The sequence below is a fragment of the Lactuca saligna genome, chromosome 1 (genome assembly GCF_052625555.1).
Source record: "Lactuca saligna cultivar CGN05327 chromosome 1, ASM5262555v1, whole genome shotgun sequence".
Classification (NCBI taxonomy): domain Eukaryota; kingdom Viridiplantae; phylum Streptophyta; class Magnoliopsida; order Asterales; family Asteraceae; genus Lactuca; species Lactuca saligna.
The window spans coordinates 195,293,180-195,365,268 of record NC_136417.1 but is presented as its reverse complement, the minus strand read 5'-3'; positions in this window follow the sequence as shown (position 1 = coordinate 195,365,268).

The window sequence follows — 72,089 nt, the reverse complement described above, 5'->3', positions numbered from 1 at the left end:
CATAAACGCTACTCTCCCTTCTTCTTAAAATGGAGAGACTCTTATCTTTCTGCCTACTTGATTCTTCTTATTCGTTTTGCTATTGATCTAAACCCTTTAATCAATTCAAAATTATACTTAATCTTGTAAGTGTAATCATATTTACTAAGCCTTTAGTAAATCATGACGAATATCTTTGTTACTCTTATGGTTAACTTGATCAACACACAACTTTGTGTACTCGATCTCCTAGTCCTTCACTTGAGACTTTGTCAACGTATTTGTCTAATTTTCAAATATGAAATTTCTCATTCATCATGCAACCAAGTTGTGTGATTCCAAGTTTCTGTCCGATTGAAACTTGGGCGATGAGAAACTCTCCCTATTTGGTAAATTCTCGACATTTCCATAAATAACATAACTAAGAATCATATCCATTCGTTGTAGAAATATGCAAACATCAATTTTCACATAACGATTTCATTGCAAGGAAGTAAACAAATAAATAAGTCAAACAAAATTTATTTTATTTATAAAAGCAGCGGAAAAACATTTGTCCTTACAATGCAAAATCTATTGAAAACTATGTAAAAAGAAAATTTATAACAACTCTATCATAACTATCTAAGCTCAAAATCCAATCTTCAAGTCCATGAGATCGAGATCCATCTCTTGTGATTAGATTCATCTTGCTCTCTTATCAAGCTTCCTTTCTTTTCACCGCTCCTTCAAAACATTCAAATGCAATCTTATCACATCATGTATTAAGAATCAATGAATAGGAACTTAATGGAGTTAGATAGTGGATTCTTACCTAAAGCGTAGTCATACTTTTGACTCTCCCATCTCATAGATCTCTTAGGTAGATAGGGAAACTTCGTCTCCAATGCCCCTTCTCTTGGAAATAAAAGCAAATTGACTCCTTTGGAACAACGCATGGAACTACTTCAGACATCGCCTTTCTCTTATGATCAAACTTTTCGATCATTGCATGTCTTTTATTGCCATTGTCTATATCCATAGAGGTCTTGAAGGAAGATTCACCAATCAACTTTGCTTTTCTATTGCGCTAAACCATTGTTGATTCAGCAGCAATAAGCATGTAGGTGAGATCTATAAGTGTCACATCGTGGTTCATCATATAGTACTCTCTTACGAACTCACTATACGAGTTAGGAAGTGACTGAAGAACCCAATCAACAGTCATCGCTTCACCGACAACGGATCCCATCATTCTTAGTCTATCAATGTGTGACTTCATCCCTAAGACGTGTGCACACACCGACTTGCCCTCTTTAAGTTCTCTTGCCAAAAGGGCTTGAGTGATATTGAACCTTTCAATTTTACAATCTTGTGGGTTAGAGAGAATAATTGGAGGAGGAGGAGGAAGTGAAGCATGATTTCTTGTTCCTCGATCGAATCGTGGAATATCATCTTCATGTGGAATGTTTGTTCCACGGGACTTGAGAAGACCATAGTTGTCGAACTTTGACATTGGGAGAAAAACGAATTCAAGTTAGTTGATTGATTGAGTCCTTGGTAAATCACCCAAATGAAATTCCAAGGCTAGGACCCAACACAATATGCTACAACTCGGGAGAGGGATGACGTAACCCAAATTGCAGAACATTTGAAGGTAAGTGAATGACGATTCACTAGTTTCCACCATGAAAAACGAAAAAGAAATTTAAGTTTTAAATCTATGAAAACTCCTAGATCCTTTGAGATTCATTGAACATTTCAATGGCATGTTTAAATCTCGATATGCCCCTCTAGTTTGTGACTGGGATGCCGAAGATCACAAAGCGGGTGTGAATAACCATGCAAACTTACATGGTGCCCTCACATGTTACAATCACCTATTCGATGTGCCGGTAAACCACACACGCTCCACCGAACTATGACAAACATTGAGTCACCCTTTGCTACCTTTGCTACCTTTGCTTAGAACCATTTAGTGTGCCGATAAACCACACACGCTCCACTAACGTCTTCGCAAGGGCACAAAGTGTAATTTCATGGAATTGCATCGATTCACTTTTGCCTAAGTAACTAAGATTAGGAATTTGAAAAGCATTTTGTTACCTTGTATTTCATTATACTTATAATGGAAGGTTTCGTCCTATCCTACCCGTTCGGCTAACGACCCTCCACTAGTCAAGAGTGCGGTGGGTAAGTGTGGATACCCATTCAATCGCCATTTTATAGGCAATTTCCTTAAACACCCCTTATAGACCAGCTTCGTGAATGAGGCCTACTAACGGTAAGACTGACTTTTACTCATACATATATATAATATTAGACTTTTAATGTTATATATAGTATAGGGTGTATTTTATACTTTTAAAATACTATATGGTTAACTTTAACAATTACACTTTTAATTCAATTAAAAGGTTAACCTAAACCTTTATGGATTTATTAAATCTCTTTTAATTATACTCCTTAATTAATTAATAAAACCATAGGGTGTGATTTGAACTTTTCAAAACTTTACTAGGGTTTTAGAATTTAACATTCTTAATTAAACTTTTAATCAACTTTTAAATTCCAAAACTTGATGGCAAGTTTTGAAACATTTCAAAACATTAGGGTTTTAACTATTTAAATTTCAAAACTTCAAAACTTTTGGGTTCAAATTTAAACTATAAAACCTAAAGGGGAAAATATGAAACTTCTCATAACTACAAGGATCAAATAACAAATAATCTAAACTAACATTTAATTACATAATTATCCATATTTGATTTGTTTAATAATTTCTTGCAAAACAATTTATCAATTTACTCAAAATAATTAATCAATTATCTTATAAGGAAACAATTATCTTGTTAATTGATAATTATCTTTAATTAGATCAACAATATAGTCGTATATATCATAAAATCGGATTTATATTGATCTAACATGATAAGGTAACTATCCATATGCAAAAACAGCAAGAAATCCCGAGATAAGCATTATCTGACGCTCGAACTCGCCGAGTACCGCACTGTACTCGCCGAGTTGAGGTCTACTCGCCGAGTACACTGTGGTACTCGCCGAGTTCCTCAGCCATAAAGCCCAAAAAACGATTTTCCAGTTATACAATGCATCAATACAATTGAAACCAAGCTAGGCTCTGATACTACTGATGGGTTTTGGTCATAAGGCATCCTATGTGCTCATACAAACCCTAATGCTTGGATCTAGGTTTCTTTATTGTACATGCTTTTAATCCAAAACTATAAACCCTAATTCTAACATATGGAAATCGACATTAACATATAATTAGGTTTAAGAACATACCTTGATTGTTATATAGCAATAACAATCACAAATCTCCTTGTATTGACTTTGGAAGGCTTAGAGTCACAAGTGTCACTCCTCTAATGGCTTACAAACACCATAAGCAAATGGAGAAGGTATAAAGAGAGAGGTGAGAGGTTAGAATTCGTATCTAGGACCTCTTGGGAAGGGATACACGAATACATGACCCTAGGGGTGTTTATATAGGTGTAGAGATAGGGTTTCAGTCATTATCCTTATCTAGTTGATTATCCATTAAGCAACCAATAAGATAATCCTTGAATCCTTATCATACTCGAATTCTAAGGCTTTCTAACCTTAAATTCATCCACCATATAAATAAGATAATCCTTACCTTATTTTGTAACAATCACATAATTACAAATCAGCCCCTCAAGTTAAATTAATTACATTTGATCACAAAACTAATTCTTAATTAATTATTGACCAATATTAATTAAACAAATATGATTTCTCCTTTAATATATTATTCTTATAACATATTAATAAATCATATTATCCTCTCTCTCTTTATTCATTTCTCCAATCAAGTTGCTTTGGTGAAGGCAACCTAAAAGGACCATGCACCATCGGGTCAAGTACATACCAAAATAGTTATGGACTTAGACACTAATCCAACATATACATCTATACTAGAAACAATACATATACAATGATGCTAGAAACAATACATATACAACGATGCTAGAAACAATACATATACAACTATACTAGAAACAATACATATACAACGATGCTAGAAACAATACATATACAACGATGCTATAAACAATACATATACAACTATACTAGAAACAATACATATACAACGATGCTAGAAATAATACATATACAACTATACTAGAACGAGAAACATTACATATACATGAATACTTTAATTATTGTGATTTAAATCGGAGCATGACTTAAATGTCATGGCTCGAGTTGTAGCCATAATTCTCTTGGAGGGAGAGTGTGAGTTTGCGTATAGATCAATACTGGATTGACAATCCTACACCTTGCTACTAGCTACAGCCGGACCTGCAGGTCTGCGGGTGCCAAACGTCATTCCGTTATTACGACCATTCATTATGTCGTTGTTACTAGTCGATAGTATGGTGCAATTTATCACATAATGCCTTAATATAAATCCGGTTTAAGGTAGTTAGTACAACAGTAGTTCTTATAATACAAGGCTACAGTACTACAATGATTTACCCATTACATATTTTAGTGATAACCTCACTTAAACGATAATGTACAAACTATATTTTGTTAAATGATAGTTTCACTTGGGAAATTACACACTTTTACATCAAACGAGCATACAAAACATTTAAGCCTTGGTAGAAGGCTACTTTAATAGAAAATATAGGTTTTTCTGAGAGATTCAAACTTTTACAAACAATTGCAAACCTTTACATACATTTTACAAACTTATACTTGATACATGTTCAAACATTTTTTGATGACAAATACCGACACTAAAATACTTATGAACTCACCAGCTTAATGCTGATAAACTCTTTCAAAATAACTTGTATTCTCAAGTCATCAGTAGATAGGTAACGAGGCCAGCTTTTGAGAAGATGGAGCGCATTCAAGACTCATCTTATTATTTTGAGATACATTATTTTTGGTGTCTATATTGTACAGAACACGCTTGTATTAAAATTATATATATATTTAATGCAATGGATGATGTTGTTTGCTTATTTACATTTACTGTGTTGTGATACATTACATGATGTCCTCCGCCCCAGAACGTTTCTGCCGTTCTTGGTTTTGGGGTGTGACATATAATCTGCAAAAATTGTTAGGTTTCCCTTTCACCTTATCTAAAGTGGTTTTATGCTTTATTGATGCCAAACAAAAAGAAAATTCAAAAGCATGTTAAACGGTAACAAAAATCGATGAAATTTAATGTGAGGTCATTATTTAGCTTAGGGGTCATCCACGAAGTTACGTATGATTTATAGACCTAAGAAACTATTTTATATGATTTATTGACATATTTTGTTGAAATAATTATAATAATTCGAGAAAAATGAATTATTTTCTGGAAATTTACAGAGAATCTTATTTTGTTGATGGCAATCTTGGAAAAATTGGATTTGGTCAGAAAAGGAGTTTTAGATATTTATTTGGAAATAAATCCTTCATGAACATATTTGAAAGCTTTTAACAACATATTTTTATGATCTAGCATCTAATCTTGAAGATCATTACATACATGTTGGTTTAAAGATCATTCTTGAGTTTGAAATATTCAAAAATCGTTTTTGAAAGAAAACTTAGAGTGCATGTGGTGAGTTACCTTCCAGTAGGGGGGGGGGGGGTCTAAGCCTACAATGCCAACCCACCAATGAGGAGTATTTAGAAGATAATTGTCTTTGTGATAATTTATCTTGGTCTGGTATGCATTTGCTTATGACTTATATTTGTATGATATGTTACATGATAGGGATAGTTTCCCAGATAGTGGTCCTTAGGATCAAGGGGTAGGTCAGTACCCGGATATGCCTGACTGTGTGCTTATATCTTGCTATTGTATGCTAGCGGTAGGGGGTGGAATAGTCCCCAGTTACCGGTTGCAAGATACCGATGGCGGTTACCGGTTGAAAGATACCGATGATGATTACCGGTTGAAAGATGTCGATGATGATTACCGGTTGAAAGATACCAATGATGATTACCGGTTGAGAGATACCGATGTCGATTACCGGTTGAAATATACCGATGGTATTGTTTGGTGAAATCCTACCACCATCATCATCAAAACTGAAGTGAATGAACATGCACACATATTTTTCTAAGAGAAAGGTGTAGAAGAAGAAGGAAATGCAAGAAAAACCTTGAAAAAATGGGGGAGAATGAAAGGAAATCGTGTTCTACCTTAATGAACACCACTAGATGATGTTCATATTTTGAGCATCATGAGTGTTATTGGACTTGTTTCCTAGAAAATTTCGTGGTTTAGGGAGAGAGGAAGAGAGAATAGAGAGAAAATGAAGTGAGGGAGTGTGAGAGAGAAAGAGATGGAGTGGGTGTGTGAAATTGATTAATGACTTGGGAAAATGGTGTATTGGGAAGTGGAGGAGAGTCTTGGGAGAGGGGAGGCCGAGATTTTGGGTGAGAGGCTCCGTCTCTCTTGTTTGTTTTATAAAAATTAAAATCTTTTATAAAAATATCAAACTTTTTATAAAATATACACTAAAATCAAGTTTTTATTCATAAAACCTTTATTTTGCTTTATAAATTTAGGGTAATTGTTATTGACTTAAATTTTATTTTCCTTAAATTAATTTTCATAATTTTAATTATTATAAGATCATATTATATGTTTCATAATTATTTTTATTGAATTTTTAAGGTTAAAGTTCATAAATGTGAGTTTTTAGGGCATTTAGGGTTTTTGAGAGTTTGTAAATCTTTGGATATCAAAATAAAGAGAATTTTTGAGACTTTAAATTATATTATGGTATTATAAATATTTTATAGTTATAATTAATGTTTGTAATTTATTTTTATCGGTTTATTGTCATTCTATGTAGTGATTCCGAGATTCAATCGAAATTGAGGAATCAAGTATACTAGTCCTAGTCTTCAACTTTGACCTAATTTCTACTTCCAGGTCAGGTGCATGATATGTGTGTATGATTAATGAAAAAGGTGTTCGAGCCAAAGAGTGATCCGAATACGGATAGTCACTACAGTTAAATAGATGTAGAATTCACATATCAATGTGAAATCGAAGTACACTATCCATTGTCTCTAATTGTTTCCAAGTTTCTAGTTACTAATTCTAGTATGTTGTGCCTATATGTGCAACTAAGTTTAGTAAAATCTAGAACCGACTCGAATTTTGATGGTTGTCACAGGGGGGGGGGGGTGTCTGGACTCAAACTAAGGGACTAAAAGATTTTTATAATAAAATGGTTTTCTAAAAATCTAAACGGAAGGATTTTAAGAAAGAAAAGGTGTGTGATGCATGCGACCGCCGGAATCTGTAACAACCCGTTATTTCAGGTCATTAAAAATCGAGTCTTGTAACCTCTTTGAAAAGTAATAGGAATATCATCGAAAAATGAAATATTCAAAAACTCTGTTTGGAGTACACTATATAGTAGATACCGTCTTAAGGTTTCCAATCATATAAAGAACACTAAAATCCGAGTTATAACGAAGAAGTTATGACTATTCTAAATCTTCCGACAAAAACCGGCAATACGGATATACGTAAACGCGAAGTTTCGATAAAATACTTTTTGACCTTAGGTGTCTAAATGAAATTCATAGATATCAATAAACTGCAAACATACATAAAAAGAACGCCCAAATCTGACGTCGTATGAAAAAGTTATGAATTATTAACGAACTTTTTCTTACCCTGACCTTTTAAAAATAAATAATAAAAATAATTTCGAAATTTGCCGACGGAATCTAAACGAAAGTTGTAGAGCATAGTCTCACCTATGCGTGGACATAAGGAATGTCGAAAACGGAGTTCATATGAAGGAGATATGAATTTTTGAAGTTTGCTAAATAATTAATATATAAATTTAATTCAAAAATCTGTATTATCCGAAGGGTGAGTCACCGGGTCCATCCGAGTTACGTGCCACGTACAGGTACTCAAGGCCTAGGCTCCAGTACGTCCATGTCACCCTTATGCGAGACTACCCCGCCCCGTCCCATCCAAAGCCGAGGCAGTCGAGGACTCGGTCACGCATGACACACGAGTACGCCCCGTGTAACCTCGTACGCCCCGCGTACCGAGGCCTCTCAGCCCCTATAAAAAGGTTGCGAAGGTTCAGGGGAAACATGCTCCTTTTCTCTTATTTTTCTTGCGTTTTGCCTCGTTTTCCGTGCAATAATTATCCCGAAGCCCCAGTTCCCATACTCAAGCCCCGAAGGAAGTTTCACGCTCCCGAGATTCACGATAATTCCGAGAAAATCCGCTTTTTCAAGCCAAAGTTCTGCTCGGTTTCCGACACACCTTCTTCAATCTATCAAGTGAGTTCATACCCCTACAAACACACTTTAAATACGTTTTTAAATGCTTTTCATACTCTTTCAGGGGGGAATACAAGTAAACATACGATTATTATCGTGTATTTCATAAAGTTTCACTTTACTCGTTTTTATCAAATGAATCACTCGTGATTCATTACTACTCTGTGAAAACTCTTGTCATACTTTTCATGCACTAGATTTATACAAAGTATTTAGTATTTCCAAAGTATCCTTCATTGTTAAACTGTTTTATGAATTTAAAAGGACTTATGATTTATGTTTTGTCAAACGTGGTGAAAAATGATAAAGTTTGTATACAAAACTACTACTTTAATACAGACTCAGTTGAGAATCCGTGAGACGTGTACATCTTCAAATACTACCTTTTGCTAAAAGGTACCACTACAAGTCCTGTCTATAACCAGAGTCTCTCGTTTGGAGAACGTGTCAAATGTGTATAGATCTATACGGGAAGCCATGATCCCGCGCCCTGACAGTTTGCCATAACGCTACGATGCCTGAAGAACGTCGTTGCAGGCATATTATGTTTAGTATGGTTATAAAACTCACCGAATATACAATTATTATAGTGCTTCTGATTGATGAACGAGTAGCTATTAAAACTATTCTTTATCTAACAACTGAAATCTTCTTATAGGTTTTATTATATAAATCTATGCTTCAATTTTCTAAAGCATATCGTTTGCTTTCGGTTTTTAGTCTTGGACATTAGACTAACTATTACTTTAGGAAAATATGGGATTTTCCTGTATACAAACCAAACAACTAATAAGAAAATAAGGGATTTTCTTGGAAAACATACACTCATTTTGGACTGACATTCAATTTTTCTAAACCACTTATGAACTCACCAACTTAATTGTTGACACTTCTCTTTGAAATAATTTGTATTCTCAGGGAACCGCTAAGCAGGTTGGAAATCAACTTTTGGGGATTAACGCGCTGGCGTTAATTGCTTCTTTTGAAAGATGTTTATGTATTTATCTTTTGAACATGTAACGAATACCATTATGTAAACATTTTTAAAACCTTTATCTATGTATGGTGGTGTGTACTTTCCTTTTTATGAACTGTTATGATACTGAATATGATGTCCTCCGCCGCCGAACGTTTCCGCCGTTCTGGTTTGGGGGTGTGATAGATTGGTATCAGAGCATTGTTTATAGGGAATTAAGTATATCAAAACCATTTTGTTTTTGATATACACCTATAAACTCAACTGGGCGAAAACACTCTGAGAGGAGTCATACTTTTGAAATTAAAATTATTTAGTTTTTGTAAAGTAGGCATGCACTCATTTCATACTAATAACAGTTTCATATCGGATCATTTTAGAAGTATTATAAATAAGTTGTGCTGTACAGGTACGCCTTGGGGCATGTAATTGGAAGTGGGAAGATTATAGCCTGATCAACTATATTTGTCCGAGAGCCGACTAACGTATGCCAAGGAGTGTCTGCGGTGGACAAAAAATTTAAAACTTACCAAAAGCATATCGTTATATAGTACTAAGGGAGTATTTGAGTATCAACAAGTATTAAACTTAAGGGTAAATTTCATGTGCTCTAGCTTATAGTAAATTCTTAACCCTATTCTCGTACAAACTCAATGGCTGGATTCCATCACCCCAATGACCCCTACTACCCCAACCAAGGTAATGGAGGATGGGTCGAAGAAGATCCTGAAGAAGACGAAGAGCCTATAGAGTTGAATGAAGGAGATCACTCTGGTACAGACTCGGAACCAGAGGTAATCAACCCTCCAGCCATTAGGAGGAACTTCTAAGGACCGACTCGCGTTTGGGGAAGTCACCTTGTCCAATGGAGCCAACAACAAGGGATACCCTCTCCCTACGGTATGTGTCGAGACTTCTACAACATCAGGGACGTAGGTTCAGCCGACCGAGCACTTCCGGCGATGGTAGGTAAACTGGCCAAACAGTCCTACCAATCGGGGGTTCAAGCAAGCCGAATCCGAGAAGTCAACATGGAAGTACAAGTCCACACGGCCGATATCCGTCATCTGGATATGTTGTAAAATGACATCCACCTCCATGCCGAAGCATTCCAAGCACAAACGAATGCAGCCCTCGCAGAGTTGAGGGAACAACAAGCCGCCTTCGATAGGCATCTTATGGATTCGAAGCAATCGGATGTGGAGTCGAGCTCCAAGCACAACACACGTTGCAAGTAGTACTTGCGAAAACCCCAAATTTTGTTATAAATTAGGACTTCGGATAAAATTATTATTTTCTTTAAACTTTCTGTAATCGGGGACCTTTAGGAAGGTCAAAAACTTTTGTCTAAACACAAATGTAACACAACTATATGTTTAATATATATACGGCATCTCTCTTTCGTGTGTTAATTATGTGCAGTTCATTCAATTCATAAGTATATCTATTCAAACTCTATTTGTAAATCAAGATCAAGACCCTGTGTTGGTCAAACCAAACTCTTGAACTATTAAAAAAAGGGTTAACTCAATATCATTCAACTCCCAACCACCAAAACTTATAATCTCTTATTTTCTTTTGGCAGCGCAATGCCTCCTCGTCCAAACCTAAGACCCAGACCGGGAACGGCACCACCACCAACTTATGATCTAGCCATGTTCCAGGCTGCTATCACAGCAGCAGTAACTGCAGCCCTCTCGCAAACAAACTCCAACGGAAATGGAGGGGCAGGAAGCAGCACGAATCATTCCGATCATGGCACTGGGCATGGTCATGTAAGAGAATGTACTTACAAGGAGTTCTCCAATGCAAAGCCAAGAACTTTTAATGGAATAGGGGGAGTCATTGCACTAATGCAATGGTTTGAAAATACCGAAACGGTCTTCGAGATCTGCTCCTGCCAAGAAACGAGCAAGGTTAAGTTCGCTACCTGCACCTTGATAAATCGAGACCTCACCTAGTGGAAAAGCCATGTCAATTCTGTGACTCTCACGGTCGCCAACGCCATGAGTTGGGAGGACCTGAAGGCTCTACTACTAGAAGAATACTGCCCAAGGGGCAAGATACAGCAACTTGAGCAAGAGCTTTGGAATCTAAAGATGACTGGGTCTGATCTAGTCGCCTACACAGCTAGGTTCAGCGACCTCGCTGCATTGTGCCCTACCATGGTCAACCCAGAATCAAAAAAGGTTGAAAGGTACATTTGGGGGCTGTCACCACGAGATTCAAGGTCATGTCCTAGCTTCTAACCCTATCACTTTTAACAGCACCAAACGCATGGCTTAGCGACTCATCGACCATGGGGTAAAACTGTTGGATTAGTGTCTAAGTCCATAACTATTTTGGTATGTACTTGACCCGATGGTGCATGGTCCTTTTGGGTTGCCTTCACCAAAGCAACTTGATAGGATGAATTATGGAGAGTAAGGATTAAATATGATTTATTAATATATTATGGGAATAATATATTAAAGGAGAAATCATATTGTTTAATTAATATTAGTCAATAATTAATTGGTAATTAGTTTTGTGACTAAAAGAGATTAATTAAACTTAAGGGACTGGAATTGTAATTATAGGATAATTGCAATTTCGGCCATGGATTGCCTTGTATTAAAGGATGGACGAATTCTAATGGGAAACCCATAAGGAAATCATCCATGGGCTTAATTAAAGGAGTCTATGGGTTGCTTAGTGCTTAAGCATCCAAATTAGGGTTTCCTTGTTAGATAACCCTAATAGCCCAACTATATAAAGATCCCTTAAGGCTCAAAAACGTGGCTGAGGTTCTTGTAAGGGTTTACACACGGTTTTGGTAGCCTCCAATCTCTCTCCTCTTCATCCTCTTGCTTATGGTGTTTGTGAACCATTAGAGGAGTGACACTTGTGACTCTAAGCCTTCCAAAGTCAAATCAAGGAGGAATTGGGATTGTTATTTCTACATAACAATCAAGGTATGATCTTAAAAACCTAATTACATATTAATATGATTACTTGTATGCTAGAATTGGGGTTTATAGTCTTGGATTCAAAGCATGTACAATAGAGAAACCTAGATCCAAGCATTAGGGTTTGTATGAGCACATAGGATGTCTTATGACCAAAACCCATCAAAAACATGGTACCATTACAGCTACCGCCAATCCATCTAAGGAGGTACAGGGCCAGGGATGGCCTTGGAACAAGAGAAGAGGGCAAACCATACAGGAGAACACCAAGAAACAACAAGTGGTAGCAACCCACGATATTACCGTACCTACCAACACTGCCCCCAAAAGCTCTTACAATGGAAAACTTCCGACATGCAACCAATGCAACTCCCACCACCACGGTATCTGCCGTGACCTCCAATGCACTAGGTGCAATAAGAAGGGGCATACAGCCCGCTACTTCAAAGAGCCGACCCAACAATCTGCCCCCACTGCTAATACCGGAGTAAGCCGCGCCTGCTTTGAGTGCGGAGACACGGGGCACTACCGCAGGGACTACCCGAAGGAAAACAACAAGAATACCGGTGGAAGGGGCCAAGTATTCGCAATGGGACTACATGAGGCCGTTGCGGACCCCACTGTTGTTACGGGTACGTTTCTTCTCGACAACTCGTATGCATGCGTTTTGTTTGATAGTGGATCGGAGAGAAGTTTTGTGAGTCACGATTTTAAAGGCCTGTTGAAGCCATTACCACAATCATTAAGTGAACCGTTTATAGTAGAAATGGCCAACGGTAACACCAAAGGCACTAACGAGATATACTTAAACTGTACCCTGACTCTAAATGATAATCCCTTTCCAATCAACCTCATGCCAGTCTCGATTAAGAGTTTCGATGTCATCATTGGCATGGATTGGATGAGTTCTCATCATGCTGACATTTTATGTTACAATAAGGTCGTTCGCCTTAATCTGCCAACCAGCGAAACCTTCTTTGTCTTGGGCGACTGATATGTGCATATTTAGTGTGTATTAAGTATAGTTTTTTATTCATATATTAGCTAAATTGTTGCATATTATGGACATAAGGTACTTAAAAGTGTTAAATTATGTTTTTCAGTCCAAAGATGAAGCTCGAAAGCGAAAGGAAGCAAGAGAAGTGATTAGGAGCTCGAGAGTGGAATGAAGAAGGAAAACACCTAAAAAAGGCTTCTACTCGTCGAGTCGGGCCTGGACTCGACGAGTCCGGTCGAGGAATCAGAAGGATAATGATTCGGAAGTCAAGATAGTTATCGCAATACGTGTTATGTGAGAGGGACTCAACGAGTCGGAACGCATATTTAAAGATAACTCCACAGATCGAGAGAGGGGAATGCTGGGAAGTTTCAGAAGTGCTTTGCTGCGAATAAGAAGCCAGAAGAACCCTAGAAGACGACCAAGAAAGCTAGAATTCGATTCCGGGAGGAACTAAGGCACAATTTCATCATTCTAGTTATTCTTTTGTTTTGTCAACATGATTAAGCAACTTGAACTTGTTTGTTTGCTGTTATTTACCTTAGTTATGAACTAAAATCTTTAGACTTATGTTTGGGAATACAAAGTTGAGAATATGGTGTGATTGATTGGTAGGATTAATTCCAAGTTGGTAAAGAACCTTGTGTATGAATGATAATTAATTTTCTGTTAATAGGAAGATAATTGATTAGCATGAACATCTATTGATTATCAACCTCATATGATATGTGACTACTATACCATATGTCTAGGATTAATGAATATGAAACTAGGGTTAATAAGGAAATTGAGTAAATTCATGTGCAAGCTTGTAAGATGACCATCAAACAAGAGGTTAATTAAGAATAATAAATTAATTAGCTATTGCAAGTCTAACTTAACCCGAATAATTAATCTAGTAAATATAATTAAATTAAGCAATTGGCCACTGTTTGAGTTAGTTTATTTGCTAAGGATTAGGGTAGTGAACATGAACCTAATCACTTGAATCGGTAACCAACGAAAGAATTAATCCACTACACTATTACCTTAAAATCAACCATAGAGTTAACCGAGTTGAACTAAACAGAAGTTCCTTTCCCATTATTGAATCTAGTTAAATTGTTATTCTCTAGTCTTAAATTAGTTATAGTTAGTAAGTTTCTAGTCTTGTAAAACTAGAGAAAAACCCCTATTTTCTTAATCAACTTAGATAGAATTAGTTTTTAATTTAATTTGCCGTTCCCTGTGTTCGATACCCTGCTTATTTAGCTATACCACAATTGATAGGTTCACTGTATTTTGTGTGTTATTTGATAATTAAAGTAGGATTAAAACTAAGTGAGTTTTACACACATCAAGTTTTTGGCGCCGTTGCCGGGGAACGGTTCTAAAATTAGCATTAAAATTCTAATTTAATCGATCCTTTGTGTAAGATTCATCTTACACAAAGTTAATTTTTGTTTAACTTTTTAGGTAAAAAAAATAAAAAATAAAAAAAAATAAATAAATAAAAAATAACCCTTATTTTAACTTGAACTCGCCGAGTGCATTCGCGCCGACTCAGCGAGTACAACGCTGAATCAGATTTAATTTTTTTTGTTCTTTTTTACGCGTTTTGTTTTGTTTTTTTGTTTTGTTTGCAGTTGGTTCATGACCCGAGGATCTGCTACGCCTCTGGTTCCCCCTCTTGAAGATCCGCAAACCGCATTAAGAAGAAACAATGGCAAAACCGTTGGAGAAACCGCTTCTTCAAAGAACTCACCACTCAAAAACCTCAAATCCGTTTTTAGCAAGAAAAGGAGCACCAAATCAGGAGCATCCAGTGCATCGTTGACAACCAAAGACCCGATCCAAAAAGACACCGAGTACGAGACCGACGAAGAAAGCGAGCACACATCCGAGTTTGAAGACGATTTAGCCACCGCTATGGCTAATATTGACGAAATCCCCACGGGGGAATGGAAGGAAAGGATGCGTGATGACACCAGCCCAGGACTTGTGCAACCCGCAATTCCCGCTACCGCTACGTTTGAACTAAAGGGCCATATTCTCGCTCAACTCAAGGAGATCCCTTTTCACGGGAGAGATCATGAAGACGCCTATAAGCACTTGGACGAAGTAAATGATGTAGCGGATTACTTCAATGTAGCCAATGTGCCTCGCGAGATCCAGCTACTACGCATGCTTCCTGTCACATTTAAAGGAGCTGCAAAGGATTGGATAAAATCACTCCCTCCCGGATTGGTTACCACATGGGCCAAGATGAAAGAAGAGTTCATAGATCATTTCTGCCCACCTTCCAAGATAGCCAAGCTAAAGAAAGCCATTGCCAACTTCGAGCAACAACCCGGAGAATCTCTTTATGAAGCTTCGGAAAGATATAAGAGCCTACTTAGAAATTGCCCCCACCATGGTCTTAATAGCCAACAAGAGGTCTCCATCTTTTATGATGGAGTTAATGTCACCACAAGGCAACTACTCGATTCACAAGGCCCGCTCACCCAAAATCCACCTCCGGAAATAAAGGAATTAATTGAAGAATTCTCTAAGCATTCTAGAGAATACCACAATCCGAGGAATGAAGTGGGTCGTGGAGCAGTAAACTCGGTGAACGATGGCATGGCGGCGGTAATAGCTAAACTCGATAGCCTAGACCGAAGAATGACGAAAATGGATCAAACGATCCATGCTATTAGAGTTGGATGCGAAAATTGTGGCGGCCCCCATCTTACCAAGGATTGTGATCGAGACGAGAATGGAAATAAAAAGGCTCAAGTATTCTATTCCAGTGGCGATAGATACGATGAAGACTGGAGGAAACCGAAGAAGGAATGGCTCCCATACGAAGAGTATAAAAAGGCTAAGGAGGAGAAATACAAACAGAATGAGAGAGGATATTATCAAAAGGAAGAGTCGGTGACAGAAAAGAAGGCAAATTTAGAAGATATACTCACAAGGTTCATAAGCGCGTCCGAGAAAAGACATAATGATCATGATGTAGCAATGCAAGAAACCATAAACATGTTGAGGAATCAGCAAGCTTCCATTCTCAATATTGAGAAACAACTGGGACAACTTGCACATCAAGTGAATGAAAGAAGACCGGGCCAACTTCCGAGCAACACCGAGCCCAATCCAAGAATGGAGAATGTGAACGCAATAACCTCCAGAAGTGAAGAAAAATGCACAGAAGCACTAAGGATCTCCAAGAAGAAGGAAGACAAGGTAGAAGAATCGGAGTCAGCCAAACCCGACCCGACTCACCGAGTCACTCCTGTGGACTCGACGAGTCCATGCGAAAATAAGAAACCCATCAATTCTTTGAAACCTTATAAGCCTCCACTGCCATACCCAACCAAAGCCATGCCTGTAGAAAAAGTTGAAGCATACAGAACCTTCATGAATCATGTTAACGCTCTACAAGTTAATGTGCCATTTGTGGAAACAATACTTCAAACGCCTAAATACTTCAACTTGCTTAAGGGCCTTTTTGCTGCTAGGAAGGATTTGGCTGAAGTTGCAGAAGTCTTGATGAGTGAGCTACCTAAAAACAAGGGTAATCCCGGAAATATGGTGATTCCGTGCCCACTTGGTAATGAGATTTTCACACGAGCATTAGCTGACTCGGGGGCAAGCATCAATATGATGCCTTTGTCATTCTATAAGAAGTTGAATCTACCAGAACCAAAACCGGTGAATATGAAGATCCATTTGGCGGACAAGACAATAATCCATCCAAAAGGCATTTGTGAAGATCTCCTTATAAAAGTTGATAAGTTTATATTCCCAGTAGACTTCGTGGTTGTTGATATGGAAGAAGACCCCGAAATTCCAATTATTTTGGGGAGATCCTTCTTGAACACCGCATGTGCTTTAATTGATATAAGTGAGTCTACATTGACATTAAGAGTGGGTGATGAGGCTGTGAAGTTTAAAGCTATTCCAGAAATCAAGCAAGAAGAGAAAAAGATTGAAGAAGTCTCAATGATCCAATTGGATGATGAGATATTAGAAAAAGAGCTTGCACGTTTGATGAAAGAGGATCCAAGCAAGTTTGTGATGCACTCTGAAGAAGAAGGAGATGTTAACAAGGACTTGAAAGAATTGGAAGAGCTACTGGAAGGAGCCCACTCAGAAAAAACCCAAGAATCGATAGAATTCATACCGACTCCGAGTCACTCTAATGGACTCGACGAGTCCAGTCGATTTGGGCAAACACTTGGCCAACTTAGATCTGCCTGTTACTAGTTCTTCACATACCTTGGATTTCAATAATATACAGGATTCTTTAGAAGAACAAACAGCAGAAAGAGGAAAGGAAAGGAGAGTTCAATACGCCGATGTAGCATGTCTTGATACGATCCATTTCGAGGAAGGGTTAAGCACTGGAAAGGATGTAGAGATAAAGAAAAGGAGGGAGGAAGTTGATCACCAATTCACCACTAAACCTAGAGCACGGACCATCATGGAATGTGAAGTTATTAAATTTAAAGAAAAGGAGGTTCAAGAGATGGTGAAAAAGAAGGGGGTAAAGAAGAAAAAGAGGAAAAGGGAAGCCCACGCAGCTGAAGATAAGGCAATGAAAAGAAAAAGAGATGCATTAGAAAGGGCTTACAAGAAAAAGATCCACGCTTACAAGACCAAGTACAAATCACAAAAAGTTAGGCGTGCGTTCCCGATGCTCGAAGATGACAAAACGTAGATGGGAAGGAGTCTAGCTAATGACTCCTCAAAAAGAAGCACTTGGCGGGAGGCAACCCGTTATATAGAGTTTGCTTTCTTTTACTTTTTAGTTTTCTTTTTATTTTCCCTTCGTTTTTTTTTTAATCTTAATCTTCCAAATCATCGGGCATGTCTGCTTGAGAGTGTCCATAGCCTAAGTGTGGGGTGAAATGATTCACAATAAACAGCAAAATTTTGAAAATTATACATTTTTTTAAGAGACTCGCCGAGTCTGACCACGACTCGACGAGTCCACATGGATTTCAGAAAAAAATTGAATTCGCGACCAGACTCGCCGAGTATGACCACGAATCGACGAGTCGGTCTTATTTACAGAAAAAAAAAAATTTCGAAATTAATTTTACATTGGGTAAGTAGGGTTTTAAAACTAAGAATCAGTTTCACATCTACACTCGACGGGTGCCGCTATTTGCATTCTCTCTCTCAAGCATTCATCAAGTTCTTCAAGTTCTTTCAAATTTCTCAAGCACAATCCAAAATGGTAACAAATTTCTTCCTATTTTCTGTTAACAGCATGATTATAAGGCGATCCATGGTAGTAATTGCATGAAAAACCCGTTTTTGAGAAGTTCTAAATTTCTAGGGTTTTGATTTTTCATGAATTAAGTTGTTTTGAATGCTTATTTTGGCCTTTATACATCAATACTTAGTGTTGAGACAAAACCCTTGAAAGAATTTACAGGTCTAATGGTCCAATTTTATGCGACCCGTCGACCGACTCGTGCAGGTTGCACGACTCGCCGAGTCGGGCATGGACTCGACGAGTCCAGTCGAGTTACAGATATAAATCAATTTTTAATTATATTCTGTGTTTTCTGGGTATTGTTTATTTGTTTTGCAGAAATCATGTTCAGAAGGGGACAAAGTTCAAGTGGTAACCAAGGGGAGTTTCCATGGCTAAACTTCCCGCAAATTGAGTCCGCTTCAACAATGAGGAAATGGAAGAAGAAGTTATCTGATATTAAGAAGAAGGAGGTGTATGTGCCAAACAGAATTGATTGGGAGTGGCTGCAAAGTGTTCGATATGAGGAGGAATTAGCTCCTTACCTTTTGAAGGAGTTCCAACATGAAGGCGAGACAATGATCTGTGACGGGTGGAGCCGGGTCTTCCGTATACAAGAGCCGGTCTATTTAGAGCTTTGTTTGGAGTTTTTCTCCACGATATCTTTTACCGGGGGAGTGGATGTGTGTCACCCGGCGAGCTTTAGTTTTTTCCTTGGGGGCGAGTATCGTCAATGCTCGGTGGTGGATCTTGCCTGCCGACTAGGGATCTACGATCAACCCTTGGTTTCCACAAACATCTTTCGGGCCTTTTTGGTAAATACTCATATGGTGTTCCCCGATGGAGTTACAAGCACGGGCTGGTGGAATACCATTGGAAATAAAGTTTACATCCCAAAGTCTGCACAGGAAGGGAGCATCCGATCCCCAACTCACCGCCTCATTCACCGCCTTATTTCCTCCACCATCAACCAAAGGAAAGATGATGACAAGGTCTCCAACCTTGACCTTTTATACTTATGGAGCATAATAACACCCAGCATCTTTTGCAACATCCCTTGGTGTATAGCTTCATACCTTTCGGAGGGTGCGGTCAAAGATCGCAAAACCTCCCGTATTAATGGTGGAATGTTTGTCACCCGATTGGCTAACTCATTCGGGTTGATGAACCGGGGTGCATGGAATTTCATGACATTGATCCCGACACCTCCGTTCAATCCCATTCTTTTCCGACGAGCGAGGATAATTGAAGACTATGGTGGTCGCCATTATGCCATCCCAAATGATGACCCCGTTGTTGGTCCCGAAGCACCGGGAAGGAGGGTAAGATCACGACGAGAGCGGGATGTGGAGGACGAGCCGCCGGTGATTCCGGTTGAGAATGAAGATGTACCAATGGATTGGTACAATGTGGAGATGAGGCGGATGCAGGATCAAATGACGAGGGGGCTGAACTTTAGCAACCAATCCCATATACGGCTTTTTGACCACTTCAATATTCCACATATTGATGGTGGGAATTACCCATTTATTCCATCTTCGGATGAGGTGATTGGTGCGCGACGAAGTGGAGCCGGGGGAAGTGGAGCCGCCAATGATGATGAGGAGGATGAAGATTGATTTTTTTTGTGTTTTTAATTAAACAAATTTAATTTTCTATTTTGTTTTTATTTTTTTATTTGGTGTGTATGATTTTAATGATTGTATGCTTTAGTTATTTTTTAGGATTCAATTAGGATTGCTTGCTTAGGATGGTTTAGAGATATAGCAAATGGATGTTATCGCGAGTGAAAGTGAGTCAAGGAAGCAGAATTTTAACGTCAAAGTGTCGAGTCTGGTCCTAGGGGTATGAGCAATTGAGTGTGAACGTGAGGAAGAGTTAAAGAAGTTTTTAGAGGCTAAAACAGTTGCAAAATACCAAGATTTTTCGTTCAGTGGCCAACTCGTCGAGTGCACTAAGCTGACTCGACGAGTCGCCTTGTATTTCCACAAATTCTGAGAAGGCGCGCTGGAACTCGACGAGTCCACCATATGACTCGACGAGTCGTTCAATTTTTATGCCGAAGGGCTGCTGAGTTGATGTTGATACTTGTACCACTTGCTCACTTATTCTTCCGTATCCATTCTTGAAGATCTTACACTGATTTCCGCGTATTTGGAGCTACCCACACGAGACGAGACACCCACGACATGGATGAGATGTTACCATGTCTAAAGTTAATTGAAGTTGGAGCTTAAATGAACCTGATCAACCTATCCACTGCTATCCCAAGGGAGTTTGTTCCAATTCCCTCTTTATTTTTTTATGTTTTTATGCATAATATGCAATGAGGGCATTGCATCACATAAGTGTGGGATAGGGGGTTGGTTATATATCAGTCAATTTAAAAAAATTGCATACCAAAAGTATTAGGATGTAATTAGAAAATTTTGGTAAAAAATTAGGATTCCATGTTAGAATTGTGATGATAATTGCATGAAAACCCAAATGTTTAGTTGAGCCTATATACGTTCTAGTGCATTTGTGGCTTCCTTATTTCAGTGAAATCATGAGACAAAAACACGACCTTGCTTAGCCTGAGGGATGCAATATGTTTAGCAGCCTAAACCTGAAATGTATCCAGGAAAATTTTTATCATTAGCCAATAAAGGTTGAGATTGAGCGCCCCTGCTTAAGCATGTAGGGATTTGAGTGACAAAAGTGAGGTATACATGTAAAAAAAAGGAGAGAATTACAAGAAAAATTATAAGAATTTTGGAGCAAACGAAGTGAAGATCTAAAGATCAAAATTCCAAGAAATTCAAAAAGTTGAAGATACCAAAAATCAATCAAGACAAGGTTGTGAATTCAAAGATATCAAAGATAAAATTATCAAGAAAGTGAAGAATTCAAAGAGTTCCATAGTGGTATCGAAAAGTTGTAATCATAGAATATGTATGCCTGAGTTGCTCAATTAAAAATACCTTGAGGGTAAAGAGGTTTTCTGAGGATGGATTTTGAGGGTTGCATAAAATGAGCATAGTTCGGGGTGAGTGGGCGAATGTTTATGAGGATTGTGAGTATTTGGAGTATGGGGGGTTCTTTAGGAAAAATTTTGGACACAAATGCATGCATTGCGGTCATGGCATAATGGCTGGGTTAGATTGGAGTTGTCATACATAATTCTAATGTGTTAAAATTCAGTTTTGCTTGGGGGCAAGAAAAAGACAAGTGTGGGGTATTTTGATATGTGGATATTTAGTGTGTATTAAGTATAGTTTTTTATTCATATATTAGCTAAATTGTTGCATATTATGGACATAAGGTACTTAAAAGTGTTAAATTATGTTTTTCAGTCCAAAGATGAAGCTCGGAAGCGAAAGGAAGCAAGAGAAGCGATTAGGAGCTCGGGAGTGGAATGAAGAAGGAAAACACCTAAAAAAGGCTTCTACTCGTCGATTCGGGCCTTGACTCAACGAGTCCGGTAGAGGAATCGGAAGGATAATGATTCGGAAGTCAAGATAGTTATCGCAATACGTGTTATGTGAGAGGGACTCGACGAGTCACCACTTGACTCGACGAGTCGGAACGCATATTTAAAGATAACTTCACAGATCGAGAGAGGGGAATGCTGGGAAGTTTCAGAAGTGCTTTGCTGCGAAATAGAAGCCAGAAGAACCCTAGAAGACGACCAAGAAAGCTAGAATTCGATTCCGGGAGTAATTAAGGCACAATTTCATCATTCTACTTATTCTTTTGTTTTGTCAACATGATTAAGCAACTTGAACTTGTTTGTTTGCTGTTATTTACCTTAGTTATGAACTAAAATCTTCAGACTTCTGTTTGGGAATACAAAGTTGACAATATGGTGTGATTGATTGGTAGGATTAATTCCAAGTTGGTGAATGTTTGTTACTTTAGCTTGCTAAAGAACCTTGTGTATGAATGATAATTAATTTTCTGTTAATAGGAAGATAATTGATTAGCATGAACATCTATTGATTATCAACCTCATATGATATGTGACCACTATACGATATGTCTAGCATTAATGAATATGAAACTAGGGTTAATAAGGAAATTGAGTAAATTCATGTGCAAGCTTGTAAGATGACCATCAAACAAGAGGTTAATTAAGAATAATAAATTAATTAGCTATTGCAAGTCTAACTTAACCCGAATAATTAATCTAGAAAATATAATTAAATTAAGCAATTGGCCACTGTTTGAGTTAGTTTATTTGCTAAGGATTAGGGTAGTGAACATGAACCTAATCACTTGAATCGGTAACCAACGAAAGAATTAATCCATTGCACTATTACCTTAAAATCAACCATAGAGTTAACCAAGTTGAACTAAAAAGAAGTTCCTTTCCCATTATTGAATCTAGTTAAATTGTTATTCTCTAGTCTTAAATTAGTTATAGTTAGTAAGTTTCTAGTCTTGTAAAACTAGAGAAAAACCCCTATTTTCTTAATCAACTTAGATAGAATTAGTTTTTAATTTAATTTGCCGTTCCCTGTGTTCGATACCCTGCTTATTTAGCTATACCACAATTGATAGGCTCACTGCCTTTTGTGTGTTATTTGATAATTAAAGTAGGATTAAAACTAAGTGAGTTTTACACACATCAGCGACAAACCCAGTACCACCCTTCGTATCATCTCAAGTATCCAAGCTCAGAAGTGCCTACGCAAGGAGTATCACGCGTTTTTGGCACATGTCGTGGGGATGTCGAGAATGTGCCTGACGTATGGTATTTTCCTAACGTTTTTCCCGAGGACCTTCCAGGAATACCACCCATGAGACAAGTCGAGTTCAGAATCGACCTAGTTCCTGGAGCTACCCCAGTAGCCAAAGTTCCCTATCGGTTAGGCCTGACGGAGATGTAGGAGCTATCCAGCCAACTGAGTGAGCTACTCGGAAAAGGATTCATCAGGCCGAGCTTCTTGCCTTGGGGAGCACCCATGTTATTCGTGAAAAAGAAGGATGGATCATTCAGGATGTGCATCGACTACTGAGAAGTCAACAAACTTACCATCAAGAACAGATATCCCCTGCACTGAATCGATGACTTATTCGACCAACTCCAAGGAGCTAACTAGTTCTCCAAGATCGATCTGAGATCGGGATATCCCCAGCTACGAGTCCTGGAGAGTGACGTTCCCAAGACGGTCTTCCGAACAAGATACGGACATTACGAGTTCGTAGTGATGCCGTTCGGACTAACCAATGCGCCGGCCATATTTCATGGATCTAATGAATCGGGTATGTCGTCCATTCTTGGATAAATTTGTGATAGTATTCATAGACGACATACTCATTTATTCGAAGAATAAAGAAGAGCATAGTCAACATCTGAGGCAAGTCTTAGAGACATTACGAACTGAGAGACTTTATGCTAAGTTCTCAAATTGCGAGTTTTGGATTAGAAAGGTGGACTTCCTCGGTCATGTGGTCAGCAAGGAAGGAATCCACGTGGATCCATCAAAAATCAAGGCTATCAAAAAGTGGTCTGCACCAACTACACCAACAGAGATTCGCCAATTTCTAGGTCTTGCTGGTTATTATCAAAGGTTCATTCAGAACTTCTCCAGCATCGCAAAGCCTCTTACCGCCTTAACTCAGAAGGGTGTGACCTATAACTGGGGAGAAAAACAAGATGTTGCATATCAAACTCTGAAACAGGCCCTTTGCAGTGCGCCCATTCTTTCTCTTCCAGAGGAGACCGAGGATTTTGTGGTGTATTGCGACGCTTCGAAGCAAGGGCTAGGTTGTGTACTAATGCAGAGAGGAACGGTTATTGCATATGCCTCACGACAACTGAAAACACATGAAGTCAACTACACCACTCATGACCTAGAACTTGGAGCGGTGGTCTTCGCTCTGAAAATCTGGAGGCACTACCTATACGGGACCAAGTGCACCATCTTTACAGACCACAAGAGCCTTCAACACATCTTCGACCAGAAGGAGTTAAACATGAGACAACGACGTTGGGTCGAATTTCTCAACGACTACGAATGTGAGATTCGCTATCATCCGGGAAAGGCAAACATCGTGGTCGATGCCCTTAGTCGTAAGGAGTACTCTGGTCGAAGAGTGAAGTCATTAACCATGTCAATCCATTCTCACTTGTCATCACAAATCAAGGAAGCTCAAATAGAGGCCTTGAAACCCGAAAACGTGACAGGTGAGACCCTTAGGGGGATAGACAAGAACCTAGAAATCAAGAGTGATGGAGTACGCTACCTCATGAACCGAATCTGGACACCCAAGTTTGGTGGGTTCAGAGAAGTAGTTATGAGGGAAGCACACAAGACTCCATACTCCGTGCACCCATGGTCAGATAAGATGTATCTATATCTCAAGCAACTCTACTGGTGCTAAACATGAAAGCAGAGATTGCTACCTATGTGAGCAAGTGCTTGACTTGCGCCAAGATAAAAATAGAACACCAAAAACCCTCAGGTCTACTCCATCAACCTGAAATACCTTAGTGGAAATGGGAATAGATTTCCATGGACTTCATAACGAAACTGCCCAAAACTCAGGGTGGACAAGATACTATTTGGGTGATCGTCGACAGACTAACCAAGTCCGCTCATTTCTTACCAATCAAGGAAACTGATAAGATGGAAAAAACTATCGAGAATCTACATCCGAGAGATCGTAAGACTTCATGGAGTGCCAATGTCTATCATCTCAGACAGAGACACCAGATTCACTTGTAGGTTCTGGCAATCATTGCAAAAATCCATGGGAACAAGGTTGGATATGAGTACAACCTACCACCCACAAACTGACGGACAGAGTAAGAGAACGATCTAAACCTTGGAAGACATGTTGCGAGCATGTGTAATCGACTTTGGTAAAGCGTGGGATGTTCACTTACCTTTAGTCGAGTTCTCTTATAACAATAGTTATCATACTAGTATCAAGACTGCTCCATTTGAATCCCTTTATGGCCGTAAGTGCAGATCACCTCTGTGCTGGATGGAAGCAGGCAACACGCAGTTGGCAAAAGGTCTAGTCGCTGATAGCACCCTCATTGGTCCGGAGGTCATCAGAGAAACGACTGAAAAGATCGTGCAAACACGAGAACGACTGAAATCCTCAAGAGATAGGCAAAAGAGCTATGCCAACAAAAGACGAAAACCCTTGGAATTTCATATTGGTGACCGTGTACTGCAAAAGGTCTCACCCTGGAAGGGCATGATACGCTTTGGAAAGCGTGGGAAAATCCTCGGTACATTGGACCCTTCGAAATCATTTCAAGAATTGGTCCAGTGGCTTACAAACTCCAACTTCCAATCGAGCTTAACTAAGTACATCTAGTATTCCACGTATCGAACGTGAAAAAGTGTTTGTCCGACGAAACACTTGTAATTCCACTCGACGAAATCGAACTTAACGAAAATCTTAACTTCGTGGAAGAACCCATCGAGATCATGGATAGGGAAATTAAACGAACTAAACAGAGTCGCATACCAATAGTAAAGGTTCGTTGGAATGCTAAGAGGGGACCTGTGTTCACGTGGGAACGAGAAGACCTGATGCAACAGAAGTATCTGCATCTTTTCCTCCGCGCCTAAAACTTTTCTCCTGTATTTAATTTCGGGACGAAATTCCCTCTAACGGGGGATGATATACCAACCCGTTATTTCAGGTCATTAAAAATCGAGTCTTTTAACCTCTTTGAAAAGTAATAGGAATATCATAGAAAAATGAAATATTCAAAAACTCTGTTTGGAGTACATTATGTAGTAGATACCGTCTTAAGGTTTCCAATCATATTAAGAACACTAAAATTCGAGTTATAACGAAGAAGTTATGACCATTCTATGTCTTCCGACAAAAACCGGAAATACGGATATACGTAAAGGCGAAGTTTCGATAAAATACTTTTTGACATTAGGTGTCTAAATGAAAGTCATAGATATCAATAAACTGCAAACATACATAAAAAGAACACCCAAATCTGACGTCGTATGAAAAAGTTATGAATTATTAACAAACTTTTTCTTACCCTGACCTTTTAAAAATAAATAATAAAAATAATTTCGAAATTTGCCGACGGAATCTAAACGAAAGTTGTAGAGCATAGTCTCACCTACGTGTGGATATAAAGAACGTCGAAAACAGTGTTCATATGAAGGAGATATGAACTTTTGAAGTTTGCTAAATAATTAATATATAAATTTAATTCAAAAATCGGTGTTATTCGAAGGGTGAGTCAACGGGTCCATCCGAGTTACGTGTCGCGTACAGGCGTACGCCCCGCGTATTCAAGGCCTAGACTCCGGTTCATCCACATCGCCCCTATGAGAGACTACCCCGTCCCCTCCCATCCGAAGCCGAGGCAGTCGATGACTCGATCACGCATGGCGCACGAGTACGCCCCGCGTAACCTCGTACGCCCCGCGTACCGAGGCCTCTTAGCCCCTATAAAAAGGCTGCGAAGGTTCCGGGGAAACTTGCTCCTTTTCTCTCGTTTTTCTTGCGTTTTGCCTCGTTTTCCGTGCAATAATTATCCCGAAGCCTCGGTTCCCATACTCAAGCCCCGAAGGAAGTTTCATGCTCCCGAGATTCCCGAGAATCCCGAGTAAATCCGCTTTTTCAAGCCAAAGTTCAGCTCGATTTCCGACACACCTTCTTCAATCTATCAAGTGAGTTCATAACCCTAAAAACACACTTTAAATATGTTTTTAAATGCTTTTCATACTCTTCCAGGGGGAATACAAGTAAACATACGATTATTATCGTGTATTTCATAAAGTTTCACTTTACTCGTTTTTATCAAATGAATCACTTGTGATTCATTACTACTATGTGAAAACTCTTGTCATACTTTGCATGCACTAGATTTATACAAAGTATTTAGTATTTCCAAAGTATCATTCATTGTTAAACTGTTTTATGCATTTAAAAGGACTTATGATTTATGTTTTGTCAAACGTGGTGAAAAAGGATAAACTTTGTATACAAAACTACTACTTTAATACAGACTTAGTTGAGAATCCGTGACACATGTACATCTTCAAATACTACCTTTTGCTAAAAGGTACCACTAAAAGTCCTATCTATAACCAGAGTCTCCCGTTCGGAGAACGTGTCAAATGTGTATAGATCTATACGGGAAGTCATGATCCCGCACCCTGACTGTTAGCTACAGTCCGTCTTTTGGGGTGACAGTTTGTTATAACGCTACGACGCCTGAAGAACGTCGCTGCAGGCATATTATGTTTAGTATGGTTATAAAACTCACCGGATATACAATTATTATAGTACTTCTGATTGATGAACGAGTAGCTATTAAAACTATTCTTTATCTAACAACTGAAATCTTCTTATAGGTTTTATTATATAAATCTATGCCTCAATTTTCTAAAGCATATCGTTTACTTTCGGTTTTTTGTCTTGGACATTAGACTAACTATTACTTTAGGAAAATATGGGATTTTCCTGTATACAAACCAAACAACTAATAAGAAAATAAGGGATTTTCTTGGAAAACATACACTCATTTTGGAAAGGCATTCAATTTTTCTAAACCATTTATGAACTCACCAACTTAATTATTGACACTTTCTCTTTGAAATAACTTGTATTCTCAGGGAACCGCTAAGCAGGTTGGAAATCAACTTTTGGGGATTAACGCGCTGGCGTTAATTGCTTCTTTTGAAAGATGTTATGTATTTATCTTGTGAACATGTAATGAATACCATTATGTAAACATTTTTAAAACCTTTATCTATGTATGGTGGTGTGTACTTTCCTTTTTATGAACTATTATGATACTGAACATGACGTCCTCCGCCCCGAACGTTTCCGCCGTTCTGGTTTGGGGGTGTGACAGATTGGTATCAGAGCATTGTTTATAGGTAATTAAGTATATCAAAACCATTTTGTTTTTGATATACACCTATAAACTCAACTGGGCGAAAACACTCTGAGATGAGTCATACTTTTGAAATTAAAATTATATAGTTTTCGTAAAGTAGGCATGCACTCATTTCATACTAATAACAGTTTCATATTGGATCATTTTAGATGTATTATAAATAAGTTGTGCAGTACAGGTACGCCTTGGGGCATGTAATCGGAACTGGGTAGAATATAGCCTGATCAACTATATTTGTCTGAGAGCCGACTAACGTATGCCAAGGAGTGTCTGTAGTGGACAAAAAATTTAAAGCTTACCAAAAGCATATCGTTAAATGGTACTAAGGGAGTATTTGAGTATCAACAACCATTAAACTTAAGGGTAAATTTCATGTGCTCTAGCTTATAGTAAATTCTTAACCCTATTCTCGTACAAACTCAATGGTTGGATTCCATCACCCCAATGACCCCTACTACCCCAACCAAGGTAATGGAGGATGGTTCGAAAAAGATCCAGAAGAAGACGACGAGCCTATAGAGTTGGATGAAGGAGATGACTCTGGTACAGACTCGGAAGCTGAGGTAATCAACCCTCCAGCCATTAGGAGGAACTTCCAAGGACCGACTCCCATTTGGGGAAGTCACCTCGTCCACTAGAGCCAACAACAACGGATACGCTCTCCCTACGGTATGTGTTGAGACTTCTACGACATCAGGGACGGACGTTCAGCCGACCGAGAACTTCCGGCGATGGTAGGTAAATTGGCCAACCAGTCCTGCCAATCGGGGGTTCAAGCAATCCGAATCCGAGAAGTCAACGTGGAAGTACAAGTCCACACGGTCGATATCCGCCGTCTGGATATGTTGCAAAATGACATCCACCTCCGCGCCGAAGCATTCCAAGCACAAACGAACGCAGCCCTCGCAGAGTTAAGGGAACAACAAGCCACCTTCGATAGGCGTCTTATGGAGTTGAAGCAATCGGATGCGGAGTCGAGCTCCACGCGCAACACACGTCGCAAGTAGTACTTGCGAAAACCCCAAATTTTTTTATAAATTAGGACTTCGTATAAAAGTATTATTTTCTTTAAACTTTCTGTAATCGGGGACCTTTAGGAAGGTCAAAAACTTTTGTCTAAACACGGATGTAACATAACTATATGTTTAATATATATACGGCATATCTCTTTTGTCTGTTAATTATGTGTAGTTCATTCAATTCATAAGTATATCTATTCAAACTCTATTTGTAAATCAAGCTCAAGACCCTATGTTGGTCAAACCAAACTCTTGAACTATTAAAAAAAAAGGGGTTAACTCAATATCATTCAACTCTCAACCACCAAAACTTATAATCTCTCATTTTCTTTTGGCAGCACGGTGCCTCCTCGTCCAAACCTAAGACCCAGACCGGGCACGGCACTACCACCACCTCCACCACCAACTTATGATCCAACCATGGTCCAGGATTCTATCACAGCAGCAGGAACTGCAGCCCTCTCTCAAATAAACTCCAACGGAAATGGAGGGGAAGGAAGCAGCACAAATCATTCCGATCATGGCACTAGGCGTGGTCATGTAAGAGAATGTACTTACAAGGAGTTCTCCAACGCAAAGCGAAAAACTTTTAATGGAATGGGGGGAGTCATTGCACTAATGCAATGGTTCGAAAGGATCGAAACGGTGTTCGAGATCTGCTCATGCCAAGAAACAAGCAAGGTTAAGTTCGCTGCCTGCACCTTCATAGATTGAGCCCTCACCTGGTGGAAAAGCGATGTCAATTCTGTGACTCTCACGGTCGCCAACGCCATGAGTTGGGAGGACCTGAAGGCTCTACTACTGGAAGAATACTGCCCAAGGGGCGAGATACAGAAACTTGAGCAAGAGCTTTGGAATCTGAAGATGACTGGGTCTGATCTAGTCGCCTACACAGCTAGGTTCAGCGACCTCGCTGCATTGTGCCCTACCATGGTCAACCCATAATCAAAAAAGGTTGAAAGGTACATTTGGGGGCTGTCACCGCAGATTCAAGGTCATGTCCTAGCTTCTAACCCTATCACTTTCAACAGCGCCAAATGCATGGCTCAGCGACTCATCGACCACGGGGTAAAACATGGTACCATTACAGCTACCACCAATCCATCTAAGGAGGTACAGGGCCAGGGAAGGCCTTGGAAGAAGAGACGAGGGCAAACTATACAGGAGAACACCAAGAAACAACAAGTGGTAGCGACCCACGCTATTACGGCACCTACCAACACTGCCCCCACAAGCTCTTACAATGGAAAACTTCCGAAATGCAACCAATGCCACTTCCACCACCACGGTCTCTCCCGTGACCACCAATGCACTAGGTGCAATAAGAAGGGGCATACAGCCCGCTACTGCAAAGAGCCGACCCAACAATCCGCCCCCACTGCTAATACCGGAGTAAGCCGCACCTGCTTTGAGTGCGGAGACACGGGGCACTACCGCAGGGATTGCCCAAAGGCAAAAAACAGGAATACCGGTGGAAGGGGCCGAGTATTCACAATGGGACAAGATGAGGCCATTGCGGACCCCACTGTTGTTACGGGTACGTTTCTTCTCGATAACTCGTATGCATGCGTTTTGTTTGATAGTGGAGTGGAGAGAAGTTTTGTGTGTCACGATTTTAATGGCCTGCTGAAGCCATTACCACAATCATTAACTAAACCGTTTGTAGTAGAAATGGTGAACGGTAAAACCGAAGGCACTAAGGAGATGTACTTAAACTGTACCCTGACTCTAAACGATAATCCCTTTCCAATCAACCTCATGCTAGTCTCGATTAAGAGTTTCGATGTCATCATTGGGATGGATTGGCTGAGTTCTCATCATGCTGACATTTTATGTTACGATAAGGTCGTTCGCCTTAATCTCCCAACCGGCGAAACTTTCTTTGTCTTGGGCGACAAACCCAGTACCACCCTTCGTATCATCTCAAGTATCCAAACTCAGAAGTGCCTAGGCAAGCAGTATCACGCGTTTTTTGGCACATGTCGTGGATGTGAAATACGAAGTCTAGGACATCAAGAATGTGCCTGACGTATGCGATTTCCTGACGTTTTTCCCGAGGACCTTCAAGGAATACCACCCGCGAGACAAGTCGAGTTCTGAATCGACCTAGTTCCCGGAGCTACCCTAGTAGCCAAAGCGCCCTATCGGTTAGCCCTAGTGGAGATGCAGGGGCTATCCAGCCAACTGAATGAGCTACTCGGAAAAGGATTCATCAGCCCAAGCTTCTCGCCTTGGGGAGCACCCGTGTTATTCATGAAAAAGAAGGATGGATCATTCAAGATGTGCATCGACTACTGAGAACTCAACAAACTTACCATCAAGAACCGATATCCCCTGCCTCGAATCGATGACTTATTTGACCAACTCCAAGGAGCCAACTAGTTCTCCAAGATCGATCTGAGATCAGGATATCCCCAGCTGCGAGTCCTGGAGAGTGACATTCCGAAGACGACCTTCCGAACGAGATACGGACATTACGAGTTCGTAGTGATGCCGTTCGGACTAACCAATACGCCGGCCATATTCATTGATCTAAGGAATTGGGTATGTCGTCCATTCTTGGGTAAATTTGTGATAGTATTCATAGACGACATACTCATTTATTCGAAGAATAAAGAAGAGCATAGTCAACATCTGAGGCAAGTCTTAGAGACGTTACGAACTCAGAGACTATATGCTATGTTCTAAAAATGCGAGTTTTGGATTAGAAAGGTGGACTTCCTCGGTCACGTGGTTAGCAAGGAAGGAATCCACGTGGTTCCATTAAAAATCAAGGCTATCAAAAATTGGTCTGCACCAACTACACCAACAGAGATTCGCCAATTTCTAGGTCTTGCTGGTTATTATCGAAGGTTCATTCAAAACGTCTCCAGCAACGCAAAGCCTCTTACCGCCTTAACTCAGAAGGGTGTGACCTATAACTGGGGAGAAAAACAAGATGCTGCATTTCAAACTCTAAAACAGGCCCTTTGAAGTGCGCCCATTCTTTCTCTTCCAGACGGGACCGAAGATTTTGTGTATTTATTCTATAAAAATAGAAATAAATAGGTGACAGTTTCAAAAATTCACCAAACTTTTTTTACAGGTGTTACTACACATACTTAATCTGTGAAAAATATAAAAATGTGTTTCTAAACTATTTAACCTATTTTTATGATTTTTGTGCATTTATTATAATAAAAATCGAAATAAATAGAAAACAGTTTCCAAAATGGACAAAAATATTTGTAACACTTTTATTATACTTGTAGAAGTTGTGAAAAATATAAAAGATAATTTTCAATTAGTGTTGCTATTTTTCCTTGTTTAATCCTCTTAAATAATAATTAACTGAATAATAATTATTAAACAGTTAAAGTAAATTACCAAAAATTTTGTACACTAGAATTTACAGAGTAAATAATCAGGGAAAAATACCAACGTGTGGTTTTTATATATTGAAATCCGATTTTGTGTATATAAGCGTATTTAATCTTAGAAAAATAGGAGAAAAATAGTACTACAAGGTGTTCTGGTAAATTTTCACAATTTTTGGATGAGCAAAACTATTTTTCCTGTTTTTAGTCCATTATAAATACAAAAATCGGAGAAAAATAGGAATACATTATGAAAAATTCTGAAAATATTTTTCTAAGTCTTCCACAGAGAGTATAATCTGCAAAAATTGTTAGGTTTCCCTTTCACCTTCTCTAAAGTGGTTTTATGCTTTATTGATGCCAAACAAAAAAGAAAATTCAAAAGCATGTTAAACGGTAACAAAAATCAATGAAATTTAATGTGAGGTCATTATTTAGCTTAGGCGTCATCCACGAATTTACCTATGATTTATAGACCTAAGAAACTATTTTATATGATTTATTGACCTATTTTGTTGAAATAATTATAATAATTCGAAAAAAATTAATTATTTTCTGGAAATTTACAGAGAATCTTATTTTGTTGATGGGATACTTGGAAAAATTGGATTTGGTCAGAAAAGGAGTTTTAGATATTTATTTGGAAATAAATCCTTCATGAACATATTTGAAAGCTTTTAACAACATATTTTTATGATATAGCATCTAATCTTGAAGATCATCACATGCATGTTGGTTTAAAGATCATTCATGAGTTTGAAATGTTCAAAAATCGTTTTTGAAAGAAAACTTAGAGTGCATGTGGTGAGTTACCTTCCAGTAGTGGTGGGTCTATGGCTAAAATTTCGGCCCACCAATGAGGAGTATTTAGAAGATAATTGTCTTTGTGATAATTTATCTTGGTAATGTATGCGTTTGGTTATGAGTTATATCTGTATGATATGTTACATGATAGGGATAGTTTCCCTGATACTGGTCCTTAGGATCAAAGGGTAGGTCAGTAACCGGATATGCCTGACTGTGTGCTTATATCTTGCTATTTTATGCTAGTGGTAGGGGGTGGAATAGTCCCCAGTTACCGGTTGCAAGATACCGATGACGGTTACTGGTTGAAAGATACCGATGATGATTATCGGTTGAAAGATAACGATGATGATTACCGGTTGGAAGATACCGATGATGATTACCGGTTGAGAGATACCAATGTCGATTACCAGTTGAAATATACTGATGGTATTGTTTGGTGAAATCCTACCACCATCATCATCAAAACTAAAGTGAATGAACATGCACACATATTTTTCTAAGAGAAAGGTTTAGAAGAAGAAGGAAATGCAAGAAAAACCTTGAAAAAATAGAGGAAAATGAAAGGAAATCGTGTTCCACCTTAATGAACACCACTAGATGATGTTCATATTTTGAGCATCATCAGTGTTATTGGACTTGTTTCCTGGAGAATTTTGTTGTTGAGGGAGAGAGGAAGAGAGAATAGAGAGAAAATGAAGTGAGGGAGTGTGAGAGAGAAAGAGATGGAGTGGGTGAGTGAAATTGATTAATAACTTGGGAAAATGGTGTATTGGGAAGAGGAGGAGAGTCTTGGGAGAGGGGAGGCTGAGATTTTGGGTGAGAGGGTCCCTCTCTCTTGTTTCTTTTATAAAAATTAAAATCATTTATAAAAATTAAAATCTTTTATAAAAATATCAAACTTTTTATAAAATATACACTAAAATCAAGTTTTTATTCATAAAACCTTTATTTTGCTTTATAAATTTAGGGTAATTGTTATTGACTTAAATTTTATTTTCATTAAATTAATTTTCATAATTTTAATTATTATAAGATCATATTATAAGTTTCATAATTATTTTTATTGAATTTTTAAGGTTAAAGTTCATAAATGTGAGTTTTTAGGGCATTTAGGGTTTTTGAGAGTTTGTAAATCTTTGGATATCAAAATAAATAGAATATTTGAGACTTGAAATTATCTTATGGTATTATAAATCTTTTATAGTTATAATTAATTTTTGTAATTTATTTTTATCGGTTTATTGGCATTCTATGTAGCGATTCCGAGATTCAATCGAAATTGAGGAATCAAGTATACTAGTCCTAGTCTTCAACTTTGACTTAAGTTTCTATGAGACTTTGACCTAATTTCTACTTCTAAGTTTAGTAAAATCTAGAACCGATTCGAATTTTGACGGTTGTCACAGGGGGGGGTGTCTGGACTCAAACTAAGGGACTAAAACATTTTTATAATAAAATGGTTTTCTAAAAATCTAAATGGAAGGATTTTAAGAAAGAAAAGGTGTGTGATGCATGCGACCGCCGGGATCAAGTATGTTTTCCCCAAGATACCCATACATGTTATGTTATGCTATATAGCTTCGATTCAGAATTGCATGCTAGAATAGGAGTAAGGATCTAGGAAGATGCCTTGTGTGCCTGATATATATATATATATATATATATATATATATATATATATATATATATAATTCTTATAATTGCATGCTAGTTAAGGCTAAGGATCTAGGAGGATGCCTTATATGCCTGTTGTATGAGCTCTATGCTAGGACTGTTTAGTCAGCAGTACGATGGCCTGTATAGGTTATGCCTGATTTGGTTACTCGATGCACGAATGTTGCTTGCTTTGTGCTATGGGGATCTGGCTATTTCTAACTAACTATGGAGCGGATATGTAACAGTACCTACAAGTTAGTTAGGGTGAAATGGTAGGGGCTCCTAGTGTAGCTGATGGTGGAGGGTAGGTCGGAGAGTGCCCTAGGGAAGCCTTGGATGAGGTTAGTGGAAAGGGTATCGGTAAAGGGACTTGGTGAAGTCGAAGCAATCCTTGAGGAAAGCACGGGTAGATGTGGAAGGTAGTATGGGCCCATACTACTGAAAGCAGAGGACCCATACTCGAATCAAGGAGTGCCTAAATGAAACCGCGAACCATGGAGAGTGTGCTAGATATCTCGAGTATATGTGTGATCCTGATTTGATGCATGCATTTTCAGCATGGTGACCACACGACTTGGAGCAGGAGGTTCCGGATCAGGATCAGGATCTGGTTCCGGATCCGAGCAGGTTGATGACGGGCTACGCGAGTTCATCGCATCTGAGATCATGAGAGGCATCCTTGAGTCGACCCCTATCATCTTCGGGTTGATCAAGGAGGGGATTGTGTAGCTGATGGAGGATCGCCTCCGATCATTCAAGAGTGATATGGCATCTGGCCAGGTAGGTACGCGCACACTGTCCTTTAAGGACTTTCGTGGAAGTGGTGCGCCATATTTCCATGGGGTGAAAGACCCCATTGCTGCTAGGAGATGGATCGCATACATTGAGTCTGCACAGCTGATGAGCTTCTGCCCAGAGGGGTCGAAGGTGAGATATACAGTAGGATGCTTGCGGGACAAGACTAGGGATTGGTAGGAGTCTGTTGGTGACTCATTGGGAGCCTCGGCTGTTGAGGCTATGACTTGGTCAAACTTTGTGACCAGATTTAGGGCGGAGTTTGCACCAACTATGGAGTTTTAGCGGCTGGCCAGGGAGTTTTTGGATGTGAGGTAGACTACAAAGACTGTGGCGGAGATCACCGCCAAGTTCCAGGAGAGGGCATTGTTGGTTCCCCAGTATGCGGGTGATGAGGATATGAGGAGGACCTGCTACCATGACATGCTTCGAGCTGGCATTCGGGAGCATATCAGTTTTTCAGCTTGCCCTACCATGGATTCCATTATTATCAGGTCTAGGGAGAGGGAGATTGATCTGGAGCATGTCCAGAAGAGGAAGGCAGTGGAGGGGCCAGAAAAGAGCCAATTGCCCTAGATTGACAGCAGCATCAGCAGCAGTGACAGCAATGGCGCCGGTCTCAGTGACAGCGTAGGTTATGGCTGGCCAGAAGGTCAAGTCAGAGGCTTTTGTGAGGAGCCAAGCATTTCAGCTAACAGCTGAGGAGGCACGCGCTGCACCCGATGTGGTTACTGTTGCGTTTTAGCCATAAGAACTTTCCTATGTGCGCATGCAAAACCCTATTGCTTGGATCTAGGCTTTCTAATAAACATGCTTTTGAGTCCAAGACTTCTAATGGCTAATTAGGTTAAACAATAACATTAATACAGATCTAGAATCATACCTTTGAGTTCCTTGTTGATCTTCTTGTCTTGGAGCTTCTAGAGTCACAATTATCACTCCTCTAATGGCTTACAAACACCAATAGCAAGCAAGATGATTTAGGAGAGAGGAGAGGGGATGGAATTCGACCAGAGGTTCCTTGCTTTAGGTTCTGAAAGGTTGTACACGAATTCCACATCCCAAGGGCCTATTTATACCTTTAGACTCCTTAAGGGTTTCACCCTAAACCCTAATTGGATAATCTTCTCTTAAGGCTATCCAAATCCATTCCATAGATATCCCTATGGACGATTTTGAGCTATCCTAAAGCTCTTAGAATCCGTCCAAAGTCCATCCTAATGGATTTATAGTCTAAAGTCTAACTATCAAACAATTGACAGTTTATACCCTCTTATTTAATTAATCTCTTTAAGTCACCAAATTAATACCAATTAATTTATGACTTATATTAATCAAATAGCTAAATATTATTCCTTATAATATTTACTCTCTCTCTTAATAAATCATCCTTCAAGTTGCTATGGTGAAGGCAACCCAAAAGGACCATGCACCACCGAATATAGTTATAGCCTTAGACACTATTCCAACAGTCTCCCACTTGGATAAGTCTAGTAACTATACAAGTATAATACGGTTTGCAATCGTAGCTCTCAAAGACGCTGTCAACTCTGATCTAATCAATCTTGTCCTTTAGATAAGGGATTGTACAGTCCTCTGTTAGATATCATGCTGACAATCCTATGGAATGGTTAGTCTAGCATTTAGATTTCTCGATCTTCGATTTATTTGACATAGAACTTAATCGAACACATCAATTCAGTTCTGACCGGGCCCGGCACATAAGTCAAATCAAATCATCGAGTGGCCAAGATATCTCTTCTACCCTCTTAGGATAAAATTTACAGATAAACTTCGACTTATATGCATTTACTTATTCATTAACCAACTATACACAACAATGCGTTTTATAACATCAAGTTACTGATGCGTTTTCGCATTATCAATGCACAATCAATTAACAAATAATAAACCATATATCTAGGTTTTAAGACCATATGATATTATCGTCTTGCGATCACCTTTTATATCGTATTCCATAAGGTGATTCCAGCAAGCGCGGGTTTATTCCAATGCTCAAAACCAGTTCATAAGCACTCATGAACGTTGCAGCAACCCTTGCTATGTCTAACACCATTTAGACACTCTACACACCAATTCATGACAATCTTCATTCATATCTACTCCCAACATATGAACGATTGTGGACCATTTGAATAATTCGATTATTCCTAATAAACTCAATTATTCTGGAAGTCAAAACATGCAAAGTGAAACAATAGTTAAACAACTAACATGTGATAGTAACTTTACTCATAAATAAAACTTCTTTATTTAATCATCAAATGTCAATTACATTTATCTATTATACGTTTCTAATACTATCTAATCTATGCTAATATCATCCTTCAGCCCAATACTCCTAGCATGCTGCAAGTGCTTAACCCTACTCAGTCCCTTCGTAAGCGGATCTGCTGGGTTATCTTCTGATGATATCCTCTTCACTACGAGTTGTCCTTCTTTTACACGATGTCTAATGAAGTGATATTTTCTGTCGATATGTCGAGATCTACCATGATCCCTCGGTTCCTTGGTCAAGGCAACCGCACCTTCGTTATCACAGAAAATCTCCATGGGCTCCTTTATGGCCGGTACAACTCCAAGATCACCAATGAAGTTCTTCAGCCATATTGCCTCCTTCGACGCTTCGCTCGCTGCGATGTACTCTGATTCGCACGTTGAATCAGCTACGGTTTCCTGCTTGGAACTTTTCCATGTTACTGCTCCTCCATTTAGGGTAAAGACCCAGCCCGACTGCGAACGATAGTTCTCCCTGTCGGTTTGAAAGCTGGTGTCACTATACCCTCGCACCTTCAAGTCATCACTCCCTCCAAGGACTAAGAACCATTCTTTCGTCCTCCGAAGGTACTTGAGGATGTTCTTCACCGCAATCCAATGTGCTTTGCCAGGGTTCCCTTGATATCTGCTAACCATGCTCAAAGCGAAGGCTACATCAGGGCGAGTACAAGTCATAGCGTACATGATTGAGCCAACTGCGGAAGCGTATGGTACTCGGCTCATTTCTGCTATCTCAGCTTCGGTACTCGGACTTTGAGTCTTACTCAACTTGGTATTTCCTTGTATCGGTAGTTCTCCCTTCTTTGAGTTTTCCATACTAAAACGTTTTAGTACCTTCTCCAAGTAAGTATTCTGACTAATTCCAATTAGTCTCTTACTTCTTTCTCTTACTATCCTTATTCCCAAAATGTAAGAAGCCTCTCCGAGGTCCTTCATAGCGAAGCACTTCCCGAGCCAGGACTTAACCTCCTGCAGAGTCGGGATGTCATTTCCTATGAGTAATATGTCATCGACATATAAAACGAGGAAGCTTACTATACTCCCACTGGCTTTGACATATACACATGATTCGTCTTCGCTTCGTACAAATCCAAACTCTTTGACTTTCTCATCGAAGCAAAGATTCCATCTGCGAGATGCTTGCTTAAGTCCATAAATGGACTTCTCAAGCTTACACACTCTATTCGGATGCTTCGGATCCACAAACCCCTCTGGCTGAGCCATGTAAACATCCTCAGCCAACTTTCCGTTAAGGAAAGCGGTCTTGACATCCATTTGCCAAATCTCATAATCATGAAATGCGGCAATCGCTAGCATCACTCTAATAGATTTAATCTTCGCAACTAGTGAGAAGGTCTCATCATAGTCAACTCCGGGAGTTTGAGTAAAGTCCTTCGCAACCAATCGCGCTTTGTATGTGTGTACGTTCCCATCCACGTCGGTCTTCTTCTTGAAGATCCATTTGCACCCTACGGTCTTACGTTCGGGCACGTAATCAACCAAATTCCAAACTTGGTTATCGTACATGGATTGGATCTCGCTATCCATCGCCTCTTTCCATTTTGCAGACTCCGGGCCTGCCATGGCTTCCTTATAGCTATTAGGTTCATCAAGGTTTACTAGTGTACCATCACTAATATACGTGTCCCCTTCGGTAGTAATATGAAAACCATAAAACTGGGGTTGAACTCTAACTCTATCGGAACGTCTAAGAGGTAAGGATTCGTCAATCGGTTCAACTGGAGTTTCCTCCTCGGATTGAAAGCCAGCGGTAGAGGTTCCTTCATCTATCGATTCTTGAATTTCTTCAAGTTCGATTTGCCTCCCACTGTCTCCTTGGCTTATGAGTTCTCGCTCTCGGAAAACTCCTCTCCTCGCAACAAAGATAACATTATCCTTCGGTCTATAGAAGAGATATCCAAAGGAAGTTTGCGGGTAGCCGATGAAAATACATCGCTCACTTCGAGGTTCAAGCTTGTCGTGAGTATCTCGTCTTACGAAAGCCTCGCAACCCCAAACCTTGATATGTGCCAACAAGGGAGCTTTCCCCGTCCACATCTCGTGAGGTGTTTTGGCAACCTTCTTAGTAGGGACTCGGTTAAGGATATAGGCGGCAGTCTCTAAGGCATACCCGCAAAAGAAGATAGGTAGTGAAGCACGACTCATCATAGAGCGAACCATATCCAATAAGGTTCGATTACGCCTTTCTGCCACACCATTCAATTGCGGTGTCCTAGGAGGCGTCAATTGCGAAACTATTCCACACTCCTTGAGATAATCGTGGAATTCAAGACTTAGGTACTCTCCTCCTCGATCGGATCGAAGCATCTTGATTTTCCTGCCTAATTGATTCTCCACTTCATTCTTGAACTCTTTGAACTTTTCAAAGGTTTCTGACTTTTGCTTGATTAAATAGATATACCCATATCTACTATAATCATCGGTAAAGGTCACATAGAAGCGGTTCCCATCCTTCGTGGTTGATCTAAAAGGTCCACATACATCGGTATGTATTAGGTCTAATAGTCCCTCACCCCTTTCACAAGTGCTCGTGAAGGGTGACTTAGTCATCGTTCCAAGGAAACAAGACTCGCATGTGTCATCTTCCCTAAGGTCGAATGACTCCAACACTCCATCCTTTTGGAGTTGGGCTATGCGTTTCTTGTTGACATGTCCAAGACGACAATGCCACAAGGATGCTTTATCCATACTAGTGGAAGAATCAATATTCAAAACATCATTTCCTAAGTTATCAACAATCATAACAGTTTCATATATTCCATTACATGGTATAGCTTCAAAATAAAAGACACCATTTAGATAAGCCAAAATAGAACCATTCTCATTATTAAAAGAAAATCTAAAACCTTGTCTATATAAACCATGAAATGAAATGATGTTTCTAGCCATTTCTGGCGAATAGCAACAATTGTTCAAATCTAAAACTAAACTATTCTTAAGCACCAAAGAATACACTCCAATCTTGGTCACAGGCGACGATCTTCTGTTCCCCATGATTAGATTGATCCTTCCTTGCTCCACATCCCTACTTCTTCTTAGTCCCTGCACATTAGAACAAATGTGATAACCACAACCGGTGTCAAGAACCCAAGAAATAGCATGATTAGAATCATTAGATTTTATTGCATATATACCTGCGAAAGATGGCTTGATCTTTCCTTCCTTGATGGCTTGCAGGTAATCCGGGCAGCTTCTCTTCCAATGTCCTATCTTATGGCAGTGGTGGCACTCTGCCTCCTTCGGGTTAGAGCAGGGCTTAGAGGGATCAACTTTGGTCCCACTAGAAGAGGAACCATCTCGGGCTTTCACCTTTCGATAGTTATTTGAAGAAGCTTTCCTCTTCTTTCCCTTCCCTTGACCAATAGCCAAGACAGGAGCAGCGGATGGATTGGGAGTTGGTGCAACAGACTTGTCCTTGAAATTGCTCTCAGCGACCCTCAAGAGACCTTGGAGTTTACTTAGAGTGACCTCCTCTTTGTTCATGTGGTAGGTCATCCTAAATTGATTGTACATCGGAGGCAAAGAGTGAAGCACCATGTCGATCGCCAAGTCTTCGCCGAAGTCAACATTTAACTTGCGAAGGCGGTCGACATACCTTTGCATCTTTTGCAAGTGCACGGTAAGAGATTCTCCATGACCCATCTTAGCGGAAATCATGTTAGTGAAGATCTCGTAACGCTCTTGTCTCGCGTTTTGGTGGTACCTATCCAACAAGTCTTGATGCATCTCGTATGGATACATGTCCTCGTAGGACTTTTGGAATTCGGAGTTCATGGTGGCGATCATGATGCAATGTACTTTCGTCGCATCTCGCTCATGAGTTTCAAAGGCGGTGATTTCGGCGGGAGTAGCAACTTCTGGGTTGATTTTCTCGAGCTTCTCGTCGAGGACATACTCTTTATCCTCATAGCGAGCAATGGTGCGAATGTATCTTATCCATTCGCCAAAGTTCGTTCCATCGAAGGTGACCTTTTCGCAAAGGCTCATCAACGTGAAAGAACTAGCAGCAGCGTTGTTTGCGTTTGACATCTATAGAAAGGACAAAGATAGATTAGAACAAGAATCCCTAATTATCACCCAATAAGAAAAAATTAGGGCTAGGATCCAACAATAACATTTACATACTAGAAAAGGGATGCCGTAATCCAACATGCAAATAAATTGAAGGTAAGTGAATGAAGATTCACTAATTCTCCATCACCAAACTTAAACTTTTAGTCCTAAGTGTTTTTGAGAATTCCTAGGTTCGGGTGAGATTCATTGAACTATTCAATGGCATGTTTAAATCTCGATATGCCCCTCTTGTTTGTGACTGGGATGCTGAGGATCACAAAGCGGGTGTGAATTACTATGCAAATTTACATGGTGCCTTCATTGTTACAATCACCTATTCGATGTGCCGGTAAACCACACACGCTCCATCGAACTATGATAAACAATGAATCACCCTTTGCCACCTTCGCTTAGAACCAATTAGTGTGCCGGTAAACCACACACGCTCCACTAACATCTTAGCAAGGTGCAAAGTGTAATTTCATGGGATTGCATCAATTCACTTTTCCTAAAGTAACTAAGATTGGGAAATTTTAAAAGGAAAGTTTAGTTACTTCGTATTTCTTATTATACTTTTAATGAGAGGATGAGGTTGCCCTATCCTACCCGTTCGGCTAACGACCCTCCACCAATCAAGCAAGCGGTGGGTGTGAGTGTACACCCATTAAGCGCCATTTTATAGGCCGCAACCTTATACCCACCTTATAGATCGGCTTCGTGAATGAGGCCTACTAGCGGTAAGACTAGCATTTAGTTATACATATATATATTATTCTAGTAATATCATATAAGTATAGGGTTGCATTTTAAACTTTTCAAAATCTAGGGTTTGAAATTTAAGTTGTCTAAATTAAAGCTTTTAATCACAAATATAAATTTCAAAACTATAGGGTAGGTTTTAAACATTTAAAAAACATAGAGGATCAAATAACAAATAATTTCAATTAACAATTTAATATTCTAATTATCTTTATTTGATTTATCTTGATTTCTTTGAAGATAATTACCAAAATAATTAATTATTATCATATAAGGAAATTAAATATTTTATTAGATGATTACTATCTTTAATTAGATCAAGATAACAGTCATATTTATCAAAAAATCGGATTTACATTGATCTAATATGATTAAGGTAAGTTTCCATAAGATAATTATGAAAAAATCCCGAATCTGGCCATTCCTGACGCTTGGACTCGCCGAGTGCACAAGGGGACTCGACGAGTCAGGCCTACTCGACGAGTCCACCATGGAACTCGACGAGTCAGTGACTCAAAACCCAAAAAATCGAATTTTGCAGGTTTGTTTCAGTTATTCAAGCAACAATTTGTAGAAAACCAATCTAGGCTCTGATACCACTGTTGCGTTTTAGCCATAAGAACTTTCCTATGTGCGCATGCAAAACCCTATTGCTTGGATCTAGGCTTTCTAATAAACATGCTTTTGAATCCAAGACTTCTAATGGCTAATTAGGTTAAACAACAACATTAATACAGATCTAGAATCATACCTTTGAGTTCCTTGTTGATCTTCTTGTCTTGGAGCTTCTAGAGTCACAATTGTCACTCCTCTAATGGCTTACAAACACCAATAGCAAGCAAGATGATTTAGGAGAGAGGAGAGGGGATGGAATTCGACCAGAGGTTCCTTGCTTTAGGTTCTGAAAGGTTGTACACGAATTCCACATCCCAAGGGCCTATTTATACCTTTAGACTCCTTAAGGGTTTCACCCTAAACCCTAATTGGATAATCTTCTCTTAAGGCTATCCAAATCCATTCCATAGATATCCCTATGGACGATTTTGAGCTATCCTAAAGCTCTTAGAATCCGTCCAAAGTCCATCCTAATGGATTTATAGTCTAAAGTCTAACTATCAAACAATTGACAGTTTATACCCTCTTATTTAATTAATCTCTTTAAGTCACCAAATTAATACCAATTAATTTATGACTTATATTAATCAAATAGCTAAATATTATTCCTTATAATATTTACTCTCTCTCTTAATAAATCATCCTTCAAGTTGCTATGGTGAAGGCAACCCAAAAGGACCATGCACCACCGAATATAGTTATAGCCTTAGACACTATTCCAACAGTGACGTGTATGATTCTTTCCCTCTGATTTATGTATATGATGTTTGTGATATATACGTACTTTGTTTAGGATCGTTCCATGTGAACGGCATCCCAGTTCAGGTATTGTTTGATTCGGGTGCTACCTGATCATTTGTTTCTCTTGTGCTTAGCAAGAAGTTTTCTGAGTCTTCGGGCATGTTGGATTTCCCTCTAGAGGTCGAGATTGCGGACGACCGGTCAGTGAAAGCATCTGAGGTCTTCCGAGATTGTGTGATGAGGTTATTTGGGGAGCGCTACTTGGTAGACTTGTCCCCATTCCATTGCGTGGGAACAAGGTGATTATAGGCATGGATTGGCTCAGCCCTAATGAGGTAGTGATCGACTGCGCGCAACAATTGGTGAGGGTCAGGACCCCAAGTGGGGGAGAGCTAGTGATTCAGGGCGAGAGGCCACAGCGAGGACCAGCTTTATGTTCAGCAACGAGAGCTAGGCGTTACGTCCAGCAGGGTTGCGCAGGTTATGTCGCGTATGTTATGGATACCCGGGAGACGGTGGACGATGTACATGTGGTACGAAAGTTTGCGTACGTATTTCCAAAGGAGTTTGATGGGCTACCTCCGGAGCGACAGGTGGAGTTCAGGATCGACCTAGTCCCTGGTGTGGCTCTGATAGCCAAGCCCCATATCGGTTGGCTCCTCCTGAGATGCAAGAGTTGTCTACACAACTGCAGGAGCTGTTGGACAAGGGTTTCATTAGACCGAGCAGTTCACCTTGGGGAGCCCCGATTCTGTTTGTGAGAAAGAAGGACGGGTCACATCGGATGTGTACAGATTATCGGGAGCTGAATAAGGTAACGGTGAAGAACCGTTACCCACTCCCGAGGATTGATGATCTCTTTGACCAGTTGCAGGGAGCATCTTGGTTCTCCAAGATTGATTTGCGTTCAGGTTATCATCAGATGAGGGTCAGAGAGGAGGATGTGCAGAAATCTACGGTTGAGACGCGCTATGGCCACTATGAGTTTGTGGTGATGCCTTTCGGGCTCACCAATGCTCCTGCCGCATTCATGGATCTCATGAACCGCGTGTGTAGACCGATGTTAGATTGGTCTGTGATAGTATACATTGATGACATCTTGGTTTATTCCAAGATGTGGGAGCAGCATGAGGATCATCTGTGGGAGGTTCTGGAGACTTTGAGGAGGTAGAACTTGTATGCTAAGTTCTCCAAGTGTGAGTTTTGGTTGCGTGAGGTGCAGTTTCTTGGGCACCTTGTCAACCAGAACAGGATTTTGGTAGATCCGAACAAGGTAGAGGGTGTGATGAATTGGGAGGTTCTGAGGTCTCCATCTGAGATTTGGAGTTTTCTAGGACTGGGAGGCTACTATCGGAGATTCATTTAGAACTTCTCCAAGATAGTAGTTCCGCTCACCCGACTGACTAAGAAGTCGGTGGTGTATCGCTGGGGGCCAGAGCAGCAGGCCGCATTTGAGGCGTTGAGACAAAGATTGTGCGAGGAGCCAATTTTAGCCCTGCCAGAGGGGATGGAGGATTTTGTTGTGTACTGCGATGCATCCATCACAGGTTTGGGTGCGGTATTGATGCAGAGGGGGCATGTTATCACCTATGCATCGAGGCAGCTGAAGTGTTGTGTTCGCCCTCAAGATTTGGCTTTATTACCTCTTTGGCGCTTGTTGTATTATTTACACGAACCATAAGAGTTTGAGGTATCTGATGTACTAGCCAAATCTGAACATGATGCAGCGTCGGTGGCTTGATGTGGTGAAGGATTATGATTGTGAGATCCTCTACCATCCAGGGGAGGCGAATGTCATGGCCGATGCGCTTAGCCGCAAGGCAGCATCAATCAGGGATATCTGTCTAAGGATGACGGTGGTGACTCCACTTCTGGAGTGGATCCGGAAGGATCAGCAGGAGGCTATGAAGGAGGAACATTGGAAGAGTGAGCGGATTGTGGGGCAGGTTTCCTCCTTCGACAATGACAGCCAAGGGTTATTGACTCTTCACCGTACGGGTGTGGGTCCCTTATCATGGAGGTGTGCGCCATGTCCTGATGGAGGAGGCGCACAAATCCCGATTCTCCATTCATCCCAGGGCGACGAAGATGTATAGGGATCTTCGTCTAGACTATTGGTGTCCCTGCATGAAGCGGGATGTGGCATGGTACGTGGAGCGATGCTTGACCTGCAGGAAGGTCAAGGCCAAGCATCAGAGACCACACGGCAAGATGCTGCCGTTGGATATCCCGCTGTGGAAATGGGAGGATATTACGATGGATTTTATCACGAAGCTTCCCAGGACCGCGCGGGGGATGGATTCGATATGGGTCATCGTGGATCGATTGACCAAGAGTGCCCACTTTATTCCAATTCAGGAGAGCATCTCGGTCGAGAAATTGGCCGATATCTATATCAGGGAGGTGGTGGCGCAGTACGGAGTGCTAGTTTCGGTGATTTCAGACAGAGACATGCGCTTTACTTCCAGGTTTTGGAAGAGGTTTCATGACGAGCTGGGTACTCATCTGCATTTTAGCACCACTTTTCACCCGCAGACGGATGGCCAGAGCGAGAGGACTATCCAGAATCTAAAGGATATGCTATGGGCATGCGTTTTAGATTTCGGAGGTAGTTGGGATACCTACCTCCCGTTGGCGGAGTTCTCGTATAATAACAACTATCATGGGAGTATTGACCATCCTCCCTTCGAGATGTTGAATGGGAGGAGGTGCAGGACCTCAATATGTTGGGGTGAGGTTAGCCAGAGAGTCATGGGGAGCACCGAAGTACTGATCAAGACGAGAGAGAAGATTCAGCAGGTCTGGAGCAGGCTTCAGACTGCTCAGAGTTGGCAGAAAAGTTATGCCGATAAGCATCAATCAGACCTGGAATTCCAGGTCGGGTATATGGTTCTCCTGAAGGTGTCGCCATGGAAGGGTGTCCTCCGATTCAGAGAGCGGGGCCAGTTGGGCCCAAGGTATATCACACTGTTCAGGGTTGTAGCCCAGGTGGGCAAGGTGGCGTATCGGCTGGATCTGCCAACCGAACTCAGTCAGACCCACAACACTTTCCACATCTCTCAAGGAAGTACCTAATGGACGATACAACGATGGTACCCTTGGAGGACATTCAGGTTGATGGAAGCCCTAATTACATTGAGCGGCCTGTAGCGATCCTTGACTGGAAGTCGAAGGATCTGAGGAACAAAAGTGTAGAAATCCTGAAAGTGCAATGGCAGCACTGGAAGGGGTCAGAGTGGACTTGGGAACTGGTGAATGAGATGATGGAGCACTACCCCGAGCTGTTTCAGGATCGAGCGGCAGACTTCGAGGACGAAGTCTAAAATAAATGGGGTAGATTTGTAGCACCTGGTTCTTGGTATGTATTATGTTATTAAATCTTCATTTATTTTTGCATTTTAGCCTTGGACTCGGCGAGTCGAAGGACTGACTCGCTGAGTAGAAGCACGATGAGGCGCGGGGTTTGAGCTGGGGACTCAGCGAGTCAGGTCTCGGACTCGGCGAGTAGCTGCTGTTTGGACAAAAACCCTAATCTAGGGGTTTGCACCCTATTTAAGTGACCTTATGCAGCCTCCTTTCCCCCCTTTATGCTACCAAACACTCCTCATAGCAAACACTAGCCGTTTCTGCGTAGATCTAATGCTTTTTGAGTGATTCTTATGAGTTTTGACCTCAAGGAAGAACGAAGAGCATAGAAGGATCAAGAGGGGAGTGAAGGATTTAGAAGCCATTTTTGTGGCTAACCATGCTCATTCAATTGTTAGATCCCTCTTTGAGGTGATTTAGGGCTTTTAGAAGCCATTTTTTGTGGCTAACCATGTTTGCAAACATGGTTGGGGGGGGGGGGGGGCGGTTGGGTTTCTGTATCATGTCATTTTATGAGCCACAAGTCATATCTGGGTTGCTTTTTGCATCAAGGAAGGCCCCATGCAACAAAAGAACCATTTTAGAGCCTTTTAAGCTCTAATGTCCGACGGATACACGTAAAGGTTGTAATTTTACGTGCTAGATCGAGTTTAAGGGGTTGGATCTATCATTTGGTTAAGTGTTGTACGTTAGAAATCGAAGTTCTTAGTAAGGAATATGATAGACTCAGCGAGTCCATTCCTTGACTCGGCGAGTCCAAGGGTTTTGGTCCCATATTATAGAGGGTCATAAGGACCAGTTGAGTGTGGAAGGGTTTTAGGAGTCCCGGAAGAAACCCAATGTTCTGGACTAAGAAAAGTGTTCTGGGAATTCAAGGTACTCGGCGAGTGCATGAACGGACTCGGCGAGTCCAAGGCAATCTTCATGGTACTCGGTGAGTTGTTCACACAACTCAGCAAGTCAAGGACAGAATGTGTTCATTGGATGAAGAGTAACTCGACGAGTTGTTCATACAACTCAGCGAGTCAGGGTAGGTGTAACAGCCTGTTCTTTAAGTGTTTAATTATAAGTCCCTCAGATTTAAGAGGAAGGTTAATTCTGGTCCTTTTTGCGAGAAATGAGTTCATCCAAGAAGGTTTCAGGCTGGTGTATGCGTTAGAAGCATTTGGGATTCCGTCACCCCTGTATGAATGTAAAGTTATTTGGGAGCGGGTTTAGATTAGAGGAGTTGCGGTGTTTTGAAGTTGATCATTGTTGTAATTCTTTGTGGAAGAAGAGGGAAATGGTCCCATGCATGCATGCTTTTAATTGTGAAGTTTGGCTGTGTACGCCCAGCGTAAGCTGGACGTACGTCCAGCGTAATAGGGTGAATGATGCGGGTTAGCCGGGTGAGTACGCCCAGCGTACTAGAGGTACACCCAACGTACTCTTAGAAACTCCAAACCCTAGTTTAGGGTCAGCCACTATATAAGGAACATGTTGGTTCACCCTTTAGCCTCCTTATACTAATCCTTAACCTCAGAAAACCCTAGAAGACCCACATTCCTCCATTGTTGGGTGTGTTTGACCTTGGAAAACTCTTTTTGGAAAAAGAAAGGCTTGAAGGAGAAAAAGAGAAGTTGTCACAGAAGAAGAAGAACGTGTAGGGCTTGTAGATCTGAAGACATACCACCCTTTGGAGCTTATTTGAGGTATAAAGCTTCTTACTTGACCTTCATATTGCATAGATCTATGTATTTTGAAGCTTTGTCACCATTCTTGTCCCAAAAGTCCTCACCTGGTTGCATATTTCGATTTGGTCAAGATTATCTGTCCTTTCAGACCTTTGGAGAGGTCTTGAGTGATAAAAATGAGGTCCCAAGGGCTGTAGTTGTTCCATGCATGAGATATATAGGTCTTAATGGATTAAGACCTTAAGGACGTCCCAAGTGATAAAGTCTGAGACTTTATGAATTATAATCATATTTGACCTATGGATCTTAAGTGTGGGCTTAAGAGCTTAAGCCATTAAGAGGTTAAAAGGACTTTATGAGCACTGAAGTTACGCCCCGCGTAGCGGGCTAGTGCCCCGTTTTCTTTTGGCGATCATTGCAGTACGCCCAGCGTACCAAGGAGGGTACGCCCAGCGTACTCCTCCTATGGACTTTAATTTTGGGCCTTTTGAGTTTGGGCCATTTGTGGGTTGTTGGTGTTTGGGCCAAGTCTGGAAATTATGAATAGAGTATTTTGGGCCCAATTAATGTTATGGACATTGGATCTAGGCCCATTTGGTGAGGAGGCCCCAATTTGGTAAATTGGGCCAATGATGGACTTTGTGTGACATTTGGACTTTGGTCTTGGCCCGATAAGTGTAAGTATGATCGACCTAATGTTTATTTTGTGATGATGGTTAGTTCGGGATTTGCGGTGAATTGGTGATCCGAGAGTCTGATTCTTCAGTTTAGAGTATCGGCATTCGCGAGGTGAGTTATTCTCACTATATCGACAGGGTCTAAGGCACCAAGGCCGGCCCTTTATTGGATTGAGATTCGGATATGGCTGTTATGTTATTGCTTTGATATGTCTACATCCTGGTAGCTAGGATGGTATTGTTGGATTAGTGTCTAAGTCGATAACTATTTTTGTATGTACTTGACCCGATGGTGCATGGTCCTTTTGGGTTGCCTTCACCAAAGAAACTTGATTAGAGAAATAAATAAAGAGAGAAAGGTTATTATGATTTATTAATATGTTACAAAAATAATATATTAAAGGAGAAATCATATTTGCTTAATTAATATTGGTCAATAATTAATTAGGAATTAATTTTGTGATCAAGTGTAATTAATTAAACTAGAGGGGCTGAATTGTAATTATGTGATAATTACAAAATATGGTAATGGTTATCCTAAATATGGGTTGATCGAATTTAAGGAGATAAGGATCTTTGAAATCGTCCAAAGGATAAAGGATAAGGGTTTTCAAGGCTTATCTTATGGTTGCTTTGTGGACAAGCAAGTAGATAAGGATAATGATTGAAACCTTATCTCAACACCTATATAAAGACCCTAAGGCCTTAGAATTCATGTACTTGTTCCCAAGAAGTCCTAAGGATGAATTCTAACCTCTCTCATCTCTCTTTATACCTTCTCCATTTGCTCTTGGTGTTTGTAAGCCATTAGAGGAGTGACACTTGTGACTCTGAGCATTCCAAAGTCAAATCAAGGAGATTTGGGATTGTTATTGCTACATAACAATCAAGGTAACATTATAAACTCATTCTTATGTTAATATGATTATTTGTATGCTATAATTAGGGTTTATAGACTTGGATTCAAAGCATGTACAATAGAGAAACCTAGATCCAAGCTTTAGTGTTTGTATGAGCACATAGGATGTCTTATGACCAAAACCCATCAGTGGTATCAAAGCCATTGGTTTGGTTTCAATTGTATGAACTTGATATATTAGGGTTTATTGCGAATAAACCCTAAGAGGCTAGGGTTTTTCGAGATTAGGGTTTGAAACCCTAATTTGCAAGAGTTTGAATAAGATCTTCAAATCCTTTCCTTAAACCCTTAAATTTCGAAATCTAGGGTTTGTTATAATCCCTTGATTTTCGAAATTTGCCTCCTCCCCAAGATAAGGTCCTAATTTTTTGGGATTTGGATTATCCCATATCTTGTAATTATCCTCTAATTGTTATATATGGTAATTCATGATCTTGCATTATCCATCCATATTTTCGAAATCTATATAGATATTTAAGGGATTAGGATAACTTAAATGTCTAAATGGTAATTATCCTCATTATTTAGATAATACCTTATGATTCAATAATTAAATTAATAGTCTAATTCAAGAAAATTATTAAATCAAGAGTTTTAATATATTAAAATTTTAATTTAAATGTCATAAATTCGAAATTTTAAGATAGATTAAAACTAAATTGTTTTGAAATGTTTCAAAACTTGCCCTCAAGTTTTGGAATTTAAAAGTTGATTAAAAAGGTTTAATTAGGAGTGTTAAATTCTAAAACCCTAGTATTGTTTTGAAAAGTTCAAATCACACCCTTATGCTTTTATTAATTAATTAAGGTGTATAATTAAAAGAGATTTAATAAATCCATAAAAGTTTTGGTTTGCAATTTAATTGAATTAAAGGTATAATTATTAAATTTGACCACATAGTATTTTAAAAGTAGGAAATGCACCCTATATTATATATATAACATTAAAAGTCTAACATTATATATATGTATGAGTAAAAGTCAGTCTTACCGTTAGTAGGCCTCATTCACGAAGCTGGTCTATAAGGGGTGTTTATGGAAATTGCCTATAAAATGGCGGTTTAATGGGTATCCACTCTTACCCACCGCACTCTTGACTAGTGGAGGGTCGTTAGCCGAACGGGTAGGATAGGACGAAACCTTCCATTATAAGTATAATGAAATACAAAGTAACTAAATGTTTTTCTAATTCCCAATCTTAGTTACTTAGGCAAAAGTGAATTGATGCAATTCCATGAATTTACACTTTGTGCCCTTGCGAAGACGTTAGTGGAGCGTGTGTGGTTTACCGGCACACTAAATGGTTCTAAGCAAAGGTTGCAAAGGGTCACTCAATGTTTGTCATAGTTCGGTGGAGCGTGTGTGGTTTACCGGCACATCGAATAGGTGATTGTAGCATGTGAGGGCACCATGTAAGTTTGCATGGTTATTCACACCCGCTTTGTGATCCTCCGCATCCCAGTCACAAACAAGAGGGGCATATCGAGATTTAAACATACCATTGAAAGTTCAATGAATCTTAAAGGATCTAGAAGTTTTCATAGATTTAAAACTTAAATTTCTTTTTCGTTTTTCATGGTGGAAATTAGTGAATCGTCATTCACTTACCTTCAAATATTCTGCAACTAGATTACGGCATCCCTTTTCTAGGTTGTAGCGTATTGTGTTGGGTCCTAGCCTTAGTATCTCATTTGGGTGATTTACTAAGGACTCAATCGATCAACTAACTTGAATTTTTTTTCTCCCGTTTTGTAGATGTCAAGGTTCGACAATCATGGTCTTCCCAAATCCCGTGGAACAAGCATTCCACATGAAGATGATATTCCACGATTCGATCGAGAAACAAGAAATCATACTTCACTTCCTCCTCCTCCTCCTCCAATTATTCTCCCTAACCCACAAGATTGTAAAATTGAAAGGTTCAATATCACTCAAGCCCTTTTGGCAAGTAAACATAAAGAAGGCAAGTTGGTGTGTGCACACGTCTTAGGGATGAAGTCACACATTGATAGGTTAAGAAAGATGGGATCCGTTGTCGGTGAAGCGATGGCTGTTGATTGGGTTCTTCAGTCACTTCCTAACTCGTATAGTGAGATCGTAAGAGAGTACTATATGATGAACCACGACGTGACCCTTATTGATATCACCTATATGCTTATTGTTGCTGAATCAGCAATGGTTTGGCGCAATAGAAAAGCAAAGTTGATTAGTGAATCTGCCTTCACGACCTCTATGGATATAGAAAATGGCAATGAAAGACATGCAATGATCAAAAAGATTGATCATAAGAGAAAGGCGATGTCTGAAGTAGTTCCATGTGTTGTTCAAAAAGAGTCAATTTGCTTTAATTGCCAAGAGAAGGGGCATTGGAGACGAAGTTGCCCTATTTACCTAAGAGATCTAAGAGATGGGAGAGTCAAAAGTATGACTACGCTTCAGGTAAATTCCACTATCTAACTCCGTTAAGTTCCTATTCATTGATTCTTAATACATGATGTGATAAGATTGCATTTGAATGTTTTGCATTATCGGTGAAAAGAAAGGAAGCTTGATAAGAGAGCAAGATGAATCTAATCACAAGAGATGGATCTCGATCGCATGGACTTGAAGATTGGATTTTGAGCTTAGATAGTTATGATAGAGTTGTTAGAAATTTTCCTTTTACGTAGTTTTCAATAGATTTTGCATTGTAAGGACAAATGTTTTTCCGCTGCTTTTATAAATAAAATAAATTTTGTTTGACTTATTTATTTATTTTTTTACTTCCTTGCAATGAAATCGTTATGAAAATTGATGTTTGCATATTTCTACAACGAATGGATATGATTCTTAGTTATGTTATTTATGGAAATGTCAAGAATTTACCAAATAGGGAGAGTTTCTCATCGCCCAAAGTTTCAATTGGACTGAAATTTGGAATCATGCAACTTGGTTGCATGATGAATGAGAAATTTTATATTTGGAAATTAGACAAATTCGTTGACAAAGTGTCAAGTGAAGGACTAGGAGATCGAGTACACAAAGTTGTGTGTTGATCAAGTTCACCATAAGAGTAACAAAGATATTTGTCATGATTTACTAATGGCTTAGTAAATATGATTACACTTACAAGATTAACTGTAATTCTGAATTGATTAAAGGGTTTAGATCAATAGTAGAATGAACAAGAAGAATCACGTAGGTAGAAAGATAAAAGTTTCTCCATTCTAAGAAGAAGGGAGAGTAGCTTTTATGCTTTATAATGGGTCTTAATGATTAAGAACCATGTCTCAATTGATCCTCTAAGTAAGTCTTAGTACAATTTTATGTTTAAGAAGAGGAATCAAGGATTGAAGAAATGGTTAAATCAAGACGTCTATCATACTTCGTTCCAATAACAAGTCTTAAAGTTAAGATTGTAGCAATGAGTGAAAAGTATTAAAGGTTTATAACATTCATAAAATGTGGAAAGTTGTGATGTCTTGAATAAGACAAAGACCAACTTGGACCAATTTATGAAGTGTTTTGATAAAAGCTACACTAACTCTTGAATATTTGGTTGTCAATAAATGTTTATTGACAAGAGAATCTTATATGTCTAGGAGTAAGTGGGAGTCTTAAATGTCTTGAAAAGTTTCAAGAACAAATCAAATAAACCTTATCGATCATCACTAGCACACGAGTTGAGTTTTACAACCTATCGTGTTGACGATATTTTGATTCTGTGCTGTTCCAATTGAGTTAATTATGCATGTGAGTCCTATGAGTACTCATTTTGAACGCATAAAAGGAAAAGCACCTTGATCAGTGAAAGGTACATTGATAGGAAAAGGGTGAGATGCTTAAACTACTTGGAAGACGTGGTGGGCAGCTGTGCTACCATAAGGCAAGAAATCAAGATTAAAAAAGGGTCGGTCCATATGAGTTTGAATTTGTCGTAAACTTTGGTTTTAACAAATTCACATGGATAGGAACAAATACACCATTTAAATCTAAGTGTCATAAGATTTCCTCCTTCATGAAAATGATTGTGAGGAAATGCTTTCACTAAGAAAGATTTTAAGAAGATAGTGATTGTAAAATTGCCTTCTCGAATTCGATCATGGTTACGGTATCCCTTTCCATAATTTGAATTGTGAGGTTTGACAATTAGTCTTAATTGTTAAGACACACATATGCACTATCTAAGGCAAAAGTGTATAAGTTCAAGAAGACTTGATAAAAGATTATCAAAGCACTAAGTAATAGAAACATGGACTTAAGAAATTCAATAGGTATTGTCTTTCTGAAAGTTAAGATGTTTATGAATACATGTCGAAGCTAGTGGGAGCATAAGTGTTATGTTTTATAGTAATCATCATGATAGTGGGAGCATAAAAGTTATGATTGTATGATTATTATGGAAAGTTTTGCAAGTTGGCAATATTAATTATAGAAAAACAAGAGTTATACCTTGCAAAGTTGTAAGGGTTGTATAGTTGTTTTGCTATAATTAAGGGAGAGAATATTATGCTTCATTTCAAATCTAAAGGCTTAGGTTGAGAAATGTTAATAAATTTAGTCAAAGGTGCATAGTGTGTTCTTAAAAATTTCGATTATGATTACGGCATTCCTCTTCACAATTCGAATTTTGAGAACATAGAAAATAAAACATTATGCGTCGTGTCCCATACGCTTCGGGTATAGGATCGATTGCAAATGCTTTAATGTTTGACCATTCTTAAATTTTCCAAATGTCTAGCGCATTTAGAGGGAAAAGGGACTAGAATTGGTTTTGACTAAAATAATTAAACAACTATCAAAGGACAATCCAAAGTTCGACGAGGATTGGTTGCTTGTGAGTAGTTGGAAGCATGGTATTGAATGGACCATATCGACCTTATTATGAATAGAAAAGATTCTATTAAGAATAAGATGTCATATGGAAAATATGGAAACGTGTCCATATTCGGAATTGAATATTGAAAATCTATGTCTAGATTAGAAACTTTTATGCAAAAGGATGTTCAAAGGAATGTACTTTGAGTGAGAGACATCATATCTAAGGAATTTTCTTGTAACAATCTCCGATAGAAGATTTTGTAACATCATTAGCAATAGTCTTTGTGACTTTGGTGCAGTGACATTACGAAAGAATCATTACATAGAATGTTAGAATCTAGCATATTCTATAAGTAGCAAGAATTTGATATTCTTACACTTATGAAAAAGGATTTGGGGTTGTAAAATGAGAATGATCGGAAATGTGTTCAATTTTTCTATTTAACAAAAGTAGGAACCATAGGTAAACATTGTGTGCATGCTAGGAGCATGGGACAAGTGTTGTAATTCAAGTAAGAAGTTGATTACCTGAAACAACAAATAATGAGTAATCGGTATGGTGATAAATAAAAGGAGTTTCATTTATATTCAAAGAGTATTAGACATAAGCAAATGTTTGCTGCAACATTCATGAGTGCTTATGAATATGAATTTAAGCATTGGATTAAACCTACGCTCACTTGGATCACTCCATGAATTGTATCACGAGTGATTAGTGAGACGATAACATCTTATATTCTTGAAACCGAGATGTGTGAGTTGTATCTTGCAAATTGGTTGCACATTGATAATATGTAAACGCACCAGTAACTTGGTGTTATAAAACATATTGTTGTGTGTAATTCGGTGGGTGAGTGCAAGCAAGCATTGTATCAAAGTTTATCCATTCCTTTTATTCAAAGAATAAAAGCAATATCTTTTGGGCCCCTCGATGGTTTAATGATGACACACGTAAATGCTTGGTCGGGCTAGGGCTAATTTGATTTGTTCAATTAGTCTATCGTCATAAATCGCAAATCGAGAAGTAGTACAAAGAGAATGATTTGAAATCATATCTCATACGATATCTAGAATGGAGGAATATATGATCCCTTATCTAAGGACACGCGTATCTGATAGGATCAGAGTTGACAGCGGCTTTGGAAAGCTACGATTGCAGATCAGGATCTGAAGTCATGCGCATAATAGTTATTAGACTTATCCAAGTGGGAGACTGTTGGATTAGTGTCTAAGTCGATAACTATTTTTGTATGTACTTGACCCGATGGTGCATGGTCCTTTTGGGTTGCCTTCACCAAAGCAACTTGATTGGAGAAATAAATAAAGAGAGAAAGGTTATTATGATTTATTAATATGTTACTAAAATAATATATTAAAGGAGAAATCATATTTGCTTAATTAATATTGGTCAATAATTAATTAGGAATTAATTTTGTGATCAAGTGTAATTAATTAAACTAGAGGGGCTGAATTGTAATTATGTGATAGTTACAAAATATGGTAATGGTTATCCTAAATATGGGCTGAACGAATTCAAGGAGATAAGGATCCTTGAAATCGTCCAAAGGATAAAGGATAAGGGTTTTCAAGGATTATGTTATGGTTGCTTTGTGGACAAGCAACTAGATAAAGATAATGACTGAAACCCTATCTCTACACCTATATAAAGACCCTAAGGCCTTAGAATTCATGTACTTGTTCCCAAGAAGTCGTAAGGATGAATTCTAACCTCTCTCATCTCTCTTTATACCTTCTCCATTTGCTCTTGGTGTTTGTAAGCCATTGGAGGAGTGACACTTGTGACTCTAAGCATTCCAAAGTCAAATCAAGGAGATTTGGGATTGTTATTGCTACATAACAATCAAGGTAACATTATAAACTCATTCTTATGTTAATATGATTATTTGTATGCTAGAATTAGGGTTTATAGTCTTGGATTCAAAGCATGTACAATTGAGAAACCTAGATCCAAGCTTTAGGGTTTGTATGAGCACATAGGATGTCTTATGACCAAAACCCATCAGGTATATGCTAGAGACCTGGTTAAGGTCGATTTCCCATTATGTAGAATGATGCTATGCTAGTGACCGGTTAGGTCGGTATCCTAGTTAGGGTAATGATATGTTATGTGATCTGCTTGATTGGTTTGTGGACTATGACATGTTATATGATTGTATGTTATGTGTACATGGTTGCTTGGACTGGAGTTGGGTTGAGGCGGGTCCTACTTTGTGCTGTAGGCCAAGATACCCAGGGCGGACCGGTTGTTCCGAAGGCCCAGCGAGTGGTCCGAATAGGCTGTAGGCCCCACGAGGGCGGACTAGACGTGCCGAGGCTCAGAGAGTGGACCAGGCCGACTGAAGGCCCGATGCGGGCGGACCAGTCATACTGTAGACTCGAAGAGTGGACCAGGTAGGTTGAACGCCCGGTGCGGGCGGACCAACCACAGTGCAGACTCGTAGGACATGACTAGACATGGAGGGTGGACTGAAGGCCGATACGGCGGACCAGTCACACAGTAGATCGATATGCATGGTTGTTCTATGTTTTGTTATGTTATGTATGCTATTTAGGTTTTGGGCCGGAAGGCAATATGTTATGGGCCGGAAGGCAATATGTTTTGGACCGGAAGGTCGAAGCCTGGAAGGGCGTATATGTGGTTGGTATTTTAGGGGTATCTCACTAAGCTTTCGGGCTTATAGTTTTGGTTTAAATGTTTTTTTTCAGGTTCTTTAGGAGACTGTGGCAAGGCGAAGACGTGATCGTACCGCTCCTCGTGTTTATGTTTATGGCATGATTCTGGGAATAATCTGATAATAAATGTATTGAAAACCTTTTTGTAATAACGTTATTAAAATGGATTGTTTTTGAAAAGTTTAAATTATGTTGAAATTTTTGGTCGTTACAAGTTGGTATCAGAGCCTTGGTTTGAGTGAATTGGAGGAACATTCATGTGAATCCAGTCTCAAATCAAGGAGAGTTTTTAAAAGAGGAATTAAAATGGTTTTCAAATTAAGTAAAAGAGGATGCGGAGGTACGATCAGCCGGAGCCAGTAAGTAACCCCAAAATACCATACATGATAATTGTTTTCGAGCTTTGATAGAACAACATGCTAGTACTAGGCTGAGGAACTTCAGGATTTCATGATAATGTTGCTTGTTTTATGATGCCTGCTAGCCTAGGGTTTTCCTCTATATGAGATTTTCAGTGTTCCTCTAGGAGTGAGGATCGAGCGTTTTCTATATATATATATATATATATATATATATATATATATATATATATATATATATATATATATATATATATATATATATATATATTTGTCATTAGGGTGTTGTGGTAGTACTTCATACAAAATATGGGTAGGTGTGGAAGGTAGTATGGGCCCGTACTACTGAAAGCAAAGGACCCATACGAGTATCAGGGAAACCATGACCTCTAGGGTTTGGTTGAGAGTTGGTTCCCGGGATAGGGGGAACTGTCTGAGGTTTTGTGGGTTATTTTCAGTATGGAGATTTCGAGGCATGCTTGGAGTGGATCCGTGTCAGGATCGGGTGCAGGAGAGGGAATTCCGGACGGGTTAGTACCGCCCGAGGTTATCAATCAGATGAGTACGCACGAGTTGGATGCGAGGATTCTTGAGATCCTACATGATGAGGTTGCTGCATTGTTCCGGGCTGAGCTGCCGGAACTGTTTAGGTCGATCAAGACCGCCATAGTGGAGTATTTTGATGAGCGCTATGCGACTCTCACGGAGACGGCTGTCGCGGCGGCTACAACGACTGTAGTAGCGGCAGGGGGAGGAGCTTGATTTGGTGTTGATTATGATGGCATGTGCGGAATTAGAAAGATCTAGTAATTCATCATACAAATTCAAGAACATAAGGAGTAAATAAATCTTTGTAAGCTCTTATTAGATCTAGAAAGATTATACAAATGGGTTTGTATACAATTTCTCTCTCTAGTCTAACACTCCAAATGGACTCTTACATAATCGGAGTCACTCACTTCCTATTTATAGGAAAAGACTCAATCCATTTACACATCCAAAGAGGAAAGCCTAAAACATTACATCCAAGCATGACTTTGCACCCTAACATTCTCCCCCTCAAAGTTAGGATTGGATGTCCGGCTTTAATCTCCAACGAGCTAGCGCGATGAAGACCAAACTCCCCATCGAAGTAACACCGGTCTTCAAATCCGCAAATGAATATTCGACAAACCCGAGAAGCTTCGAATACCCATCATTCTCCCCCTTTTTATAATCAAAAAATAATTATAAAACCCACTAAGGATGAGAAGCGCCCGAGGAATAATCTTCACAATACTCCCCCTTGATGTGTACCAAAATGAATCACCAAAAATCTTGCACGGAAAAACAATCACGAAAATGCCATAAAAATTTTCAATTTATGAAAAATTTTGACTTTATGGGTGAAAGTTGCAAGATTTTCAAAATCCGGGTAAAACTGTCACTTTCTGAAACTTGTAGGGACCCGTTGCACCAAAAACAGTCAAATATGCGAAACTCTAGCCCATTTGTGAAACCGGGCATAAAGCGTAAATTCACATAAACTGCAGGGACCAGAAAAGAATATTCTTCAATTTCCAGCAAAAATTAGTTCTTTTTCGAAATTTGGCGAAAACTGCCAAACTTACGAAGCCTGAGGGACTATTTTCGAAAAATCTGACTTTTTGCACCAAAACATACGAAGCATGCCCATTTTCAAAGACTTGTGCTATTGTGCCATTCATACGAAGAGTTGGAAAAGTTGTTAAGCTGACAAAAGTTTAGGGGCTAATTTTGAAACTTTCTGCTATTTGATCAAATCATTCGAAGACCCCAATTCATACGAAGTACGAAGCATACGAAGAGTTAATAGTAAACAGTAACTTCCTTGGTATGAATTTGCAATATACCCCCTTCGAATATTCAGCATATACCCTTCGTTTTTCCCAATGAAAATACACTTCGAATCCAAAGCACAAACACAGAAACCCTTTGTATATTAATCAATCAAAATCGACATTAACAACTCCGTCACATCAATCGATCGAATCGTTCATTCCAAAATCAAAATCAGAACCCCTTTGTTCAAATCCAAAACCCCAAACCGATTTCTTCAATCAAGCCTTCGTTATCATTCACAAATCCAAATAAATCATTAACCCTTCGAATCTAAAATCTATCCAACCTATCTTTTGTTACAGTTCTTCTATTCTTATTGATCTTCCCAAGCATGTACCCTTCAAATCAATCAACTAACCAAGGCTTCGTTTCTATCGATCAGCAGGGCTTCGTTTTTAATCAACCAAAATCGAAATCAAAATCCTTCTCAATAACGAATTCATCCTCCAAATTCTTCGTTAGTCGAGTTCTTCCCAAATCATCGACCACATTGAAAACCTTCGTACATCAACGATTTCTTCCCAAAATCAAAATTATCGATCATCACACCAAAGGCTTCGATCGATCGACTTTCAAATCTGCTTTGACTAACTCAACACAAATCAACTCCAAACACAGCAGATATCAAGTAATTCTTCATAAATCGAACACAATTGTGACTTCAATTGACTCAGTCTTTGACTATCGACTCCTAGCTTTCGCCATTTAAAAAAAAACTTTCCCAATCGAAATCAAACAACGTTCGCCCTTCGAAATTAAACAAATAATCGAAAAAAATATTCCAACGGTTCTTCATGATCGAACTTCGATTCCAATATATGATAAAAATCAGCGAAAGACTAAAATCGAGGAGTGAAATCATCAATCGACTTCAAACTACATTCAATAATCGACCTTTTGGAACAATATCATATGTTCGATTCACAGTGACAGATTCACAGCGAGAGCTCCGATTTTGAAGAAAGTCAAGATTGTACAACTTCTTTATGCGTATTATGTATTACTAAGATTTGTGAGTGAATCAATTGTTTGATGGACTAGATTGTGAATGATTATATCGAATCAAAATCATGGATCGGGCTTATGGAATGAACAGTGACAGATCAACAGTTATGTTTGGGCTCAAAATAACCAACATGAACAGTAAAAAGGAATGGAAATAGTTTTTGGGCTTCAAATATCTTATCTAATGAACAGTAACGAAAATTTGATATTGTTTTTGGTTGTATTTGATCTTAAAAAAAAAATATTGGATCATCAATGGGGTTTGAAACGGATTTGATCCAATGAGGCAAATCAATCAAAAATGAAAAACGTAAAGTACGAATTGAAATTATGGACGTTTTGGAATCCATTTGAAAATTTGAGATACCTTTTTGACGAATCGAGATCCATTTTCAACAAACGAATCAAATTTGGAAGATCTTGGTTCTTTTGTCGGAATGAGAAAATCTCCAAATTGAACATTGTACCACCCACCATGCGAGATGTACAACTCGTTCTTCGTGTTCTTCGTCGATCCAAGAACATCTTCAAAAGAACCACTAACACATTTGGGTTTTGACTTCAAATTCAATGCAACCTTTGGAGATTGTTGCTTTGGAATCCAAATTTGCTTCATAGATTTTGGCTTCACAACATATAACGATTTTTGTGAGTAAACCCGCTTATTCTTCCGATTCATCATCTTCTTCTTTTTATTTCTCATCTTTTTGCATCTTGAAGACTTGGCTTCATGAACAAACCCACTTTTAACAACATGAACATTTTGAGTTTGAATCAAATCTTTTGGAGTTTGATATTTGTGATTTTCTTGCATCACCGACTTCCGATAAGTAACCATTCCTTCAAACGAATCACAAGAACACACAATATCATCGGTTTGAACTCCAATCGAGCAAAAAACTTTTTCATCTTGAAAAATCAACTTGAACTCCTTTTTCTTGAACATCAAGAACATCAAGAACATCTTCAACAAACTTAAGACCAAGAAGATCATTCGGATTTTTAATAAGAGAAATGAAATATTTATCAAACTCATCTTTTTCATTTCCATTCTTCATATCTCTCTCAATCATCAAGTTATTGTAAGCTTTAGTCAAGCATTCAATCTTTGAAAGCGGTTGAAAAATTAATCCTCCATGATCATTCTTCAAACCTCCATAAGAAATCAAAGTATCCCATGAAATCATCTCGCTTTTAAATATTAATCCAATAAATTGTTGTAAGTTGACCTTGTATTTGACATCTTTAAATCACAATCCAAGAATCATACTCCAAGTACACCATTTCCATCATGATTACCAGAACTTGAAAATTACTAGAGAGAGAAAGTGATGATGAATGGGTTTTCTAGAGAGAGAAAGACGAATTATGGATCAAATCAAGGAAAAATTCAACTTCTAGAACACAAAAGCACTTTCTAAACACGAAGATCAATGAACAAGAAGAATCACCAAATCAAAATAGCCATCAAGGATCAATTCTTGATAAAATCAAGAACACCCGCTCTGATACCAATTGATGTGGTGTTGATTATGATGGCATGTGCGGAATTAGAAAAGATCTAGTAATTCATCATACAAATTCAAGAACATAAGGAGTAAATAAATCTTTGTAAGCTCTTATTAGATCTAGAAAGATTATACAAATAGGTTTGTATACAATTTCTCTCTCCAGTCTAACACTCCAAATGGACTCTTACATAATGGGAGTCACTCACTTCCTATTTATAGGAAAAGACTCAACCCATTTACACATACAAAGAGGAAAGCCTAAAACATTACATCCAAGCATGACTTTGCACCCTAACAGAGCTAGTAGAGGTTTTCAGTATCGGGACTTCGATAATACGAAGCCTCCCACCTTTGATGGAGTTCAGGATCCGATCGTTGCTATAAGATGGTTATCAGACGTAGAGGTGTGTTTCTTCACGTGTTCATGCCCTACTGACCAGAGGGTGAGGTGTGCTCTGAACCTGTTAAGGCTCGGGGCAAAGGATTAGTGGAGATTGACCACGGGGTCATACTCGGATGCGCAAACGGCTGCGGTTTCATGGGATCAGTTCAGAGAGATGTTCAGCACTCGTTATGTTCCGCAGGCCGAGAGGGAGAGGTTGGATTAGGAGTTCCTTGAGCTGAAGCAGGATTCGGAGTTGGTGACGGAAATCAGCAGGATGTTTACAGAGAGGGCGATGTTTTGCCCTGAGTTCGCTTCGGAGCAGGCTCAGATGTCCCGATATCTAAGTATGCTAAAGAGAGACATCAGACAGTTTGTGTCCGCGCAGAGGTGCGAGACCTTGTTGGAGTTGCAGGAGGCCGCCAGGCGACGTGAGTTAGAGATTGAGTTGCAGTTGCGTGAGCTGAGGCGAGCTCCAGTTCAGTCGCAGCCGACGACGAAACGGTCTAAGACCGTTCATTCCAGGATGGGAGATTAGGGCAGCCACGTTTGTGGAAAGTGCGGAAGCGGTCACGCCGGAGTTTGTCGGTCCGGTGGTGCATGCCGCAAGTGCGGAAAGTAGGGGCACTATGCGAGGGATTGTCGGCAGTCTGTGCCAGTTCGGGATCTGAGAATTTGTTATCATTGTCATTAGGTTGGGCACTTGAGGGTCAACTGCCCACAGCTTGTTGCAGGACTGGTGCAAGCTCCAGCACCGGCCAATTTGAGGATCGCAAGTGGAGGTCAGGGTGGGGCGGAGCCCCCAAGGGCTCAGGGTCGTGCTTTTCAGCTTTCAGCAGAGGAGGTCAGAGCAGTGTCGGATGCAGCTGCGGGTATGTTTCCTTCTTGATATCTTGTTATCTTGTGATTATTGTGGTGTGTTATTCTCTGCTAGCCGTGTTGTATGGGTTTTTTGTTTTGGTATCCGTTCTTCCTTGAGGGTTGGTATGGTTATGGGTTAGTGTTTCGGTTTTTCCCTCGTTATCTTTTATGAGGGTTTAGTGGATGCGGTGTTGGTTTGAATGTTGGGTAGCATCTGTAGTCTGAGGAGTGGATAATTGAAGATTGGGTTCCTTTCGAGCGGGTTGATCATTGTGGGAATGTATTTTTGCGAAGGTTGCTAGTGCTAGTGGGAATCAGTTCGCATGTAAGTGTTGGGTTTTGTGCAAGGTTATTTTGGGAGGTCGGTGATAGCGACCGGTGGTTGATAGTCAGTTCCCTAAGTGGGGGAGAATTGGAAATTCTCCGGATGATCGATAGGCTTGAGAGTTTGTTTAGCTGCTTGGGTTTCGGCGGTATTTCATTCAGCCGAGAGCAGGCTGGTATGGGTGGGTAGCAGGCGTGCGGGGTGGGATACAGACCTGGCATTGATTGTGAAGGCCCTGGGATAAGGCTGGGATCGAGAATGTATGATGGAGATAGAGTTCAGAACCCCTAGGGGGCTAGAACGGTATGCATGGGAGGATTTCCCGGAGAGATAACTCGGAATGATGAATGCTAGTTGAGCGGTCCGGATAGACTGAAGGCCGGTAGGCGTACCAGTCAGGACGAAGGCTCGGGGGATGGTCCAGCCAGACTGAAGGCACTAGAGGGCGGCCCAGATTGGCTGAAGGTTTTGAGAGTGGTCCAGATTGACTAAAGACCTGGTGAGGTGGCCCAGTCATGCTGAAGACTCTGCAGGTATTATCGGACCGGTTTGAGGAAATGGGTTGGGTATGTTGTGATGTGTTAGCATTAGAAGGTCTAGCCCCGGGTATTGATTGTGATTAGTGGAGGTGGTGCATGGACTCGAGAGTCCTTGCGAGTAGGTTCAGGACATCTATGTCGCATGGTTAGCGGTCATGCTAAGGGAATGTAAATCCACGGAAATGGAAGTAGCAGCACAGGGTTATGATGGGAGTAGCCCAATTTTGGTCATTGAGCAGCAAGATTACGGCAGTGGTATGGGAGCACATCCGGGTTGGATGGTTGCTGAGGCTCGGCAGGAATGCATGGATGAAATCTCGGATTTCCAGATAGATTTTGTTTTATGTGGTGAGAATCCATCCGAAAGGATGTTTGGAAGTGTCATCAGTGTATCGGGGTTTTCCTAGCCCGGGGACACTAGAGTCAGTTTGGTGTGGTTATGAGATTGCGGTGGAGAACTCGTGGGAATTGCTCTAGGGCTGAAGCTTGTGTTATTCTGTAAGTAAGAAAGATAAAGTCGGGTTTTGGATTTCGATGGTTGAATCTTGGTTAGCTTGGTTCGGTGAATGCCAGGCGGTTCATTGCAGGGATAGTTTCGGAGTAGAGTTGTCGCAGGCTTCGAGGATGAAGCCTAATTTAAGTGGGGGAGAATTGTAACACCCCTTTCTTTAAGTGTTTAATTATAAGTCCCTAAGATTTAAGAGGAAGGGTAATTCTGGTCCTTTTTGCGAGAAATGAGTTCATCCAATAAGGTGTCAGGCTGGTGTATGCATTAGAAGCATTTGGGCTTCCGCCACCCCCCGTATGAATGTAAAGTTATTTGGGAGTGGATTTAGATTAGAGGAGTTGCGGTGTTTTGAAGTTGATCATTGTTGTAATTCTTTGTGGAAGAAGAGGGAAATGGTCCCATGCATGCATGGCATGCATGCATGCTTTTAATTGTGAAGTTTTGCTAGGTACGCCTAGCGTAAGCTGGACGTACGTCCAGCGTAATAGGGTGAATGATGTGGGTTGGCCGGGTGAGTACACCTAGCGTACTAGAGGTACGCCCAGCGTACTCTCAGAAACTCCAAACCCTAATTTAGGGTCAGCCACTATATAAAGAACATGTTGGTTCACCCCTTAAGCCTCCTTATATTAATCCTTAACCTCAGAAAACCCTTGAAGACCCGTATTCCTCCATTGTTGGGTGTGTTTGACCTTGGAAAACTCTTTTTGGCAAAAGAAAGGCTTGAAGGAGAAAAGAGAAGCTGTCAAAGAAGAAGAAGAACGTGTGGGGCTTGTAGATCTGAAGAGATACCACCCTTTGGAGCTTATTTGAGGTATAAAGCTTCTTGCTTGACTTTCATATTGCATAGATCTATATATTTTGAAGCTTTGTCACCATTCTTGTCCCAAAAGTCCTCACCTTGTTGCATATTTCGATTTGGTCAAGATTATCTGTCCTTTCAAACCTTTGAAGAGGTCTTGAGTGATAAAAATGAGGTCCCAAGGGCTGTAGTTGTTCCATGCATGAGATATATAGGTCTTAATGGATTAAGACCTTGGATTAAGAGCTTAAGGATGTCCCAAGTGATAAAGTCTGAGATTTTATGAATTCTAATCATATTTGACCTATGGATCTGAAGTTTGGGCTTAAGAGCTTAAGGCATTAAGAGGTTAAAAGGACTTTATGAGCACTGCAGTTACGCCCCACGTAACCTCTGAGTACGCCACGCGTAGCGGGCCAGTGCCCCATTTTCTTTTGGCGATCATTGCAGTACGCCCAGCGTAGTCCTTCTATGGACTTTAATTTTGGTCCTTTTGAGTTTGGGCCATTTGTGGGTTGTTGGTGTTTGGGCCAAGTATGGAAACTATGAATAGAGTATTTTGGGCCCAATTAATGTTATGGACATTGGATCTAGGCCCATTTGGTGAGGAGAGCCCAAGTTGGTAAATTGAGCCAATGATTGACTTTGTGTGAGATTTGGACTTTGGTCTTGGCCCGATAAGTGTAAGTATGATCGACCTAATGTTTATTTTGTGATGATGGTTAGTTCGGGATTTGCATTGAGTTCGTGATCCAAGATTCTGCTTCTTCAGTTCAGAGTATCGGCATTCGCGAGGTGAGTTATCCTCAATATATTGACAGGGTCTAAGGCACCAAGGCCGGCCCTTTATTGGATTGAGATTCGGATATGGTTGTTATGTTATTGCTTTGATATGTCTACATCCTGGTAGCTAGGATGGCATATGCTAGAGACCTTGTTAAGGTCGATTTCCCGTTATGTAGAGTGATGCTATGCTAGTGACCGGTTAGGTCGTTATCCTGATTAGGGTAATGATATGTTATGTGATCTGCTTGATCGGTTTGTGGACTATGAACTATTATATGATTGTATGTTTGTGCACATGGTTGTTTGGACTGGAGTTGGGTTGAGGCGGGTCCTGCTTTGTGCTGTAGTCCAAGATACCCAGGGCGGACCGGTTGTTCCGAAGGCCCAGCGAGCGGTCTGGATAGGCTGTAGGCCCCACGAGGGCGGAGGATTTCCGGAGCAACAGCGGACGGAGGATTTCCATTTCTAACTGAGTGTTTGTGGGGTTTGTAGACGGAGGATTTCCGGAGCAACAACGGACGGAGGTTTCCCGCACTGGTGTATCAGCAGCTACTTGTACGAGGTGAGTTACCTTCCAGTAGGGGTGGGTCTAAGGCCACAATGTCGGCCCACCAATGAGGAGTATTTAGAAGATAATTGTCTTTATGATAATTTATCTTGGTCTGGTATGCGTTTGGTTATGAATTATATCTGTATGATATGTTACATGATAGGGATAGTTTCCCTGATAGTGGTCCTTAGGATCAAGGGGTAGGTCAGTACCCGGATATGCCTGATTGTGTGCTTATATCTTGCTATTGTATGCTAGTGGTGGTGGGTGGAATAGTCTCCAGTTACCGGTTGCAAGATACCGATGATGGTTATCGATTGAAAGATACCGATGATGATCACCGGTTGAAAGATATTGATCATGATTACCAGTTGAAAGATACCGATGATGATTACCGGTTGAGAGATACAGATGTCAATTACCGGTTGAAATATACCGATGGTATTGTTTGGTATGTGGTATGATGGGGGAATTCACTAAGCTTTGTGCTTACAATTTCAGTTTTTTGTTTCAGGTACCTCTTCATCTAAGGGGAAGGAGGCGGCAGCGTAGCATGGCATCACACACACGTTTGATTTTCCGCACGGTGTTTTCTGGGATTTTACTCTGATATGATATTTGTTGATGTTGTGGGTTTGAAACATGATGCTTAATTTTATGAGATGACGTGTTGATTCAAAATGTAATTTTTGGACTTCAATTTTGGGGTCGTTACAGAATTGATGGATGAGGCCCACAAGTCTCGATTCTCCATTCACCCAGGGGCGACAATGATGTAAAAATATCTTCGACCCGATTACTGATGGCCATGCATGAAGCGGGACCTGGCTTGGTATGTAGAAAGGTGTCTGACTTGAAGAAAGGTCAAGGCAGAACACTAGTGACCCCACAGCCAGATGCAGCCGTTGGATATTCCAGTGTGGAAATGGGAGGATATTGTTCGATTAGTGTCTAAGCCCGTAACCATATTTGGTAAGTACTTGACCCGGTTGTGCATGGTCCTTTTAGGTTGCCTTCACCAAAGCAACTTGACTGGAGAAATAATGGAGAAAGAGGTTATTATGATTTATTAATATATTATAAGAATAATATATTAAAGGAGAAATCATATTAGTTTAATTAATATTGGTTAACAATTAATTAAAAAATAATTTTGTGATCAAATGTAATTAATTAAACTACAGGGGCTGAATTGTAATTATGTGATAGTTGCAAATTAGGGCAATGGATGCCCCAAGGAATGGGTGGAAGAATTCAAGGGGATAAGGCCCTAGAATTCGTCCAAGGATAAGGGTTCTAGACTTATCTTATGGATTGCTTGGTGGGCAAGTAACTAGATAAGGATTAGGACCGAAACCTTAATCTCTACCCTATATAAAGACCCCTTGGCTAAAGGAAATCTACCACTTAATCCTAAGAAAGCTTAGAGCTGATTTCCTGCCTCCCCCTCTCTCTCTCTCTCTCTCTTGCCTCTCCATTTGCTTGTGGTGTGTGTGAGCCATTAGAGGTACTACACTTGTGGTACTTGCTTTCCAAGACAAGAGATTTGAAAATTTATGTTGTTATTACAATATAACAACATGAGGTATGTAATCCCTTCTAGTATATAAATTTCGAAATATATAGATGCATGCTAAGGTTTTTCTTGTGTTCATAAAGTTGTATATCTAATATAGAAAACATACATCCTAATCTAGGGTTGCATGCAGACATAGGATTGTTTGTATAAAACCCATCAGTGGTATCAGAGCTTATTGTTAAATTGTTTTCAATTAAAATTATAAAATTGTATGAATTTGACACTTTAGGGTTTATGGCCAACAAACCCTAGGAGGCAAGGGTTTCGAAATTAGGGTTCTTGAACCCTAGTTTTCGAATTTTTGATAAGGGTTATTCAAACCCTTTCCTTTTTGCCCAAGATTTCGAAATCTAGGGTTCGCAAACCCTAGGATTTTTGAGATATGCCTCCTCCCCAATATCAGATCCTAAAATTTAGGGATTTGGATAATCTCATATCTTGTAATTATCCTTGAATGGTTAAATATGGTAATTAATGATTTTGAATAATCCTGTCCCATATTTTCGAAATCTAGAGGGATTTGAGGGATTAGGATAAAAACTAATTGTTTAATTTAAGATAATCCTTTATGATTTATTAATTCAAATTAATTGTTTAAATTTAGATAATTATTAAATCAAGAGTTTTAATATTTAAAATTTTAATTTTGAAGGTTATAAATTTCGATAATTTTAATTTGAAATTAAAACCCTAGTATTTAAAATGTTTAAAATACACCCTATACTAGGATATTATTACAAGATTAATATATATATATGGGCTGATTATAATGTAATGCCATATTTATCAAGGCTCTGATACCAGTTTGTATATATATATATATATATATATATATATATATATATATATATATATATATATATATATATATAACTAAAATGCTAGTCTTACCGTTAGTAGGCCTCATTTACGAAGCCGGTCTATAAGAGGGTATAAGGTTATGGCCTATAAAATGACTTTTTAATGGGTATCCACTCTTACCCACCGCTTTCTTGATTAGTGGAAGATCCTTAGCTGAACGGGTAGGATAGGGCAATCCTCTCTTCATTAATAAGTATAATGAAACTATATAAAGTAACTACACGTGTTTACAAAATTCCCAATCCTAGTTAGTTTAGGCAAAAGTGAATTGATGCAATCCCATGAAATTACACTTTGCACCCTTGCTAAGAAGTTAGTGGAGCGTGTGTGGTTAACCAGCACACTAATTAGTTCTAAGAAAAGGTGTTAAAGGGTGACTAATTGTTTGTCATAGTTCGATGGAGCGTGTGTGGTTAACCGACACATCGAATAGGTGACTGTAACAATGAGGGCACCATGTACATTTGCATGGTTATTCACACCCGCTTTGTGATCCTCAGCATCCCAGTCACAAATGAGTGGGGCATATCGAGATTTACACACCCCATTGAAAAGTTCAATGAATCTCAAAAAGAAATCTAGGAATTCTCAATACATTTAAAACCTAAGCCTTTATGTTTTTCATGGTGAAGAATTAGTGAATCGTAATTCACTTACCTCCAAATTATTTGCATGTTGGATTACGACATCCCTTTTCTAATGTATAAATAATGTTGTTGGATCCTAGCCCTAATTTCTCATTTTTGGGTGTTTAATTAGGGATTCAATTCTAATCAAACTTTGTTCCTTTCTATTTGCAGATGTCTAACGCGAACGCCAACAACGATGCTGCTAGTTCATTCTCGCTAATGAGCCTATGTCAAAAGGTGACATTCGACAGATCGAATTTCAGTGAATGGATAAGATACATTTGCATGATTGATCACTACGAGGACGAATAATATTTCCTCGATGAGAAGCTTGAAAAGATCAATCCGGAAATTGCTACTCCCAAAGAAATGGCCGTTTTTGAGACCCATGAGCATGATGCAACGAAAGTCCATTGCATTATGCTGGCCACTATGAATCTTGAACTCCAAAAGTGCTATGAGGACATGTATCCCTATGAAATGCACCAAGATTTTATGGAGAGGTACCACCAAAGCACAAGGCAAGAACACTATGATCATCACCAACATGACCACCGCTAAGATGGGGAGTGGGGAGTCCCTAACCTCTCATTTGAAAAAGATGCAAAGGTATGTTGATCGTCTTCTCAAGTTAAATGTTAACTTTGGGGAAGAGTTGGCTATCGACATCATTCTCCGCTCCTTGACCTCTCACTATAACCAATTTAGGATGACCTACCACATGAACAAAGAAGAAGTTACCCTAAGCAAACTCCAAGGACTCCTAAGGACTGCTGGGAGCAACCTCAAGGACAAATCTATTGCACCAACTCCCACTCCACCCGCTGCTCCTGTTTTGGCCATTGGGCAAGGGAAGGGCAAGAAGAGGAAGGATCCTTCAAAGAGCCACCACAAGGGAAAGCCCCAAGATGGTACCTCTTCTAGTGGAACCAAAGTTAGTTCTGCTAAGGCCAACTCAAACCCTAAGGAG